Source organism: Lactuca saligna, chromosome 8 (assembly GCF_052625555.1).
Source record: "Lactuca saligna cultivar CGN05327 chromosome 8, ASM5262555v1, whole genome shotgun sequence".
In the NCBI taxonomy this organism is placed as follows: domain Eukaryota; kingdom Viridiplantae; phylum Streptophyta; class Magnoliopsida; order Asterales; family Asteraceae; genus Lactuca; species Lactuca saligna.
In genome coordinates, this window is record NC_136424.1 from 17,785,910 (window position 1) to 17,857,998 (window position 72,089).

Sequence of the window (72,089 nt, forward strand, 5' to 3'; positions counted from 1 at the left end):
TTTGGAACTAAAACATGGCTAGATTCGGAAGGTAACCTATCCAACAAGGTTTCTCTACTATGAACAAGCTAAAGAATGGGCTAAATATGCTTATAAAGGAGAATCAATCATCAAAACAGGAAGAAACCGATTATTACCTCAAAATACTCTGAAATGGGTGCAAAGACTTGGATATTCTTCTTCTTCTTTGAATCTAGCCTTCTCCTTCTCTTCAAAACTTCAAGATTACACAAAGAATGCTCAAATACTCAATGGAATGATTAGGGTTTGCTAAATGGTGCTTTGAGGGTGAAGGAGACGAGTTTGGGGCTCATAAGATGGTTTAAATATGGTGCAAACCCGGGGATTTAGGGTTTCTACCTGGCAGGCCGACTCGTCGAGTCCCGAATATGGACCTGCCGAGTCGCCGATCTATTAGCTGATCAAGATCATGACCCTACTCGATGAGTCGGGACATAGACTCGTTGAGTCCCTCTACAAACTTCTAAAATAAATACTATAAAAGCAACATACCAGAGACGGGTCGTTACAGTTAACTTCCTACAGGACACCTGATCTTGTCGTCCATTGAGTCGCCCAAAGTCTTCCTACAAGGCTCTAAATAGTTAGGTCACAACAAAGGAAAAACAAAAACAATAGCCTATAATTCTGGCCATTTGACTTTCGGGTTCCACCTACACAAGTCACATATAAATAGGTTCACAACACGTCGTGACACCATCCTTCCATATTTCCCCATCTCATAAATATGGTATTACCATAGTCTTCATTACCATCTCCCTCTAGCACAAGTGTAACCATTATCCTTACCGATCACAACACATTAAGAGAACACACTAGCCATCTTAGATTTACTAACTTCCATTCTCAATAGGCACCCGATACTTAGCCTCTAGAAGGTACAACTACCCTATGATCTAAAAAATAAATGATGAAAAAGTCTAACCGAATCCCTTCCTCTAACTCCACAGGTTATAGACCAACCAGAGATAGGCATCTACACGCGATTATTATAGGGTAACCATAGTCTTACATAAAAAAATGAATGTTATGAGGAAACCATAATCTTAGATCAACAAATGAATGTTATTGGGGCAACCATAGTCTTACATCAACGAAACACATAATTACCAAAACACAAGATCACTTTATCCAAAACATAACTCGGACCTAGGAAACATAGATACACTTCATTGGGTGTTTGGGAAGTGTTTCGAACCCCCAAGCCTTTATCAGAGAAGAATAGATAGGGAGACTCTTAACACTATCCTCAACCTGAGCCAATCTAACTATCCTTATGCACATACTGACACGACATCCCATAAGTTACCTCAAACTCTTACACAGAAAATGAAGTTTCTCTTCAAACACTTCATTACTCCTACACTTAAGATGATAAGTAACAGAACAGGCAATGAAGAAAGTGCACACACTCATCCTCTATAACATCCGGGTTTCCAGGTACCATATTTAAATTGTTTCTTTTGAGTTATGAGGAGGGACTCGATGAGTTGACGCCTAGACTTGTCGAGGTGGATTGCGATTTGCTGACTGGACTCGATGAGTCGATGGGTGGACTCGACGAGTCCGAGCTGTGGATAGAAACCCTAAATCTTTGGGCATGTGCCCTATTTAAAGGACCTTATGGCCCTCATTTGCATCCACCTTCACTCCTGAGAGCACCAGAGCACCTGAGAGCGTTGTCTCTGTGTGTGTGTGTGAGAGAGAGAGAGAGAGAGAAAAGGAGAGAGAGAGAGAGAGAGAGAGAATAAGCCGTTTTCATCATTTTAAGTGTGTTTTTGCAAGAAAAAAGGAAGGAGGGAAATCTAGGAGGCTTAAGGAGCTCAGATCTACCACCATTAAGAAGAGGTTGCTAGAGGTATAGATCTATGCTCAATCTCGTGTTTATGGTGATCTTCTTGAATCTTAGGTTTTCTTACTCCTTCTTTAGCTTAGATTCAAAGCATAAGAGGTCCCAAGGTGGAATGCTTCTTAGATATGGACCTTGAGAAGTCCAGAGAGTCCCAACCATCCTGCTTTATGTTGTTCCATTGTAGATATAAACCTAGGTTGCCATTTTAGAATCTATTTCACCAAAAGAAGCATTATAGACGTTGCATGAGTGTAAACATTGGACCTTTACGTGATTATTGAGTATGGTAAGGTCAGATCTATGGGTTAGAGAAGAAGATCTGACCTCAGAAGGTCATTTAGGTGTTGCCATGGAAGGAACTCACTGAGTCCATAAGGGAACTCGACGAGTCGAGTCGGGGTTGCCCCGCGATTCATGACCAGTGGTAACCCGTTAAGTGGAAGGTTCACTCAACGAGTCGAGTGAGGCTTTAGAAGGATCCAGAGGACACGATTGTACTTGCCGAGTCACCCATGTGCACTCGACGAGTCTGGTCAAAGTTTGACCGTTGACTAGAGTTGACTTCCGTTGACCTTGGGGTTTTGGTCAAGCTATATCAAGAGAGGTCATAGAGGGGTAGAATGGTCTTCTACCCATTATTAGAGATGAGAACATGAGAGGATTTTCATTAGAGATGTTATCCTATTGATAGGAGGAGGCTAGGTCGGGATATTCATGCACGAGAGTTTATCCGGCTTCATACGAGGTGAGTCTTCTCACTATACATTACCTAGGGTGGTATCTATGTGCAGACCGGAGGGTCTTATGTGTTATGTGTATGTTTGAGATTATGTGCCTTGTGATATATGTATGATATATGTTATATAGACCGGATTGGAGAGTCCAACGATATAGACAAGACCGAAGGGTTCGACGATTCAGACCGGACCAAAGGGTCTAACAAGCTATGATCGGACCAGAGGGTCCAACGAGCTACGGGACTGGAGGGTCCCGCTGAGACAACTAGACTGGAGGGTCATACTGTGTTATAGCCATGAGTGGCATATGTGTTGTATGTGGTATTTTGGGGAACTCACTAAGCATTTATGCTTACAGTGTTATGTATTATGTGTTTCAGGTACTAGTGATGATCACGGGAAGGCACCGGCATGATCCGTACACACTGGTAGAAAATTTATTTTATGATCTTGGATATGTTTTTATCATGATGACATTTGTTAAACTTGAGATTTGAGAATATTGAATGAGTTTTATGTTATTTGAAAAATGAAAAATTGTTTTGAAATTTCACGTCGTTACAAGTTGGTATCAGAGTCTTGGTTTGAGGGACTCGGATGCACCTTCGGGCATATCTGAACTCAAACTGAGGATTTGAGAAAGTTTACATAAAAAGAAACAATTTTTCTAAAAAGTAAAAGGCTTTGAGAAAAGCAGAAGGGAGCAGTGTGTACGATCAGCCAACGCCCGAACGGTGATTTCCTAAAATACCCTTACATGATGTGTTATTAGATATATTGTGATATGTTATGCATGCTAGAGTAGGCTAGGTATTCATATCTACGACTAGAGTGGCCTGATTTGTGATGCCTTAGCCTAGGAGATTACTACTACTATGAGATGCTTTGAGAGTGAGTAGGTAGCGGCGAGGAGCTTATGAGAGGTCTACCAGAGAGTAGCCTATGTATATCGAGATTAGAGTACTTGTGATTTGGGATCCTAGGAGGAGGACTTGGGGTGAATACGAATGTGGTATGGACGGTAGTATTGGGCCCATAATATGGAAGACACCGGGTCAGTGAGAAGTCCAAGTAAGAATCCTTAGGGTAGTAAGGAGCAAGTAGGGTTGAGTTATCGAGTGTGAGTATACTCAAGCGAGTCTCTGATATTTTTATGTTGTATTTCAGAGATATCATGGTTGTGACATGCTACAGACCAGAGACCAGCAGCGTGAGTGATGAGGAGCTTCGTCAGATGATCCACGATGAGGTGGCTGCGGCTATCCGCGTAGAGATACCGGAGATGTTTGGGTCTATCAAGACCACCCTGATTGAGACGTTCGACGAGAGATATGCAGCAGTTACTGAGGCTGCGACTACTGCAGCTACTGCGGTTGTGGCTGCTGCCAGACCTCAGGGGGTGACTCGTTGCTGTTTCGGGAGCTCAGCAACACGAAGCCATCGGAGTTTGATAGAACGCAGGACCCGATTACTGTAATGAGATGGATTTCTGATATCGAGGGATTCTTCTACACCTGTTCGTGTCCGGACCATCTAAGAGTTCGGTTTGCACTGAACCAGCTTTGCTTGAGAGCGAAGGACTGGTGGAAGTTTGTGACGGCGGATTTCATTACTGCGGATATTTCAGCGGTGACCTGGGAGAGGTTCACCACCAAGTTCAGGGATGAGTATGTTCCCTCGGTGGAGAGGGAACGGTTGGCACAGGAGTTCTTTTCCCTCAAGCAGGGGACGGAGTCCGTGACAGTGATCACACGGATGTTTCACGAGAGGGCGTTGTTTTGCCCTGAGCATGTGTCGTTTGAGCAGGCACGCATGAGCCAATACTTGAGAATACCGAGGAGGGACATTCGTGAGTTCGTGGCAAACTCGTCATACCAGGCATTTGTTGAGCTCCACGAAAATGCCCAGAAGAGGGAGATTGAGCTGGAGACTCAGGTCAGTGAGGAAGCCGAATCTCACAGAAGGGACAGACGACCGGCGCAGGCTCAGTCGGCCGCCAAGCGAGCAAAGCTCGCTGATTCGAGATCTGGAGGTCCGAAGGGCCGCACTTGTGGGAAGTGTGGCAAGAGTCATTGCAACCAAACCGGCCATCGGAAGGCAAGTGTGGGAAGAGGGGTATTATGCGAGGGAATGCCCCAAGGGATTCTTGGTTTGCTTTCATTGCAACCAAACCGGCCATCGGAAGGCCGAGCGCCCACAGCTGCTTCAGGGATCGGCATAGGGATCTACACCTACTGCCCGAGCTACTGAGATCCGACCAGCAAAGGCCAAGGCACCGAAGGCTCGCGGGAGAACCTTCCATTTGAAATCAGAGGAGGTCCGCGCAACGCCCGATGTCGTGGCTGGTATGTATTCTTTCATTTATTTATGTTGAGTTGAGATATTGTGCTTATTTTATGATATGCGTAGGTACTTTTCTTGTGAATTATGTGTTTGCTTTGGTGCTATTTAACTCGGGTGTGAGTAGATCATTTGTGTCGTTAGATTTTAGTCAGCACATCATTATTCGACGAGAGGCATTGAGTCGACATCTACGAGTTTCCATAGCTGACGAGCGAGCGGTGTATGCTACTGATGTGATTCGAGGATGTATACTTGAGTTCTTCGGCGTTGAGTTTTCGATATATCTGGCCCAGATTGTGATGGGGGACATTTGTGTTATAGTGGGCATGGATTGTTTGAGCCAATTTGGGGCGGTAATAGACTGCGAGCGGCAGATAGTGACGATACGAGACCCTAGTGGGGGAGTACTGACGGCATATGGCGATGGTACCTGATGTGGGTCAACATTTTGTTCGGCTGCTAGAGTGATGTGTGTTTAACCAACTAGTTTTATTCCTACTTCTAAATTATAAATTAATCACACAAAAGGCAGCGGACCTGTCAATTGGTGGTATAGATCTAGTAAGCAGGGTATCGAACTCAAGGAACGACAATTAAACTAATTACTAAAATTATCTAAAAACAAAATAGCAAATAATAAAAGAGGGGTTTTCTCTAGTTTTACAAGACTATAAACTTACTAGCAATTCAACTAAATAACTAACTAAAAACTAAGTAAGCAAAGACCAACTAAATTCAATATCTAAAGGGACTTCTGTTCAAGTTCGACTCAACTGATCCTATGGTTGATTTAATCGTACTAGTGCAATGGATTAACCTGTTATTGGCTACTGATTCAGGTGATTAGATTCACATTCGCTATGCTAATCCTTAGAAAATAAACTAATTCAAGTAGTGGCCAGTTGTCTAAATTAATTAATTCTCTATGTTATTTATTCGGGTTAAATAAGACTTGTAATGGTTAATCATATTGGTCAATTCAATTAGCCTCTTTTTGTTGGTTTATCAAACAAGCTTACACATTAACTTACCCATTCTCTAATTAATCCTAATTTCATAATCACTAATCCTAGGCACATAATAAACTGTTCACATAAATCACGTGAGGTAAATAATTAAGAGATGTTCATGCAGCCTAATTGTCTTCCTATTAACAGAAAATAGTTATGGTTAATGCATAAGGATATTTAACAAAAGCTTAATTCAACAAAATCACCAATTAAAAGTTAATCCTACCATTAATCAAACCATAGTCTCAAAATTGTCTTACCTAAACAGAAGCTAGCAAGTTTAGCTCATGATTAAAGTAGTAGAAAACTCAAAAACGAAATTTAATAACATAAACATGGTTCAAGTACTAGATCTAGTTAAGAGAAATCAAAGTATGCCTTAGTTATCCATCAAAACTTGAATTCGGTTGAATCTTCACTCTTCCAGATGTGTCTTTTCGCTCTGAATCGCATCTCCTCCTCCTAGGGTTCTCAGAAGTCTCGTCTATCGATCTGGAGGGTTTCCTTTATAGATTCGACTCGGCTCGTTGAGTCCAAGACTGAATCGTCGAGTCCCTCATTAAATTCCTGTGTACGACAAGTCAAGGACTCTTCTGCTTCGCAAATCTTCTTGGGAACACGTCGAGTAGACGTCCCTACTCACCGATTCCTTTGTGTTTTTTGGTCCTTTCTTCTTTTGTTCACTCCAAAGCTTCCCGATAGCTACGCCTGCTTCCTTTTGCTTCCAAGCACCTTCTTTGGACTGAAAATATAATTCAAACATAATTAAGTACCTTTTTTCCATATTATGCAATTAATTAGCTAATAAATGATATAAATCCATACTAAATATAGGGCTAAACATGCACATATCAAAATACCCCCCACTTGACTTTTGCTTGCCCCCAAGCAAAACTGAATTTTAAACATACTAGCATCACATAAGACAATCCCAATCGAACCCAACCATTATGCCAAGACCGCAACACATGCATTTGTGTCTAAAATTTTCCTAAGGACCCCCTAATTATAAATATTCACAACCCTCATAAACACTCGACCACTTCTTCCGAACAATGCTCATTTTATGCATCCTTCCGAATCTATCCGCGGAAAACCTCCTAACCTGAAGGTATTTTTGGTTGAGCATCCCAAACATACATCAACTAAAAATTACAATTCTTGATACCCTTATATAACTCTTTGCAATTCTTCATTCTTGATAATTTTGACTTTAATTTCCTTGAATTCACCATCTTTGATTCTTCGGTATGTTAAACTTTTGAGCTTTTGGGATTTTGATCTTTTGATCTTCACTTTAATCTTGATGGCCCCAAAAATTCTAACAACTTTTTATTGTAATTCTCTCTTCTTTTTTCACATGTAACTCACTTTTTTCACTCAAAACCTACATGCTTAAGCAGGGGCGCTCAACTTCAACATTTATTGGTTAAAGATAAAATTTTCCTGGATACATAACTGGTACACAATACTAAACATATGGCATCCCTTAAACTAAGCGAGGTTGTGTTTTTGTCCCATGATTTCACTAGAATAAGGGAGGCCACAAATGCATTATAATGTATATTGTCTCAACTAAACATTTGGGTCCTCAAACAATCATCAAACACAATACTAGCATGATTCCTAATTGCTTTACCAAAATTTTCTAAATTAATCCTAGAAATTTTAATGCAAAAATGCCAAAATTTTGAAATTTAACTAATGTAATAACCAACCCCTACCCCACACTCAAATTATGCAATGTCCCCATTGCATGTCATGCATGATAAAGAACAATAAAATAAAGAGGGAATTGGAAAAAAAATTCCCCTGGGATAGCAGTTGCGAGGTTGATCTTTTTCATTTAAAGCTCCATCTTTAATTAACTTTCGACATGAGAACAGCTCATCCATGCCTTGGGTGTCAAGTCTATTTAATTAACTTTATATCAGACTTGACTTGCCAAGTCCGTAGACTGACTCGATGAGTCGTACGAACTGCACGAGTCTATTGACGAGTCTGTCAAATTTCATCCATAAAAATCAAAATTTACTATAAGGGTTTGTCTAGGGATGTACATAGAGCATAGTAGTATAAGAAATTTCACCCATAACATCATAATTGGGTCAAAATCGAAACCCTACAAATTCTAAAACTTCAAAAACAGGTTTTCTTACCAATTAACACTTCCAATCTCCTAAAAATCAAAGTTTTTATAGAAATAAAGAAGAAATTGAGTACCTTTCTTGCTTGATAGAGAAATAGAGAGAAAGAGACGGTGAAAGACGGAGGCACATGTCGAGTCTCGACTGGATGAATGAGGAGTGGTTACCAATTAGGGTAAAAAGCCCTAATTTTACAAATATAATTTTTTCAGTAAAAACAAACCGACTCGTCGAGTCAGGGTCCAACTCGACGAATCTAGTCGTGATTTTGCGATTCCGACTTTTGAGTCAACTCGTCGAGTAAGTCACCCAACTCGACAAGTCACTCGTTAGTTTTGAAAATTTGATATATATTTTTATAAATTTGTTATAATATTTTTATTCCTGCTTAAAAATATATCCAACCTACCCCACACTCAGACCATGCTTTCCCTCAAGTAGTCATTTTGGACAATTAAGAAGATGAAAATAGATAAATCCTAAAAACGAAAATAAAACTAAAGAAAAAGGTAAAAGAAAGCAAACTCTAGCAACGGGTTGCCTCCCGTTAAGCGCTTCTTTTTTAGGAGTCGTTAGCTGGACTCCTTCCCGCTCTACGTTTCTTCATTGTCCACCATCGGGAATTCACGCTTAATCTTTTGTTGTTTAAACTTTCTCTTGTAAGCATGTATCTTCCTTTTATATGCCCGACGCAATTCATCTTTCCTTTTCCTTGTAGCATCTTCTTCCATAGCATAACTGATCTGTTTCCCAACCTTGTTCTTCTTCATCCTGTTCTTTGGACCCGTCTTTTGTACTCCTTCTTTGTCAATCTCGATTTCCCGTACAATTTCCACTTCATCATCACTTGATATTAAGGAGTCTTCCTTAATTTCTAAAGAATCTGGTGATTCAATTGCAAACACTTCATAATTAGTAGAAACTCGGGCTCGAGGTTTGGTCCTTTTGAGTGTATTTGACTCGATCTCTCTATTAGCCATGAGTGACTCAATGGATGAGTTATGCACATCATCATTCCAAGCCCTTGAATTCTCCTTTTCTCCCAAACCCTCTTGTCAAGTTGAATTGCTTCTTCTTTTATCATCGTGTCAAGGTAAGCCAATTGCGCGTGTTGGGAGTTAAAATTTTCAACAAATTCAACCTCTTCTATTGGACTTTCCAAAGGATCAGGAGAAGTGTGCACGCCATATCCAGAAAGGGAACTTGTAAGCAGCAAGACAAGATCTTCATGATTTTCAAGTTTCTCAATTGGACTCGTCAAGTCAGTCGATGCTAATCGGTGAGTTGGTGAGGTTTCCATAATTTTTGTTACTTCTTTCGAATCAGCTTCCTCTAACAACCTTTCTATCTCCTTTAAATCTTCTCCAGCATCGAAATTCCCTCCATAAGGTAACAGAAATATGTTTGGATTTTCTTCTTGTAAAAGCGCAAGCTCTCTTTCTAACATTTCATCATCCAAGTCCACTAAGGAAACTTCTCCGTTTTTCACCCTTCCTTCTTTTTCTCTTGTTCCGCTTTAAACACCACTGAATCGTTCCTTACCCTTAGTGTTAGTGTAGATTCGCACACATCGACTATTGCATAAGCGATATTCAAAACTGGTCTTCCAAGAATGATTGGAACCTTAGGGTCTTCTTCCATGTCAAGCACTACAAAGTCCACGGGGAACACAAATTTATCGACTTTGATGAGAAGATCTTCACATACTCCTTTTGGATGTATTATTGTTTTATCGGCTAGATGGATCTTCATACGAATCGGATTTAGCTCCAGCAAATTTAGCTTCTTGAGGAAGGAATATGGCATTAGATTAATACTTGCACCCGAATCGGTCAACACATGAGCAGAAATTATGTTCCCAAATTGACAAGGTATAGAGATGCTTCCCGGATCACCCCTCTTCTCTGGCAGTTCATTCAGCAATACTTAAGCAACTTCTTCCATATTTTGTCTAGTAATGAAGAGGTTTTTAAGCAAATTTGCATACTTAGGCGTTTGAAGTATCGTTTCAACAAATGGAATGTTCACTTGGAGGGTCCTCACTTGCTCCATAAATATTCTATACCATTGAATCTGCTCTTCTGATATGGCTCGGATTGGAAATGGCAAAGGTGGCCTGTAAGGTTTCAAAAGAGAATGATTTTTCTCATTAGACCTCGGACTCGTCGAGTCCATGATGCCGACTCGGCGCGAGTCGGGTTTGCTCGAGTTCCATTCAGTTGTCGAAGAAATTAAAAAGAGCAAATATTAAACAAAAAGATGAATTCAAAGAGCTCCATTGTGGTATCAAATTTGTAATTCTTTCTAGATCATAGGTATGCTTGTGTAGCTTAACCAAAAATACCTTGAGGGTAAGAAATATTTCTGAGAATGGATTTGGAGGGTTGCAAAAATGAGCGTCGTACAAATTAAGATGTGAATGTTCATATGGATTGTGAGTATTTAGGATTGGAAAGTAATTAAGTATTTTAGACACAAATATATGGATTACGGTCTTGATATAATGGTTGGATTCTAAATGGATTGTTTTAGGGAATGTTAGTGATGGAGGTTCAACTTAAAAGATTAGTTTTGCTTAAGGGCGAGCAAAAGAAAAGTGTGGGGTATTTTGATATTGTCATATTTGTAAATATATTTAAGCATTATTTGTGTATCGTCCTGAAAATTATAGGATAAAAATTTCATTTTAATATAATCAAAACAATCATTTATTCTTTATTCAAACATTTAGAATTTTTTCAAATAAAATAAATATCATAGTACATTCCCAAAATCACGAGTAGCAGAAAACATGGGTGTATGCGTTGCGATCAAGCCGAACCTTCCCTTTCGAACCAGAAATACCTAAAACCATAAACTACAAACTGTAAGCACAAAGCTTAGTGAGTTCCCAAAATACCACATACCATACATAAGATATGAGCCATACATATCAAACATGAGATAAGAGATGTTATGTCCCAACCATAGTCTTTTCATTATGCCACAAGTCGTATCATGGTCTTCATTGCCAGGCCAGGGGCCAAAACCCTGGGTCTTACAGACAAGTGTCAGGAGCCACCTCCTGGTCTTCCATGCAAACATCACAAAGACATCTAGCATACAATCTACAACTACTTATCTACTTAATTACTAAAGTCCATACTCTAGTCTTGCATACATGTTTTCATGAGCCACCTCCGGGTCTTTCATACAAATGATAAGGGTCACCCATGGTCTTCCTACAATACATAAAATAATAGGGTCGGCATTGGTGCCTTTGACCCATAGAATAGTGAGGAGACTCACCTTGCACTGCTGAATCACACTGATAATTCCTGACAGTTGGTCCGACAATCCTCTGAACTATCAATAACCAATAATACTCAATTAACAATTAGAATCGAATCTATATCCTCCATCCATACTTAAGGTAAAAGACCATTTTGCCCCTTATCTAGCTTGACCCGAAACTGAGGCCCAAACATACAATCCAAAAGACCTAATCATGTCCCAACATAACCCATAGTCAACCTGATCAAACTTCTTATCAAAGTTAAAGTCAAAAGCCCTTGTTGACCAAACACGTTGTGTTGCCCCTTGGACACGCCATGTTCATCCATCATCTAGATAATCAGGAAAACCCCAGCCAACACGTCGTGTTGGCTTACAAACATGACGTGTTTGCCCGAGATTCAACAACTTAATACAATAAGTTGTTTTCTCCGATTCCAAGAGCTCCAATGCTCAGATCTAGTCTGAAACATGGTCCAGAAGGATAAAGTTTCCAACTTTATCCATTGGGACTACCCGAAAAGTATCAAACCAAATCCATAAAGCTTAATGGTGCAAGTGCTTAACCAATAAGCACTTAATCCATAAAGACATATTCTCAAAACATAGATCTGACTTCCTTGAGCTGGAAAACCACGTAAAGTGGTCAACTTTACGTTCATGCATGTCTAAATGAAGCTCTTAATAATTTACTTAATGCATGCATGACACCAAAGCTCTCATAAAACTTGCACCTTTATGCTCAAGGATATCAAAACAAACTCACATTTGAAAGAACAAGCCCTTAAACAACCTATCTCATCCATAACCCAAAAAATAGACCATAATCATAACAAGATAACCATGAAAATATCTAAACATACACAAACCAAGATACAAACTTGATACCTCAGAAAGCTTTCCTACAAAATGATGATTCTGGATCCAAAGTCTTTTCCCCAAACAAAGCAACTTCAAGATCTCCTCTTTCTTGATTAGTAATTTGTTAATACTGAATACTTTTTAGCACTTTATTCTTTAGTAATTTCTTTTTTATGATAAATTTATTTTGATTGTTCTAAAAAAAATGTAAAAGTAATTTTGGCTTAGATATAATGTCTGGCTTATGAGATTATTTATATAAAAATGTTTGTTGATTATTTTCTTTTAGTAATTCTATTCCATTGGGGGATAATATTTTTTTCACCCGGAGCATAGAAAATCTATAGAAACTTCTTGTTATAAACATATGAAATAAATGGTATTTGTAATGGTAATAATGCATTCGCGTAATCGCATTTGGCTTGCTACAAATAGAAACTTCTTTTAATTTCCTAAACAACTAATATAGTTGATACTAAAAAAAAAATTAAAAAAAGTGAAAAACATTGATCAAGAAATGATATTTTCTTGAATAAAACTCATGCAACATGTTGTAAACACTTTGAATACCATATTTGTTTTAGCTAACAAATTTATTTTTACTCATTAGACCTAATTAGCATATCATAAAGGCCAACACACAAAACTTATGACAGGTCACAATTCACAAACCACAAATTTGTATTAAATATATCCACTAATTTAAATCAACAGAAATGGAGTTATTAAAGCTAGAGCTTGGAATGGCTTCATGCATTAAGCTTTGGGATCCATCCAGCAATCACATATTCTTCAGCAGCTTTGGTTTTCTCAAACGACTCCAAAGCAAACAAAGACTGCACCAAATAAATCATAAGTTTTTTATGCATATGATTTTAAATAAATAAATAAATAAGAATCATATTTATGTGAAATCTTTAGAGTATATCTGAATTCTGATAATAATTTCGATTGATATTAAGTTTTTGTAATGTTATATATCTGAATTTTGAAAAAAAAAATGTGACAATACATTTGTGTAGTTATGCACATGAATCAAACTTTCAGGGATAGTCCAGTTCTTGAAATGAGGAAGAGCCACCACAAGTTGGTAAAGCTTTGGTGCCAAACTCAAATCAACGGCTGTGATCTTTTCTCCATTCACGTAAGGCCCCTAATAATATGTTCAACCTACAACTTAGTTATCATTTTAGCAAAATAAAAATTGTAATAGAAAAACAAACAATCGTCTAATTTTTTATTTATTAATCTTACGTGATTCTTGAGGTGTTCTTCCAATGCCTTCAATTCATCAAGCAAAGCTTGCTCTGTTCCATCATTATCATCCTTGCTCTTTAAAAATGTCACAAAATTTGAGTAAATCTCTGATCCCCTAAAAGTTCACATAACTATAATTGATTGAATTATATAATAGATTGACCAATGGTCAATTTGACTTTTGTAGTTGTACTATTAATTAACCGACAAATTCGTCAAAGGTCAATTTGACTAGAGAAATTCAACTAGACAACTATAGTAAAAGACTTAAGGTACAAATAATAAATAATGAAGTATCTTTATAATAAAATACTGTAAGCGTCACAATATAAACAAGTACTTAACTTCAACAACATGGAGAACGGAAAGAATGAATAAAAAAGACTCCATTGCTTTATCTATTATTAATTTATGACCAAACAAAGATATTAATAAATAATAAATTGTACGAATTTAAATCAATCAAGTCAATTTTCATAATTTGGCCCAATCAATTTATCCATTTATTATCTTATCAATTTAGGTTTAGTGTGATAATGATAAAGAAAGGGATATCCATTTAACTGATTTGTCTGCATTCACCAAGGTGTATGTTTTGCATTTTTGACACATACACACATAAATACAGAGAGAGAGAGAGAGAGAGAGAGAGAGAGAGAGAGAGAGAGAGAGTACACAGAGGCGAGTTCAGGTGGAGAAGAAAGTGAAGGTTCAGGGAACTTCTCTTCAATCAGACCTACAATAACATCAGAATCAGAAATCCATTTGTCATCGAATTTTATTAACGGAACTTTCCCGTTTGGATTCACTTCAAGAAACCTACAGAAACACACCGAAAAAAAAATCATCAATTAAAACCCTACAAACAAAAAGGCCACATTTTTCTTGGGTAAATTCAAGATTCTTAAGAAAATCATCATCACCATTCGGGTTTGCTGTCCAGATTAATAAGAAGGATTGTGTAGCTGACCTTCTTCTCTTCCAGTGTCAAAAGAACCTTTTGACAAAATGGACCTAAATTCATACCAAAAAAAAACCCACAAAACTGAAGATCAAGAAATCTTGCTAAAATAAAATCTCAAGGAATCATGAAGGTGAGAGAGAGAGAGAATCAATTACAGTCTCCAAGAATATCAGGAGCACCGAAAGCAGCTTTGCAACAGATCTCAATCGCCATGAGAAGTGAAACTTATAAACGGCTGTTTGTTCTACTGAATTGGGTGAGTTATGTCGATATTTATGCAGGAGTTGGAGCGCATACTGTCGTTGATAGTCGACAGAACCCGATGAAGGGAAGGAATGTTTCATATGCTCCGTAGCGAAACGGAACAATTGAAAGATTCACGTTTAACAAACCAAAAGGCATAGTCGAAAAGTTAAAGAAAGAAAACGGATGCCCACCCTATCTAGTTTCTAGAATAATCAAATGACTCGTTAAACAGAGACTGTGTGTGTTCATCGATTAAGAACACCATCTAGCATTAGTTCGATTTTTGTTTTTGGAGCCCCATATTTTACCTTAATTTATCTCAAACTAAAATTGTATTGCGACAAAGTCCCTAAAACCGGTAAACATAACGATTTTGCCCTATTTTGTCAGTTTACCGATTTTATTACTTACCCGGAAACATTAAAGTTTCATTATTTTACCATAATTTTCATTAAAGTCCTATTATTTTACCATAATTTGATATTTATTCGTAAATTATGGTAAAATAATGGGACTTTATTAAAATCGGTTAAGTAATGAAACCGGGAAAATATGATCAAATCGTCATTTTTACCGGTAATTAGGACTTTTTCATAAACAAATTTTAGATTGGGACTTTTTTATAAACAAATTTTAGTTTGGGACTTTTTCATAAATTAGGGTAAAATATTGGGATTTTTTCGAAAAATTTTCTTTGTTCTTTCATTTAAAGAATGGAATGGGAAGGTAAAATTAGAAGATTATGTGATGTGTTGTATCAAAGGAATGGGGGCGGTGCAGATCAAGACGTTGTGATTCTACGGCCAGAAAACTTTCATAAAATGTTTTTAAGGATGTTCAAACTTCAAAAGAAAACTACTAACATATGATATATTTTCTAAAAGATAGTCCTGAGATAAACTTGGTAAAAGATATTGTACATATCATTATTCACATGCGTATACATGATATGTATATATAGTAGACACATTTGCACTTTAGACCCTATATTATTATTATCGTCTAATATTCCACCGCAAGCTAAGACCGAGGAGCGAGCCGTAGCTTGGACCGTAACTGTAGAAAACGGTGTGAAGACAATGGCTTTGTGAATATGTCAGCAATCTGGTCATTTGTGTTGATGAACTGAACTGAAAGGTTTCCTTGAGCTACTTTCTCACGAACAAAGTGGAAGTCGACTTCAACATGTTTGGTGCGTGCATGAAATACTAAATTGGCTGAAAGATAAGTAGCACCTAAGTTATCACACCATAATGTAGGAACTGTTTTGAGAGGGATACAAAGTTCTCCCAGAAGAGCTTGAAGCCAAGTAAGTTCATCCACTGTATCTGTTAGAGCCTTGTACTCGGATTCTGTTGATGACCGAGAAGCAGTGCATTGTTTGCAAGCAGACCACGAAACAAGGCTAGAACCAAGATATATCGCATAGCCCCCGGTGGATTAACAGTCATCTAGACAGCCAGCCCAGTCCGCATCAGAGTAGGTTGTGATGAATGGACCAGTAGTATTAGTGTAAGCATATAGCTTTAGATCAGAGTGACGTTGTAGTTTCAAACCATAAGACATTGTTCCTTGTAAATAGCACAGTATACACTTGACAGCAGACCAATGATTTTCTGTGGGTGAATGCATAAACTAACAGACTTTGTTGACCGCAAACGTGATGTCAGGCCTTGAGAGAGTGACATATTGGAGAGCACCAACACCTGTCGGTACCGAACAGGATTATCAAAAGCTTTACAGTCACCAATAGCTATATTAGCATTCGTAGTCATGGGTGAAGGTATTGGTTTGGAGGAAGATAGGCCAACTCTTTAAAGCAGATCAAGTGTGTACTTTCGTTGGGATAGAAGGATGGAATCCGTTTGATAGTGTATCTCAACACCTAGAAAATAGGACAAAACACCCAAATCTTGTATAGCAAATGATTTGCTTAGGTTGTGCACCACCTGATCAATGGCCTGGGAATTGTTACCTGTGAGCACAATATCATCAACATAAACCAACATGTACATTAGTATTCCTTGAGAGGAATAAACAAATAAGGATGGGTGGGTGCGAGAACCCTGAAAACCAAGAGCAAGAAGAGCAGTGGAGAGTCTATAAACCAGGCTCGTGAAGCTTGTTTGAGACCATATAGTGACTTGTGGATAAGGCAAACATGCTTTGGTCTAGTGGGGTCAACAAAACCCGGTGGTTGTTGTAAATACACAGTTTCTTTTAAATCCCCATGTAAAAAGGCGTTTTGCACATCAAGTTGTCGTAATGGCCATTTTTGTGAAACGGCTAAGGATAGAACAACACGAATGGTCATGGCTTTAACAACTGGGCTAAATGTCTCCTGATAATAAAAACCTGGTTGTTGCTTGAAGCCCTTGGCAACAAGTCGAGCTTTGTACTGCTTTATCACACCAGTTTGATCTTTCTTCAATTTGTACACCCATTTACAATCAACAATATTAATATTCGGTTACCGGGGTACCAATGACCAAGTACCGTTGCGCATTAAAGCAGAGTATTCTTCGGACATTACTGAGCGCCACTATGGCAATGAATTAGCAATGGTAAAGTTAGGAGGTTCGGTTCGAGAATAATCTGGAGAGGTGTGAAAAGAGGAATGTTGGTAAGGCTTTGTTGGTTTTAGGTTGGGACGAAGATTAGGGGGTCGTGAACGCGGAATAGGAGATTGGATGGGAGGATCTTGAGGTAAGGGAACCAATGTATTTTGTGAATCGGTCTTAAGGGTATGATCATCACCCATCGAATTTGGAATGATGGTGGTGGGTTCGGGTGATGTTTGGGTGGTGTTGTTAGTCGGTTGACGTGGGAAGGTGCCACGTTTGTAGGTATGAAGTAATGGAGGTCGATTAGTGGTAGGGGATGTAGAAGTGGTGAAGTGAGGAGTAGTGGGTAATTGAGGTGGATCAGGTGGTGTTATTAGATTAGGATAGGAGGAGATATACGGATCAGGGGATGGTGGTAGATCATTTGGTGGAGAATGGTGAGATATGGATGTGGAAAAGGAAAAAATGTTTCATTAAAGCGGACATGAAGGCAATGTAAATGGGGTCTGAGGAGAGATCAAGGCATCGATAGCCATGATGTGAGGGGCTGTAGCCCAAAAATGTAGTGTATCGAAAATCCATTTTATGTTTGTTGTAGGGACGGAGGTGGGGTAGCATTGACAACCAAAAACCCGTAGGAATGAGAAGTCGGGTTTATGATGAAAGATGTATTCAAAAGGTGAAATATTTTTGGTAGTTCGTGAGGGCATTCGATTTATAAGGTATACGGCTATTTCAAAAGCGAAATGCCAGAAACGTTGTGGCAACGTCAAACCAGTTTCGACGACCTGTCAATGTGGTCGTTCAACAAATCCGTTTTGTTCACTTGTGTGAGGACATGATAATTGATGAGTGATGCCGAGAGGAGAAAAAAATTGAGAGAGATTCTGAAACTCTCCACCCCAATCGGTTTGAACGGATTTTAGTTTAGTTTGAAATAACATTTAAAGGTAGGAAACACATCGGATTTCAGTTTCAAAGGAAATAACCACATAAAACTAGAGTAGTGATCAACACAAAGAACAAAATAATTATGACCATCACTAGAAACGGTAGGTGTTGGTCCCCATACATCACAAAATACAAGATCTAAAATATGAGAACTCTTGTAAGAAGACGGTGATAAATGTAATTTAGATGATTTTCCAACTAAGCACGAGTCACAAACAAAAGAACATTTATTTGAAAAAGGAAAAGTGTATCTAGATAACATAGATTGTAAAAGTTGAATATGTGGGTGTCCTAATCGTTGATGCAAAATATGGGACGAAGCACGAACAGCAGAAAATGCAAGTTTTGCAAGAGATTGGAGTTGAGGTAGACAAATGGAGTAAAGCTCGCCATTACTTGGACCCGTGAGGAGGGTATTGTGAGTATCTGAGTCCTTGATAGCAAAAAAAGAAAAGTGAAACTCAAAATAAACATGATTATCAAGGAAAAATTTTTGGACAGAAAGAAGGTTGTGTTTAATATCAGGCACATGAAGAATATGATTTAGAGCAAATGATTTAGTTGGTGAGCAAAGTTCGGAAGAGCCAATGTGAAGAATGGGTAAACCCTTACCATTGCCAAAGTGGAGATTATCTTCTCCATAGTAAGGCTCAGTTCTATCGAGGCTATGCAAATCATGTGTGACATGGTGACTGGATCCTGTGTCAGTTAGCCAGGAGGTGGATGCTTGTGAGCAGTGATCTGCATAGTTAGCCAATGGTGGTGGTCTTCGAAAAGTAGCAGGGTTACGATTTAGACATTAAGAAGGAACATGTCCTATTCCACACCTGTTACATGTACCATAAATAGTGTTTTGATTAAAAGCCCAAGAAAATTGACCACGATTACCTCCACCCTGGTTTGTATTGTTTAAATCTCCTTGGGTACGGTTGTAGTTTCCTCGTACATGTCGATTGAATTGCCCTCGACCATGATTGTTTCCATCCATGTTTGTGTAAAAGGCTTGAGGAGACGAAGTTTTTGTTGGCTGAAGTTTTAGACCAAGTTGTGATAAAAAAATGTTGTAGGTTTTGCAACTGATTTATGACGGCTGTTGAGGAGGGTGCAGTGGTGGTGTTATGGCTTGTAGTAGCAGTCGTGAAAGCTTAGACATATGAGATTTCAGGCACCGATTTACGTATCATGTAGTCGTGATCTGAGAGAAGACCATTCAGTTCGGAGAAGGCAGTGGGAATTTGGCGAGCAAGGATGGTTGATTTTAAACCATTGGATTCTTCCCTAAGACCAAAGATCACAAGCATAACTAGGTCTTTTTCTTTCATAGGTTCACCAATATTTTCTAAGGCACTGGTATATCCTTGAGCTCTATTTAGGTAGGCAGAGGAGGTCTCATCACCTTTCATCTCTAGTTTGAGAAGTTGGATTTTGAGGGTATACTCCCTGGAAGAAGTATGTAGTGCATAGGCTCATTCAAGGGACAACCAAAGTTCACGGGAGGTAGTCCCCTGCACATACTGGAAGGAAGATTCAGAAATTGTAGATAGTAAAAGCATGTGTACATAAGCATCGTTAGCTATCCAGATTACATAGCTAGGGTTTGCAACAGCAGAAGAAGTTTCTTTCTCAGAATTTGTAGTTGGTTGTGGACATAGAATGGTGCCATCAACATAACCAAACAAATTATTTGTGGTCAAGAAAGGTTGAATCACGGTTTTCTAGTAACCATAGTTGGTTGGTGATAATGTAAAACCAAATTTGTTCACGAAGTTCATGTGGAAACTGTTCCGAATGTACTGTTCATGCGCCCACTGTTCATGTCATCTTCTGTCTCCTGATCAGCAAGGTCTTAAAAAAAAGTCTTTGTTTGACTCCTAAGTTGCGATATAATTAGGGTTGTATTTGGGAGCTCTGATACCAAGATAAACTTGGTAAAAGATATTGTATATATCGTTATTCAGATGTGTATACATGATATGTATACATAGTAGACACATTTACACTTTAGACCCTATATTATTATTATCGTCTAATATCCTATGATGTGAATGGTAGATGTAGGGGTGTAACTAAGTAGAGCCAATTTGTGAGATACTCGAGACTAAATCGAAAAATACTCAAGTATATGATGTGACATCCTCATTTTCACGGCCAGAAAAGACCGATTTTGTTTATGCTTTATAAAAATCATAGTACTTCTTTTAATAAAAATGTTGCGGAATTTGTTCCAAGAAAAACATGATAAATACGTTATTAAAACATTTTCGAAGAAACGTATTTTATTCATTTCAAAACGTTAGGGATGTCATCGTTAATACAGAAACATAAGCATAAACAGAACTTACATTTATTTACACTAGTGATCTACATCTCTTTAAATCTCTCAGTGTAAAGTGACTTCGTATCAACACCTGTGATATAAATAAACTGAGTGGGTCAGGTTGGGAAACCTGGTGAGTACATAGGGTTTTCAACCCACAATAATATAATTATTATGTTTAAACAATCAAGCAATTAAACCCAATTACCCATCCTCATTATCTTCTTTACTCTTAAGGATCTACCCTAAAAATCAGCTATTTCTCGTTCATTCATTCCTAAGGATTATCCTAAGGAATCGGCACAAAGTCCATCATAGTCACGGTTTACACAACGGGCACTAAGTCTGCATAGTCGCCAGGGTTTAGGCATCAAGTCTGCATGATCACCAGGGTTTAGGCATCAAGTCTGCATGATCACCAGGGTTTAGATTACACCGGATGAACACATCGTTCACAACACCTACAGGTTGCGAGCCTGCTAGTGTTCCACTGGACTGTCTAGAATAGTCCGTGGTTGTCATCCATACTCTGCTGAATGACGGGGCCATCATTTGGGAAAAAGGCTTCTCACATCATCCACCTCTCATCCTCACCTCACGGTCTATTTCACCTCTCAACTCATCATCCAACTCATACTCCATCTATTACATCTACCCATGTTTTACCCAACACATTTTGTAGATATAAAATACATATACAGTTTAAATCATTGAAAACATGTATAAAACGTTCATCCAGCATAGATAGAAAGTATTCAGATAATATGTACACATAGCACGTAATTTATATAAAATACTTCATATCTATGTGTAAGCTGAAAGTAACTATGCACTCACCTGAAAGGTGATGACTTAGCACTCGGACAGCGCTTCGATACTCTCAAAACAATTTCCTTCGATAAAACCTAGTATCAACACCACTAGGGTTTAGTCTAACGATAACCGCGACTAATTAATAGTCAAGCTATGATTATTATTATTATATAAACGTTAAATAACACTCAATATAACTCATAATAATAGCCCAAATAATTATTTTAAGGTCCTAATAATATTACTATAATTAATTAGAAGCTGTATTAAAAATAACGTAGGCGTAGCTCACTTACAGCGGATTTTTCGCAAAATCGGGCTTCGCTGGAGCAGCGTTCCCAAGGCGAAAGGCTCTTTTCTTGGAGCCGTCGGGCGCTCCGGGGCCTCCGCCTTGTGCTAGGGAGTTACCCTAGGCTTTGGGGGGGTTAGGGAGGCTTAGAGAGAGAGTTTAGAGAGAGAAAGAAGAGGGTTGAGATGTGAGGAAGTTGGAATGCCTGGCACCTCTATTTATAGGCTGAATTCCTGATGGACTCACCGAGTAGGGGGACCTACTCGCCGAGTTGGTGCATGTGGTGGCTTTCTGGTGGTGCCACGTGTCCAATTCTGGTGGTGCCACGTCATCCCCTATCGCGTATCAGCCTTCAAACTTAGAAAAATCATAACTCTCGCATACGAGCTCCATTTTCTACGTTCTTTATTCCCACGCGTAGGTAAAATCAAGATCTACAACTTTCGTTTAGACTCTGTCGGCTAATTCTCGACCGATCTCAAATTTAACAGTAGGAGGCGTTTAGACTGTTAAATGACCGCGAATAATTCATAACTCCTTCATACGGACTCCGTTTTCGTCTGTCTTTTTACCGTTGAGTTCCTATTAATGAGATATTCAACTCTCATTTAGGTCGCGTAAGCCAAAAACCGCTCGAACTAAAATTCGAGTTTCGGGTCGTGCACTGCTAAGGCGAATCTTAGAAAAATCATAACTTCCTCATACAAAGTCAGATTTGGGCGTTCTTTTTATCGACGCTCTTAGTTTAACATATTCTATGACTTTCGTTTAGATTGCTAAGGATAAATCTCGCTCTATCGTAAATTCACTATTTACGCTTCCCGGTGTCGTGCCGGTTTTGCCGTAAAACTTCGACGGGCCATAACTTCTTCGTTATAACTCGGATTTCAGCGTTCTTTATATGTACGGAAACCTTGTGACATATTTCACAACTTGGTTAAGATTATTTATTCTAAATATTCTTTGGTCAAAAAGTCGTTTTCGACCCCTATTACCTCTAAATTGACTAGCTCGGATCTACGGAAGTTACATATGATCGAGTCGAACTCGAGTATTGAAATATACGGCTCGTGAGCTTAAGAGCTAGTTATATTTATACTTTTACCCTTTATTTTATTCATATTTTATATAATCAGACCAAGTCGAGTCGAACTCACGAGCTTAGTCGTATTTCTATTTCGGTTTAATGTAATTTTATCTTTTTAATAATTAATCGAGTCGAGTCAAGCCGATCCGAGCTCGAAAGTGACCATTACTTTATCATGATCGAGCCCGATTTGAAATTGAGGCTCGAGTCGAGATCGTGTTGAATTTCAAGCCCGAGTTTTTTAGTCGAGTCAAGTTTCAAGCTTTATTACACCCTAGGTAGTTGTATCCCCAATCTTTAGAGCGACATGATGATAACTCAAAGTTATGGCATCATCGTTCGCATGGGGGGTTTAGAGGGGGGGCAAAGTGGGCAGCTGCACAGGGTCCAATTTTTTCCATTATATATTTTTATTTAGAAATGCAAAATTATAATAAAGATAAGGGCATTTTTTTTCTTGTTCATCCTGGACCTTTAAGAATATTTCATTTTTCAGAACCGGCCTTGATCGTTCGGGTCATATGAGCAAGAAGGGAATGTCAATTTTGAGTAAATAATGATAACTTGGTGGAGATGTAACTAGTAATATAAAGTTTTGTGAAACTTGTATCAAGGGAAAGCAGCATATGTGAAATTAGTTATAGTTAACAAACAACCACTAAATCAATTCCCAAGTATGGTCACTCAGGTTTATGGTGACCCTCATCGGTGAAATCATACAGTAGATACTCGTATTTTGTGATGCTCATTAATTACTTCTCGAAAAAAAATGATTTGGCTGTATTTTTTAAAATGAAAGACAAGGTGTTTGGGTGGTTAAAGGAGTGAAGAATGTGTAAGAAAACAGGCACGAAAACAAGTCAAAACATTAAAAACGGATGATTGGTTAGAATTATGTAATGCACCATTTAACGAGTTCTAAAAAAGGAAAACATATGTATTTGCTTATTAATAAAGCAATTTTTACACTAAAGTATTAAATATTGCTTGCTATTTGGTAATAGATCTCCAATCAATTGTCATTGACTTAAAGACTCTTCAAAAGGTTTGTTCCTGTAAACCTTTTGATTATTTTGATCTATGTATATTTATTGTCATGTTAATGATGGTAAACTGAAGCCGAGAACTAGGAAATGAATATGTTTAGGATAAGCGGTTAGAGTTAAAGTTATATCGATTGTGGTGTATAGAATAAGGAAAACTTTAAAAAAAATACTATTAATAGAGATGTTACCTTTTATGGATCTATTATATATTATCAAAGATGAGAGAATACGAGTCTTAGAAAGAAAAAAATAATTGCGGTAATATGTAGAAGGTACACTAAAACAGACTCCTAACAGAGTTGTGATATATAATGAACAACATATCGATGATGAACACAGACTACTAATAGAATTGTTATATATAACGAACAACATATCAACGATGAACATTCTAGATGAATGAAGAAATGCAATCACTAGAGAAAAATGAAACATTGGATCTAATACTATTATCAGTGATGTAAAACTAACACGATGTCGATGAGCCTTTAAAAGAAAAAAAAAAGGTTCTCATAGTTGAATTAACAACATTGGTGGCAAATAGGTTTCACAAAAGAAAATGATCAACTATCATGGAGTTTTTTATCCTGATGTGAAGCACAAAATGATTCGAGTAGTATTGCCCATGGCGAGTGCATTTAGTATAAAGCTTGAGCAATTGGATGTAGAAACATCATTCTTACATGGTAATCTAGAAGAGGATATTTATGTCTCGTCCCCAAGGGTTTCTTGACTACAAGGAAAGATCATGTATATTTGTTTGAGAAATCTATTAATGGTTTGAAACAATGCCCAAGTCAATGGTATAAAAGGTTTGATTTATTTATGATATCTCATTGCTATGTTTGAAGCGACTTGGATAATTGTGTCTAATCAAAGAAACTTTTTATATGACCAAGAGTTAAGTATTCGAGTGTTGTTGGAAGTCTCATGCATGCTATGGTTTGTACTAGACTTGATCTGCATCACACTGTTAGTATTAAGTAGGTTTATGAGTATTTTGGAAAAGGGTCATTATAGAGCATCAAGCATATCATGTGATACTTGGAAGGAACGATAAATATTTGTTTGATTCATGGTTTTGGTACATATAGTGATGGTTTGGTTGTCTATGCAGACTCGGATCATGGTGATGACTTTGTGAAGAGACGATCACAAGCGTTTTATATCTTTACCTTATCTGGATGTCTAATTAGTTGGAAGGCAGCATTACAACCCACAATTTCCTTAGTCACAAGTAAGACACGGTACATGTCAATGACCGAAGGGATGAAGGAACGAATATGGTTACACGATCCCATTCAGAATCTTATGTTGAAGGTGGAGAGGCCCACTTTGTATAGTGAAAGTGTGTTGAGTCTGACAAAGACTCCAATATATCAAGTATATCATGATAATACAAAGCATATTGACAGCTAAACTTCATTCGTGATGTTCTTGAAGAAGCTCGATTCTCTACTTGGAGGAAACTAATGAAGAGAACCCGAAAGATATGTTGACTAAGGTGTTACCTACAGATAAGTTCAAGCTATTCTTAATTTTGGTAAATGTTCAAAAGGTTCATGGCAGTGTAACAAGAAGGAAATGGTTCTTAAGAAGTCTTGGTGATTGATGACAATTGGAGTTAAGGTAGAATTGTTAGACATGTTTCTTTGAATTGTACGTAAATTCAAATGGTTTTATGGCACAACTCAAAGTCTACTACATGTTCTTGTATTCAAAAAATCATGTATATGATACACAGCACACTATGTACTAGGGTTATGGCTGCAAGATTCATGATGTAACATACGTAAGACCAGTATTACATTGTGAAAAAGATATCTCCAATTTCTACCCAAAGATCAAACCACATTAATTCTTTGCATCGTATTTCTCTTCTCATTAATTTTTTGTGTCATTTATTTCTCTCTTTTTTTCTCTTAACGCCTTGCATGATAATATCTTTAAGGAAAAGACACTTCGAATTTCATTGAGATGTAACTATGGTTATTATAAAACCTATCATAACTTGGTTCAATCTTCTCATCATTTAACCCGAGTACCGGACCCAACTTCCCTTGTTTAATCAACTACAAGGCACAAAGACACAAATTGGGGGTTGAATACCCTGCAACTTTTGTTTATTGTTTCTTGTTGTAAACATAGAAAATAAATTTCTGATATACTTACTAATGCACACATGTAATCGCATTTGCCTTACTACTAAATTTCTTTTAGTTTCCTACACAATTAATATATTTAATACTAAACACAAAAAACCATTGATGAAGGTAACGATCCAATATTTTCTCGAATAAAACAACTCATGCAGCATTTTGTAAACACTTTGATATACTTTGAAATCCTCAAATCCATATTTATTTTAGCTAAAAAGTTTAATTTTACTCATTAGACTCAATACCATCACAAACCATAGGTTTTTATAAATTATATCCAGTTACATAATTGCAGAATTGAAGTTACTAAAGCTAGAGTTTCGAATGGCTTCATGCATTAACCTTTGGTGCCCATCCGGCAATCATATATTCTTTAGCAGCTTTGGTTTTCTCAAACGACTCCCGAGCAAACAAAGACTGCACCAAAATAAATCATAATTTTTTATGCACAGAATTTTTAAAATAAAATAAATACATATAAAAACCTTTTGTGTATATCTGAATTTTGTAAAAAAGTAACATACCTTTGTGTAGTTATGCACATGAGTCAAACTTTCAGGAACAGTCCACTTCTTGAAATGAGCAAGAGTCACCTCAAGGTGGTAAAGCTTTGGTGCCAAACTCAAATCAACGGCTGTGATCTTTTCTCCATTCACATAAGGTCCCTATTTAATATGTTCAACAGCTTACAACTTACTCATCATTCTAACAAAATAAAGATCGTAATAGAAAAACAAACAATCATCTTCTTTTTTATATAAATCTTACATGATTCTTGAGGTGTTCATCCAATGACTTCAATTCATCAAGCAAAGCTTGCTCTGTTCCATCATTTGCATCCTTGCTCTTTAAGAATGTCACAAACTTTGGGAATATCTTCGATCCCCTAAAATTCCAAATAACCAGTCTATAAATGATGCAATTATATAAAAGATTGGGCAATAGTCGGTTTGAGTTTTGTAGTTGTTTATGAGAATTATGATTATGGATTAAATGACATTATCAACAATGGTCGATTTGAATAGAATAATACAATAGGACGACTAAAGTCAAGGTACAAACTAATCTCAATGATGAAGTACCCTTATAATAAAATACTGCAAGTGTCACCTAAATAACAAGTACTTGACTTCAACTTCATGGAGAATTGAAAGGAATTAAAAAGACTCCATTGCTTTATATAGTATTATACTTATTTGACTGATTTGTCTGTATTCAGACATCGATATACGGTTTTTTGTTGATCAAATAAATTAAGGAAGAAATAGTCTAACTTTTCCCACTACACAGTTTGCTAGAAGTATCTACACAATTATCGACAGATTATAAAAGTACCGATAAAAAAAAACTAGTTGTTTAGCATTTCAATTAGCGATTGTTGTGGATTTTTGGACTATTATGTACAAAAACAGAGATAGAGGGAATTACACAGATGCGAGTTCAGGGGGAGGAGAAAGTGAAGGTTCAGGGAACTTCTCTTCAATCAGACCCACAATAACATCGGAATCAGAAATCCACTTGTCATCGAATTTTATCAACGGAACTTTCCCATCTGGGTTCACTTCAAGAAACCTAAAGAACCACAAAAAGATCATCTTTTAAAACCCCAAAAACTAATTAAAAAACCACATTTTTCGTGGGTAATTTCAAGATTCTCTAGAATCATCATCACCATGCGGGTTTGCTCTCCAGATTAATAAGATGAGTTGTGTAGGTGAGTTTCTTCTCTTCCAGAGTCAAGAGAACCCTTTGGCAAAATGGACCTAAATTCAAACAAAAACCCCAAAAAGATCGAAGGTGAAATTTCAAGAAATGTGTATAAAGGGAATCATGTTCAACATAATAAACTTTGGGAAAGAGAGAATGAATTACAGTCTCCAAGAACATCAGGGGCACCGGTAGCAGCTTTGCAACAGATCTCAATCGCCATTAGAACTGAAACTTTTTGATTCGTTCAGAGAAACGATACTTTCTTCTAGTGAATTCTATGAATCAAGACGAAATTGTGTCCGTATTAATACAGGACTTGGAACTCATACGTGTCACAACCTACAACCCGATGAGGGGTGTTTCACATGCTCCGTAGCGTAACGGAAGAAAGATTCATTTTATTTACATACCAAAAGGCGAAACCGAAAAAAAAAAAAAAACGGATTCCCTATTTTTAGAATAGAACAGCGAGCAAACGAATCGTTTTTGACCAATTGTGTTAGTGGTCGGTCAATTAAATCGAATAACTCGACTGAAATTCAAATGTACACACTTTGGGATTAGGTTCGATTTTGAGGTGTGGTAACAAGTATCATTGATTAAAAAAGACAAACATACTTCAAATTATTATTTTATTCACCCAAACCTTTAGCGTGGTAGAAAAATGACACGTTAATGGATTAGTGCAATAATCCTAAATTTGTCAAGGTTAGGTCAGTGGGTATCGTTTCTGAAAAAAGGGTACTAGAGAGAATCGGGATGGAGCATTGGAAGGAGAAAGAGAGGGAAGGTTTCGAAAAAGGTCTCACTTACAAGGAAGGAAACAAAAAACAAAAGTGAGAGTAGTCACGGAAGAGGGGGAATGCAAGAGGCAATAAAGACGGGTCTAAAAAATAAAACTAGGGTATGACGATTGGCTTCAAGGGAGAGGCTAGCTATAAGCAAAGTGGATTCTATAATCCGTCTAATTTTTCAATTTATCTAAAATTTTATAAAAAATAATAATAATAATAATAAAGACCTACCTTAAATAATATTTAGGACATACGTTATTTATAACATTTTTAGATTTGTATATAAAATATTTTTATAGAAAAATTAATGAATTCTTAATTCATTATTGGTAGGGTGATTTATATGTTTTTTAATGCTTATAAAACTTAGCACCTAGGACTAACTTAGCCGAGGAAAAAAAAAACTATATGCATATATTTTAACAAATAAGAATTAATAAATTGATTTTCATTGTAGTAAACATAAACCAAAAAATATATAATATTTATTCAAAAATAACCATATGAAACTAACTAGTACACAAATTATCAATATTTACCGAAGAATCATGATATTATTATAAGTGAACTAAAAGAAGGGATGACATTAATTACAGAACCATGATATTATTAGAAGATAACTAAAAGAAGGGATGACATTAATCAATCTTTCGTGTTCTGGTGACCAATTATTTATCTTTCTTTCATTTCCAATCATGCATACAAAAAGAAAACCTTGATGTTAAAAAAATATATAAGTTTATAGTCATTCAATATAGTGAGAGATGGAGCCACTTTACTGATCTGTTGATCAACGACCATCAAGAGGTGGATTCGTTGAGGTAACCTACAATTGTGAAGATGCAACTGTCGACCGATTCTGCTCTGGTTCTGTTGGATCTTTTAGCGTAGGCACATAGCCGAAACATGTAAAGTCGTCAACAACTCAGCTATGGGCCAATAGGCGGAGATGAGATTCATGAGAGTGAAATTGAGGGGCTCAAGGACGGGTGGTATCCTTTTATAAAGGGGGTATCGTTCTTTTGGTATGTATTAAACTTGTATTTGTATGACTTTGAGAGGTTTCAAGATATTTCAAAGTTTTTAAAAATTTTCAATCTCTATACAAATATGTTTTCCCTCCCCAAAAGCAAGGTACATATAAGGATATTTACATTGGTGTGGATCAAGGTATGCAATAGTTGGTTCAAGGGTATGTATTTTTAATATTTGACATATAACAAAAAAAAGTATGTATGTAGGATAAAAATTAAGGGTATGCAATTGCATACCCTTATAATGCACAAGCTCCGCACGTGGGAGGCATGATGGTCACGAACATTAGTCCGAGTGTACACTAGCCTGGGTGTTTGCTACTGAGTGAGGGAAGAGCGGGGGCTAGGGATCGACACCGCCTGTCCTTAGATTTTTTACTAGATAATGATCGTAGCAGCAAGTTTTTCAATACTATTTTTAACAATATTGTGGACATTCATGTATACGTACATGCAAAAGAATGAGAGTGAGTAAATCTATACCCACCTTATTTCATCATTTTGAAGGATCAAAAGGTTAAAGTTTTGTTATTATTGATATCAATCTTAATAAGCCTCTTTCAACCACATAACAAACAAAGTACAAGTTAAACTTATTGTCATGTGTAACAAACATATAAATTTTGTTATCATAAATGGGAAACAACTTTGTTCATCAACAATCATAACTATAACAATATACATTTTAGTAAACCTATAATCATTGTGATTTTTTAGTATTGTAATGCAAGGTACAACTTTGATTGCTTCCATCAATTATCGATTTATTTATTTGATGGAACTTATGAGATGATCTAGGTTCACTGGCGTAACATATGGTGAGGAGGGTAAGATTTTGGTAACATATAAAGTAATTTTTTTCACCTCTTTGATTTTATACCTCGGAGCATCAATATAACCAATTTCATAGGATTAAAGTCACTTCATTCTTCAATAAAATTGTAATAGAAAATGCAATTTTATTCATTATTGTTTTCCATTTTGATTAGTTACTTCTAAACTTTATAACTACTTCCTCATCTTGGTATCTTTGACTTTCTCAATAACAGTATATTTGAGCGAAGAAATTGTGTAACGCCTGTTCCAGGTATCATTTAATTCACTAAGTTTTAGGGTTTTATGCTAGGACTCGACGAGTTAGGGAGCTCCAACTTGTCGGGTAGAGTTCATTTATGAGGATGCGGGATTTAGATCCTACTCGACAAGTCGGAAGGCCCCGACTCGACGACTAGGCGTTATGAAGGAAAACCCTAATTTTTAGGGGTTGGTACCTTATTTAAAGAACTTATGGCTCATTTGTAGCCTCTTTCATCGTTCTTACATCCCAGTGGAACCCTAGTTCGGTCCTTATACCTCCTTGAGTGTGTGAGAGAGTTGTGGTGAGTGTCTTTGGTGTGGTTGTGAAGGATTTTGAAGCTTGAAGAAGGTGGAATAGAGAAAGGAACAGTAAACCCGAAATCTACTCTGTATTGGAAACCATTTGGAGGTAAAAAGTTGCTACCTTGATCTCTACTTGATTAGATCTCATCTTAGGGAAAAATATGATCACTTTTGGTGTAAAAATGGTGTCATACTTGGATTTGGACTTGTCTTGAGGGTATGGTCCCAAATCTGGACACCTCTAGGTCTTTCATAACATAAAGTTGCTTCCTTTACCTAGTCTAACCCCTTTTCCATGTCCTAAGTGTTGTATGAACCCTAGTTTTAGTGTTTTAGCCTTGGGAGGCCTTGCATGCACGTAAAGTTTGCAACTTTACGTGGTAACTATACTATAAGGGGTTGAGTCTGTAATTTGGAGCCTTGGATCCCGCTAGAACGGACTGAACACAAAAAGGGTTGAAGGGACTCGACGAGTTGCTTAGCCAGCTCGGTGAATCGGGTCGGGTTTACCCATCTTTGAGATTCTGAGTGGTTTTGGTGAAGGATTAGGGTTTTCGGTCTACATGAGTTTTCGGTCTTCTGAACATTAAGGAACTTGACGAGTTACTCAACTAACTCGGCGAGTTGACAAATTACTCAGGTAACTCGGTGAGTTGTTGGATGCACTCGACGAGTTGGGGTCAACATGGACTGTTGACCTTGATTGTTGACTTGGATTTTGACTAGGGTTAACTAGGGTTGACTTTGAGGGTATTTATGGTATTTCTGGATTTTGACAAGTTAATTACATGATGGTTATAGGCAGTTGAGTTGGAGCTACGCATGGGGACTTATCTGATTCTATTTTATCAGTCCAGCATTCTTGAGAGGTAAGTCTCCTCACCTTACCAATGGATCGAAGGCACCAAGGTCGGCCCATTACTTGTTATGTGTGTGATAGTTGATTATGTGATATGTGGTATGCTAGTTGCATTTATGATACTTGCATGGAAGACCTTGGGGGGGGGGGGGTTTCCCGGGGCACTTAGGTGTAAGACCTCGAAGGGTTTCCACGGCATCCTAGGTAAAGACCTCGGAGGGTTCCCGAGGCACTTAGGTATAAGACTTTGGAGGGTTTCCACGACATCCTAGGTAAAGACCTTGGGGGTTCCCGAGGCATTAGGGTATAAGACCCTGGAGGGTTTCTAGGGCATCCTTAGTCAAGACCTCGAGGGGGTTCCAGAGGCATTAGGGTATAAGACCCTGGAAATGAAAGGACAATCCATGATGAGTCACATAGATTCACTCTTATTTTTTAACTGAAAATATAAATATTTCAACAAATATAAAAAATTCTTAAACCAACATGTAGGAGTGTTTGGGATTACTTTTTTAAAACTAAAAGTCTTTTTTTATAAAAGGACTTTTTGTAAAAAAAATGTTTTTTAAAATATGTTGGCTTGACTTTTAAAGTTTTTAAATGGTAAAAAGCCAAAAATCACAAAAAGATGTGATTTCATGACTTTTGGAAAATCATTTTTTTGTTCTCGTCAAAAAATTGTTTTAAAAAGAGCTTTTATACTCACCAAATAACTTTTGGATATTTTTGATTTTTTGAAAAAGTTAGAAGTCTAAAAATCATTTTAGAAATAATATCAAATACCCTTCCACATGTGTCTACAAGGAGACTTGAACCTTTGATCTTAAAGAGAAAAAGCACCTACATAGTGTAACACCATGAAAATTTATAACCAATTTAAACTTTTCAGAAACAACTCATATTCATTAAGCTATTACAAAAAGGTTTTCAATTCATTTATTATTAGAGTATCCCAGAAACATTAACATAAAACCGAAGAGCGGTACGATCACGCCTTCGCCTTACCACGGTCTCCTGAAGTATCTGAAATAATACACTGAAACCGTAAGCTCGAAAGCTTAGTGAGTTACCCCCAAAATACCAACCACAATACCATACACATATCATATCATATCATAAATCGAACAGCCATGCATATCGAGTCTACAGTGTAACTGGTCCGCCTGCACCAGGCCTTCAGTCCACCCGGTCCATTCTTTCTCCGAGTCTACAGTATGATTGGTTCGCCCGCACCGGGCCTTTAGTCTGTCTGGTCCACTCTCCGAGCCTCAGCACGTATGGTCCGCCCTCTTGGGGCCTTCAGCCTATCCGGACCACTCGTCGGGCCTTCGGTCTAACTGATCCGCCCTGGGTATGTTGGCCTACAGCACAAAGCAGGACCCACCTCAACCCAACCTCAGTCCAACAACCATGTCCACATAAACATATAATCATATAGCAATTCACAATTAATCAACCGATTTAGCATATCACATAACATAGCAACATCCTAACCAGGATACCGACCTAACCAGTCACTAACATAGCATCATCCTATATACCAGGATACCGACCTTAACCAAGTCTCTAACATATACCATCCTAATTACCAGGTCTCTAACATATCCCATCTGATAAAGGGCCGGCCTTGGTGCCTTAGACCTGTCGATACAGTGAGGATAACTCACCTGCAACTGCCAACTTGAAGAAATAAGACCACGTTGCTCCGACCACCAGCACGAACTCAACCAATGATCATTACCAAATAACCAAAACCAATAAACACCATTAATTACCAAAATACCCTTGAAAGTCAAACTGGTCAACCATTGGTCCAAGTCAAAGTCCTCAATCAAAGTCAACCTTCCTGGTTGACCCTACTCGCCGAGTCAACCCGTTGACTCATCGAGTTCCTATGCTCAAAAACTCCCATGCCATGACTCAACTCACCAAGTCGCCCCAAGACTCGTCGAGTCCAACAAACTTAGAGTCTCTTCCTGCTCAACTCACCAAGTCATCCCCTCCCGACTCACCGATTCACAGCTCAACCAAAGTGGTTAGGACTTCACGACCAGACTCGCCGAGTCTAAGAACAGACTCGTTGAGTCCAATGCAATATTCAACGGACTCGCCGAGTTGTTCTTCTAACTCGTCGAGTTCCTGCCCATCTTCATACAACTCGCCGAGTTACTATGCGACTCAAAACTGATATCAAGCCCGACTCGCCGAGTCCATACGTAATATCTTTATTCAGACGATCACAGGTCATTCCATTGCTTCCAATACATAGATCTGGACTCCTAGGGCCAGATTCACACGTAAAGTTTCCAACTTTACGTGCATGCAAGGCTCAACAAGATCTAATCAAGCTAAAATGAAGGTTTAAGGCAAGGACACTCTCAATCAAGCCCCAAAGCTATCACTTTCTGATCACATGTCTCCAAACCAACCTAGATCTGAAGTTGCAACCTCGAATCTAGTCTCTATACCCGAAATAGATCTCAACCATGCTAAATAACCCCAAATCACACACCATGGATGAAATAATAAGGGAATAGCTTAAGGTAAGGTCATTTTACCATAGAGATGAGTCTAAACTAATGTAGACTTCAGACCCACAAGCTCTCTTGATGCTATCCTCAAATTCCTCCAACTTCTCTTCACAAATTTCTTCTTCCAAGCTTCAATCTTCTCAACAATGGAGTCTCTCACGATTTAGGGTTTCACTGGAACACTCAGGGAAGATAGAGGCTGAAATGAAGGCATATCATTCTTTAAATAGGGTGCAAACCCCAGGAATTAGGGTTTCTCATTCCAACACGGACTCGTCGAGTCCAGCCTCCGACTCGGCAAGTCCGGTCACTTAACATGTGCTCGACACACGCTTTAGACTCGACGAGTTGCAGCTCCCACTCGCCGAGTCCGGTCACTTAACATGTGCTCGACACACGCTTTAGACTCGACGAGTTGCAGCTCCCACTCGCCGAGTTCCTCTTTTCCAAACTTACACTTTACCCCATGAACTCTTAATCCTTACTTTGGGATGTTACACATAGATTCACCCTTTAATATATTTGTTATTGATTGCTAAATTAATCTAATTCTATTATAACTAGAAAATTAATTTACAATACATAATTATATAGATATTGTACTATTATTCTATAATAATTTATATTATGTTAAAAGGGTTATTCCACAAGATGTCTTATTCTTTTTTTTTTCCAACCTAATTTATTTTTTTCAAAATAAACTTAATTTTTAAATATTTCTTGTTATTTCATTAATGAAGTTAGCACTGACCACCAGTATCTAAATTTGGTTTATTTCATAAATGTATACTTTTGTCTTTTTTGTTTTTCTTTAGACCTAGAGCTGTAAAAAGTCATACGTAAGACTTTGATCATATGGACCATGTTTTCGTATGAGGATACTTTTACAATATTTTTGGGTTCAAGGGAGGAATAGGACAAATTTTACATTTGTCTACTTTTCAAGAGCGGGGGCGGTGGGCTCCGTCCTAAATACCCCACGTGAACCCCAAAAATAATTATTTTATATCTAACTATTTTTATTTAAAAAATAGAATATTAAACTTAGAGTAATCATTGCAAAATATATAGTTTATATTTAAATAATTAATGTAACATGTAAAACTAAACGAAATAAATTAGTAAAAGATAAGATATAAATTAGTAAAAGATAAGATAAAAGAAGATTAAACTGAAGATTAGGGTGAAGAGACCACACACATTTGAAGGTGATCAACCTATGTAAAATATTGTGTTAACAAGTTGTCTTGATGATAATGCTAATGGACTGGTAATGGGAAGTTTTTTTCAAACTTTATGTTAAAGTACATTTTGTTTATAGTAAAATGAAACCTATGCTGTTGTTTTCATTTGTATAGTGGAATTAAAAGTGATGGACCCAGTTGGCGCCGACCATGGAAAGTATTATATTGTTTGGTTAATATTCTATCATTCACGTAGCCTAATACCTCCTGACAATTATTCACGAATATCGCGTCATCTCATCCACATTTTAGTTATTACAACAAAAGAAAATTATTTACCTTTTACCATGCAAACATGTTTAAAAGTTCAACAAAATACAACAACATTAAACCTTTTGTAAAGTACATATATCTAATATCAAATACGTTGCATAATTCTATTTTTCAGGAATATACAATTGTAAGCAATGTAATATTGCTATAGCATGGTGTGCATGTTGATGATCCGATTAAATAACGTCAACCTGTCTTTTACCGAATGAAACCGATACTTTTTGTATGAAAAAAGAAAAAAATATCGATCCAAATAAGACAAATCAATAGTCATGTTGTAAAGTGTAAACATCAGATTATCCTTTATACAATAGTACAGAAGGGTCTTACGAGCCAAGTGAAATTATACAGGGGTTTTTTTGAAATATATTTCATATACGTGTAAAAATGTGATTTCATTCTTACAAGAAAACTCCAAAATCCGAAGCATGCTAAGGATTTCCTCTAGAAAATTATGCCAGTGATGTAATCAAATAAATTCAAACCCACAATTAATGATAAACCCTAATTTCTCTCTCATATCAATTCAATTTAGCCACCGTTTTATTCATTTCATTCTTCTTTATCGTAATTCCATTTCTTTCATAATAATACCACCTTCTTAACCTCGATTCATCGAAATCTTTCGTGTTTTCAGGATCCTGAAATCAGTAATCATTCGGGGGATTTTCATCAATCCTCTCGGGATTCGTTTGGTTTCATAATCAAGGTTAATTACGAATCAGAATCTTTGATGATCACAAACTCATTGTTCTGTTAGTTCGATAAGTCGAATCAATCCCATAAGGTATGATTTCATTGATTCAACATCATTTCCAGTTCTCGAACCACATATGAACAGTGAATTCGATTAATTATCGATTATGATTTTCATAAACTGATGTGTTTCAATCTTTCATTTGGTTTGGTGAAGTGCGTATTGAATGATTGTGTTTTTTTTTTTTTTTTCTAAACATGAATGTGGGTTTACTTACTTCCTGCATATAATAATCTTCTTTAATTATGATGCTCTCATGATGACGTTTTCTCTGAATTTTTCCTTTTTAGCAGCAGCTAATCACTTTACCTTGTTATCGATACAACGTCTGCATAGAGATACGAAGCTGTTGAAGATGATAAGAACTGAAAGGAACAACAATCCAAGTGTCATTGCAAAGTTAATGGGTCTTCATGAGGTGCCATTGAAGCAACAGCCAGTTTCTAGACCAAAAAGAGTGTTGTCTGAGAACTATCTCCAGAAATCTGCTTCTGTAGGTTCACGAAGAAGAAGATGGAGTAAAGTTAAGCAAAAGAATATGGAGATATTAAAGAAACCGAAGTCAACATTAAATGATTCAAGTAAGGATGTTTCTTTAAGGTATCTTGAGAAAAGAAGTACTACTTTTGGGTGGGAATTCAAGAAGCAGCTTTTAGAAAGATCAAAAAAGCCCAAAGTTTGTCAAGAAATTTGGTCTGGTATACGGGTTTGTGATCATAGTGAGGTGCCTTCAATGGCGGGTCTTGAGTCAACGCAGAGATTAGGATTAGGAACACAAGATTGGAAAATAATATCAGCCACCAAATTGGTATATAAACGATTTAACATCTCTTCTCTTCCCAATAAAAAGTTCAAGAAAGTGTCTAAACATGATTTGGGATTCACCTCTGGGAGACAACACAACAATGTGTTGACAAATTCTGAGGATGTTGAGTTTTCTTCTGGTGATGAAGGGATCAAACAAATAGATGAGAAAGTAGAATGCAACGATTCTGCAAAAGAAGGATGTTTACCCTGTTCTTTGGATGTTTCTTTTGAACAGGTAATACTTGCTGCTTTTCATTATGGTTTTCTTTTCTGAAGCTAAACATATGTCGTCGCAAATTTTGCAGGATTCACCATTGACGTCTTTAAATTGCGTCGATATCGATGATGAACATGGAAGCAACACGACTGAAGCTCATCATCCGAGTCCAAATTCAGTCCTGGAACCAGAAAATTTATCAATCGATGAATACGGTGATAAATTTAGCACCGATCTCCATGGTTTGTGGATGAAACTTCAGATTCTGAAATCAGAATCGGAAGAAAACCAATCTAAACCTGAAATCGTCACATCAAGTGACGAGGATGCTGCCGAAACCGAAAGATGCTTCGGACCAAAAGAAAGTCGAGAATTTTCGTACCTTGTCAACGTGCTCAATGAAATTGAAAGTTTCGAAAGATGGCATTCCGTCGAACACGTTGTGAGCCCCTTGATTTTTGAAACATTAGAGAAGAAATACGGGAAGCAGGAGACGTGGAATAAGGCGGATAGGCGGTTGTTGTTTGATCGTATAAAATTAGGGTTATCAGAAATTCTCAGACAACATGTGGAATTTATAGTATACTCGAAGCTTTTGAAGAGAAAAATGAGTAGCATTTTGAGGAGGGACGCCATTGAAGAAGAACTGTGGAAAATGGTAGTTAGTGAAGGAAAGGAAGTCAATGTTAACGCTGACTTATCTGAGAAGGCTGTGGGGAAGGAACCATGGTTAGAAGAGTTGGGGGAGGAAGTGGATTCCATTGTTGTAGAGATTGAAGCTTTTTTGTTCAATGAGCTTGCATTAGAGCTGGTTGCTTTTTGAAATATTATTTTCATTCTTTTAAAGAAAATATAGTGTATGATTATAGAGATTGATTTGCATATAGTTTAAGAGTGTATATCAACAAATATCATTGTCATTTTTGTAGATTTGCGAGGGCATAAAGGTGTATGTTTGGTTTGCTTGGAAGACCTTTCTGTAATAGTTGAGTATCTACCAAAACAATTCCTCCAACGTTGTATTGTTTGAAGGGTTAATTGATTTGTATAAATTATCTTAGTTTTTGTATAAATTATCTTAGTTTTCTCAATCCGGGTAACAAATTATCCCTACTTAAGTTTCTAAACTAACAATTGTATATTTAATACAACTATACGTTTATATTTTTTTTGGGTATTGAAGAAAATCTAGTTACCTTAACACCGTTTTTGAGTTTTTTAGGAAGTGAAGGGAGGGATTAGGAGGGATTAAAAGCGGAAAACTTGTTTTTGAGTTTTTTCTAAAGAGGTAAATAGAAGGAAATGAAAGGATTTGAAGGGGGAGATTTTAGCTATTTTTCACACAAATTTATCAGCCCAATTTTGGGTAGATTTAAAGGGAAAACAACAAAATTTATTTGTCTATTCGGGACTTCATACCATCAAACTATTTTTCTATCATTTTCATTATCACAACATATTTATTTTCGTTCTCCTAGAACCTCTTCTTCACTTCATCGAACTAATGTTCATCGTCTTCTCTCATTCCTCTTCTCTGATGAAGCTAATGAACCCTAACTAGGGGTAAAAACATCATTTGACAATGCAATTTTTCTCCCCTTAAACCCGACAATACATCTATCTTTTCTTCTTTCTTTCTTCATATTCTCGCTATCTTTTCCCTTTCAATCTTCTCAATCTCCTTTAACCCTAACTAGGGGTAAAAACATCATTTGACAATAAAATTTCTCTCTCCCCTTAAACCCCACAATATATCCATCTTTTCTTCTTTCTCTTTCCTTATCCTTACTATCTTTCCCCTTCTTTCTCTTTCCTTATCCTTACTATCTTTCCCCTTCCAGCCTTCCCATTCTCCTTTCCCCTTACACTCGAGAACAAGGTTTGTTGCTTTCCCCTTACACTCGAGAACAAGGTTTGTTGATTTGATATGTGATGTGTATGTACACTATAATCTTTATGTTAAAGAAAAGACTTTCTCAAATTGAGTGTTCACATTTAATTAATCTAGCTTCATAGTAGCTTTACTTTTATTTTAATTATATTTTAGAAAGAAAAAAATATATCAATAAAACCGTTTATCCTTAATCCTTTCATTTTTTTTGAAGGATTGAATGATTAAATAAAAACCAACTAGCAAAAAGGTTATAGAACAGTTACAAAAGAAGATAAAACAGTGGGTTTTGTAACAACAAAATACAGTCTACTCTAATGTTTTTGTAAAAGAAATCTACTCTAATGTTTTTGTTCCTATTAAAAAGAAGTGATCACATTTTTTTCGGTAGTACTATTTCTAGGAAATTAGAAGATTAGAAAACCACCGAAAACCTCCGGATCATCCAAATGGTAATCAAAACTATCACTTCCAAGGCTTTTCTCTTCAAAACTTTCATAATGATAGTATAATATTCTTGTCTACTTTTAATGAATTTACCTAACATAAATCATTAATAATTATCAAGATTTAGAAATTCTTTTGTAGAGTTGATACTTGATGTTGATGTTCGTTCTTTTTCATCTCGCAATTTAATTATATATTTCGTTAGCTTTATTTCAGTTGGAGGTAAACTAGATAAAAACTATGCTCAATATGATAAATTTTGAAAATCGACAAATACACGTTTTGATTACAAATCACTCCAGAATACAACATATAAATAGTAAAGCGCTACAAGCACAACCAAGAATCATCTAACACAAACTTAACAAAGGCCACAGACATCTATACTGTAGTAAGGTAGACATTAACGTGGACAATGGTTTCGACACCATCGGTAGTATGTTCGTCCACCTGTGGCAAACTCTCAATGGTCGCATACCCTTTAGCCTCCTCATACTTCCCTGTCCCACCAATCACCGCAATATGTGATATCTCAGAAGCTGTCCGATGAACCCCAAAAAAGCTAATCGTGTCATCAACCTCATGATCACTACCATGAAACAATGTCGTGAGTGCAAAGGTATGACTACTTCCATCCAATGAGCTTGCAAGATAAAAACCTTGACCTTGACCGATGACACCTGTCCCGAGCTCATGGCCTTCGGTTAACTCATTGTCAATAACAGTGATCGACCCGAACATGAGTTGTTCAAGTGTTATGCCAGCTGGCAGTTGACCGGCTGTAACGAATGGTTGGTTGTTTCCACCATTGACAACATTGTTGTTCCCGGTGTTTTGGAGAACGGTGTTGGAATTTGGATTGTTGGGGTTGTTGCCGTTAAAACCGGCTAAGAACGGGAGGTTGTTGTTGTTGACTATACCGTTGATGTTGTTCAACGGGACTCCACCGGTGATGGGGAACACTTGGCTGTTAGGTGTTGAGAATGGAACAGCGTTAGCGTTTGAACTGGCTATGATTCCGGTGACCACCCTGCTTGTAGCATGAGACCCTCCCATGACATCATGCATAAAGAAACTCAAAGTCGGGTGTTCTGCACCTACGGTGGCACCACCAGCGACAACAGCACCGCCACCTGACCCTCCTGTTGTTGTAACGTCTACACCAACAGGAGTGGCCACTGGCGCCGCCACTGTAGGCGCTACTTTAGTTGGTAGTGAGACAGTGGGTCCCACTACTGGCGCAGGTGCCAGAGTGGTAGGAATCTGACCACTTGGTAATGTAGGTGTTGGGTCTTCGTTAGGGGTGTCATCCTCGTCTATTGGGCCACTAGTCGTTTCGGGCTGATTAGTAGGAAGTGGGATCGTTGGGGCGATAGATGTTGTGTCATCGTCAGTTGTATCTATGAGAATTCGGGCCCCACTGGAACATTCTAGAGAAATGGCTAGCAAGAAGATGCAAATTGTAGTTTTGAGAATGGTAGAAGCGGATAACTTGAGAATCGCCATTTGGGTGGTGTTGTTTTTTTGTTGGAAAGGGAAGATGTGTGTAGTTGATGAAGAGGAGTGTGTGCATATGGGGGGGCATATATAGTGTCGTGTGATGGAGTTGATGAGATGGATGGAGTTGTTTGGTTCACAAATGGTGGGTGTTTTGTTTTGGGTCAACTACTACTTTAATAACCATATGTTGCCTACTTAAAAGTTTGTATACGTTAATAAATAACAGCAAAAAGGAAAAAGGCATGCTAATTATTAAGATATATAATACAGTAGTATTTTCAGATTTTCTAATAACATATTAAAACAAAAAAAAAATTAATCAAATAGCATATTTAAATTTTATTGTTCATTATTTGTAAAATCTTGTAATTACAACATATACAACATCTTGCAATCTAAATAAACTATTATTTATGGTTTAGTTAACTTTAGGTGTCTGTTTTTTTTTTTAATGGACTTAACGAATGAATGTGAAAGTTAATATACTCGATCAGATATATATACCTATTTCTTTTTTACTTAATGAATATAACACATCTGAATCAATGAAGTGGAGATGTGATGAGTTTATGTATTCAGACGTGTTTATTCCATTTTACCCTCCTTGTCTCTCATCCTATCACCCACGTTCTATCATTTGTTTTTCCCATCAGCATTTTATCTTCCAACCCAATCAACATTGAAGCTTCATATTCTCCTATTTTATACATCGTTCTTCTCATAATCTTATCATAGTTTGCTTTATTGAAATTTTACAATTTGCTGCTTCATTTCATTCATTAATTTCACAACAATTTTTTATTTGGACATCATACAATTTGCATTTTGACTATTGATTTTATGGTTTTGAAATCATGTGCTTCACTGTAAATTTGCTTCAATGAGGTTTATAATTAATTTTATGGTTCCGTTATTACCGTTTTATGATTTCAATGTAATTTGGTTTTACGGTTGTATTGTTTCATTTGCTTCAATGAGGTTCACAAATAATTTTCATGGTTTGCAATAGGTGGATTATTTTCATGGCAATAGGTGGATTGTATTTGATTTGGTTGTGCTATATACATGATTTGTGTTGTGTAACAATTATTTGGATTTATTTTTTATTAGTTGAACTTATTTAAAAATTAAATAGTAAATTTAAGTTATTTGTTATGTTATTTTAATTTTTTTAATTATTTAATTTGATATTATACACTTATATTTTATAACATTTATTAAATAAATGATAATTTATATTTTAAATAGAATGGTAAAATAGTAATTTATCTAGATTCGCATTCAGTTAAAAAAAAAATTACATCAGCAACACTTTATAAGTTTAGATATTATTATATATTCGATACATTTATATATTTAGGACTTAACTAAGAAAAAAAATGATACCTTGGCATATAATGTAGTTTCAAAAAATTAATGTGGTTAAACACGTTATTAATATGATTTTTCTTTTGTAAATATATAATCAAAAAGTATAAAAAACATGATGACCTTTTTATATATTGTTATGGAAAAAGATTAGGCTTATGGTTTTACATACGGCTAATGCAATCAGGGAAAAAAGTTAGCATGATAACACGTTTATATATTGTTATGGGAAAAAGCAAAAAATAATGAAAAAATATAAATCGGACACCCAATATGAAAGTTAATCGCTAAACACTAACTATATTTTGATTGTAAAGACATTGTTGGAGTATAAAATAATACTAAACACATAAATATGTCACATTTACATATTTTGTTTTAATATTTAAATCATATATAAGATACATGGCGCATATATTTATATTTTTGAACTATCATTTTGTTCGGTTTCAATCATAATTATTAACAAAAACAATTAGATTGAAATAATATTAAGGACCATCTTGACTCATATAATTTTTTTAGTAATAGTTTAAATATTATTTTCAAATTGAGAATTTGATGATTAGAAAAATTGGTAATAGGATTCAAGACGAATTTTTGGAATGAATAGTAGATTGAGCCAAGGTTATTAGCTATTCAATTCTCAAGACTTTATATGTTGAAGATTCTAAAAAATAGGCTTGGTTTTACAGTGGAGAAGGCATGTGCGGGTAGTGAGTGGGCGAATTTCACTGAGTTGAGCTTCTTGTAGGTTTGCTTCTTACGAAGATGAAAGATTATCCATGGTTGAAGTTTGGGCAATTGGTAGTTTCTTAGATTCTTCATTCAGTTGTTTTTTGGATAGTAGCTCCATCACGACTAATTTTTCAACAATTTGAACAAAATGGTTCACATTAGAGTTAACATTTTAGCTCAACTTGTTACTTTCGAATCAGTTGGCAACCACAAATAATTTCCATCGATGATGTATGGATTTAGAATCGATTTTATGCACTTTTGCGAGTTAACAATTTAACCAGCATTACATATATTATGTAAATGTTTGTCGGTTAAAAAGTTGTGGCCGAAGATAAGCCATTGTTGGGGGATTACAAATTCGTAGTCTATAACTTTGGTGACTTTGATTGGATGGTCTAACTCGATCGACTTTCAGGACCACGAAAACAATGGCATTCAAGAGATATGCGACATAAATAAATATCTACAAATTGCAATGAAAAATTATTAAGTATTATCTGTCTGTTATTGTATCTTTAGCAACGCAAGAGGCAACACTCAAGTGAACATCTAAATTATTAAAAATAAACTTCCAAGCATTTGGATTAACACAAATGAATGAATTCATTTTACAATTGATAGTCACTATCAGTCAATAAATTTCTCATAGCTTAACATTATTGTCTAAGAATACAATATTCTAGGTGTACATAGAATATTATTTGTTTAAATGTATGAAAAATTAGTATGTATAGATGTATTTACCGATATCTCAACCTAGGTAAACATCTAACAAAAGAAAATCATTTGTCTCTCCATCTTCTTTTTTAACTTTCGAGTTTAGTTTAACAACCTTTAATGTTGCGTATCCGTTGGCACCATCATATTTCCCTGTGCCTCCAATGATTGCAACATGAGATTCCTGATTTATATCTGCTTGATACACTCCAAAAAATCTCAATTCGTGTGCAAAATCATTGTTAAGAAAGCTTGTTGTCATCGCCATCATTTGGTTATTTCCGTTTTCTGAGCTAGAGACATACATCCCTTTCGCTTTCCCAAAAGGCTTCAAGCCATACATATTTGTGCTTTCTAACAAGTCAACATCAATTATGTTAACCATACCAAATTCCAATTCATTTTCGAGGATAGGAAAGCTTATCCCACTTCCAAATCCATACAAGCCAGATGTTTGCCTTGGGGTGGAACTGGAATCAGGAATAGGGATTCCTCCTACCGGTGGAAAAAGGCCTAACGGTTTCGAAAAGGGAATGGTTTGACCGTTGACTTTAGTTGGTGGTGTTGTGGTTGAAGGGTGTTGTAACTTCAAGTTTAGCACATTTGGCATGTAGAAACTCATTGTCTTATGATGGTGGTGGTGGTTCTTTGGTGAGGGTTGTGGTGGTGATGGAAGACCGCTAAGGGTTCGTGCCGAAAGTGATTGGTGGATGGTGATGAAGAGTAACAAGAAGAAAGAAGCTAGAGATGTTAAGTTGGAGGGGGGTTTGGGTAGTCCCATGGAGAGACTAAGAGGCTTTTGTGCACTATTTTTTGATGGATAAATAGGCGAGAGGATGTCATAGTGGTTTTGGTTGCAAAGTGGAGTGGTTATTGATGTAAGCTTATGGGGAATAAGTCAAGTCATGTAACTTTTAGTGCTTTTCTTTTGGAGTTGCTGGTGCTCGAAAGGTAACAAATCCATGTTCTTTTTGTATGATTAGAGTCAATAATCATATTGATTTTATTATTTTAGTTTGATTATTAATCAATTTAACAAACTAAAATAAATAATAAAAATGGTTAACCCAGACTCTAACTATAAATATTAATAATTTATATCTTAAAAAAATCATGCATCTTTTGATAAAAACGAGTGAAAGTAGTTAATTTGGACTAAAATGTAATGTATTTTCCGTTATTTTTCTTGTCGAGACATCTACCCAAAACATGATTTATGTATCTATTGGTGTTTTTCTTTTTCCCTGTAAACGTCTAAACAAATTAAAACTTTCATAAATTAATGACGGCAAAAATCAATACGATTTTTGTGTTCATTAAAACTAGGGCTGAATATTAGTGAGTTTAGGTCCGTTTAGGTGGGTTTAAGGATAAATCTGAACTTAAACCGAAAAGTTTGCTTTTTGGCTTTTGAAACATATTGGGTTCGAATTTTGAATGAATTCGTTTTCAGTTTCTTGGGTTGGTTTTTCAGTTTTAACCTGTAGGTCGGATGGGTTTTGCTTTTTTGGTTTCCACATATAGGCTTTTTGGTTTCAAATTAGTAAGTTATTACACAATAACTATAAATAATATATTAAATTTACTAAGTCATGCTTAAGCACTAACTTACGAATCTAGTTCTAACTAAGTAGTGTATTAATAATATATTAAATGTCTTAAATAAATTATATAATGAGTCTATGAGTCTGTTTCGGTTTTTTGGGTAGATTATGGTTCAGTTTTACATATTGGCTTAATTTCAGTTTTGTGGGTCGGTTACAAAAATCCAAGCCAAAATTTTCAGTTTTAAAATACAAACGCAAAACCAATAGGTTCGGTTTAGTTTTGGTTTTGTCGGTTTGTTGTTTTGATTTTACTCATCCCTAATTAAAACATTTTTCTTTTTAAAACCATCTAATTACAATGTCCTAAAGATTTTTTGTTTTGTAAGACGCATATAAGATGTATTTTTATTAGGGTTTACGTTAAGTCCACTTAAAATAGTAATTAAAACACACACAATTTTGCATTTTTTTTATAGAATCAATATGTTTAACCATAATTGGGTAGCTTGGTTCTTGGTTACATCTTCGGGTTGTTATTTATTTTGTTAATGTTCCGTTTTTATTAATAGTGCCTTGTCAGTTAAAAGAAAAAAAATATTGGGGTTTTTACATCTGCATTAAAATTATGAAGAAAAAAATAATAGATGAAAAATAAAATATAGTGACTTTTTAGATAATTGGTCTATAATAAATTAGGTTTGACATTTGTGTTTTTTTTTCTTTTTTTTTTTCATATATTTGTGTTTTACGAGAGGCTTTATTGTGTATATTTTATGGGAAAATTGCATAAAAGACATTAAGTTTACATAATTTTTTTATTTTTAAATTGTGTTTTTTTCTCAATTAAATCATTAACTTCCATTTCTTTTTTCGTAAATTTAACCGATCAAACGATTTGGTTCTGTAAACATTGGAAAAGAAGTCATGTGTGTAGAACTCATAATAATGATTAGCTACACATTTAATGGGATAATTCTATATGAATTAAAGAAATAATGAAGAATGACAAGGGCAACCAACAAGCATAACACTACATTTAGTTGCCTTAATTACAAAAGGTAAGTATATATGGACTTTCCCATATTAAGGTACATGACTTCATTAAAAGATTATGTCTTTGAAATTGTTGTAGAAATTCCTTATTAGATTCAAAGCATACTAAATGTTTTACTACAACTCTTTTTAGAGTATTTGTTTTGTTGCAATTTGTTATCAAAGATAAAACATGATGTTGTTTGTTTAAAAAAAAAAAAAAAAAACAAAACAAACACTTCTGACCACTTATTGACATTTGATATTTCATAGCTGTTTTTTTTTTTCAGAACACTTCTGACTTAAAAAATGTTGTGCGTGTACTGCGTGGCGCAACACTTGACCATCTGCTTCAAACCTCTTCATGCCTTACTTTAACTTATTGCAGCAGTCTGTAGAGGTTAAAAAATAAACATATTTTTTATTACATGTTGCAGCCGTTTGGTCTCTCTCTTCTGTTACAAAGGGTTGCAGAAGTGGTTTGCAGACTTCAAATATTTTCGTTTCAAAAAAACAAATGGCATCATAGTTTTTTTGCAAGCATGTGCATATTATGGTGTTTGTGTGTAATGTAATTCCATAAAATATAATTGGCGATCATGCATACATATAATATAATGCGATTTTATAATAGTAAACTAATGTCTGGACAATAAATATATATTAAGAACGTGGCAAGGGAAAAATCTATTGAGACAATACCAAACTCGTTTATGAAATTGAGCTCTAGGTATCTGTGACTTTCCGGAATTTAGGTCAAAAATCATGAATGATCAATTCATAGTAAATCTCTTTGTAATTTGCCTAATTGAGTTTTAGTGCATTTAATATAAAAAAAAAATGAGTACATTTCAACTATTATAAGAAACCAGATGATATCTTTTCCAAATGTGTAAACAGTGGCGAAGCTAGGATCAAAGTAAAGGGGTATCCCGAACCAATGGGTTCGGTCCCTTGGTTTTTCGGTTTTCCAAACTCGGTTTCGGGTTTAAACCCAAACCCGTTAAAAGGTTTAGAATTATAACCAATGGGTTCGGTCCCTCGGTTTTCCAAACTACTTTATAGTGGCTATGTTTCATGTTATAGCCGATGTGGGAGAATTTTAGAATTATAAGAAATAAGAGAAAAGTTGAAGGGATAAGGATAGAAACTAATAAACAAAAAAATACACCTATTGTTAAGGCCAAGATTTGAACTTCCAACCTCTAGAAAAACACCATACTATGGTAACCAACTAAAACTTTTGTTATTTTTTTCGCAAAACACATTTATATTAAGAAAAACAACGTAAATGAAATTTTTCGAAAAAAATTATACTACTGATATATTTTTGAGGAGCATCCCGAGATACCCCGGGATCCAATGTAGATCCGCCAATGTGTGTAAACTGACAAACGAATCAAACAACTCAAACTACAACCCTAATTAATGCGTTTGAAAAACTGATATTCGTATTAAGTAGTTATGAGCGAAGAAAACACTAAAATATCATAGTACACGTTCCCCCGTTTCCAAAAATATGAAGAACGTCCAAAATGGAGTTCGTTTGCAAAAGATACGACAGTTATAAAAAACAATCAGTAAAACACTTATTTTCTTTAAACTGTTAAAACTGAATCAATCCGTTGAGGCACTTGCAAACCTTTGATGTAGATTTTGAGAGCGTTTTTGGACTCAGGCTACAGTCTAAAATGCATGTCATAAAACTTTGTAGTATTCCTAATGATTTGAACTATATATGTATATGTACAAAGTTTATATAAGAAACATACATAGTTTATAAAAGTTAGAGTCTTATACTATTCATGCATACCAATTATGATCGGATTTTATAAACTCTATACAAGTCATTAGGCCTATAACGTATCTACTTATAAGTTAGGGCTGAGAGTTATTCATATACCTTGGTGAAGGGCTTTTTAGTGGTACTATATATATATATATATATATATATATATATATATATATATATAGAGAGAGAGAGAGAGAGAGAGAGATAGATAGATATACGAGATTGACATCACCATCTGCGTTTGCTAGCTACAAGCTCGACCAATCAATTGAAGCGGGTGATAATGTCTACTATCATTACTACAACGTATAATGAAGCGACGTAGGGGGTACATACAGTCATATAGCTTGGTTATAGGACTCATTATAAACATTAACTAGAATCTCTTTCTTTCTTTTTTACTACAAACCATGGGCTTAGTTGTTTACAAAGCTATTTTAAGTATGGATTTACTTATGCAAAGATACATTTTGGTTTTCAAAAGCTTATACAAAGACTCTTTATAAAAACTGTTCTAAGCATGGTTACACTTACAAAGAAAATATTTTTTAGACTTTTTAAAAGTATCATACAGTAGTTAACAGGAAAATTGTATGTAGTGTCCGGTTCATGGTACGTATTTTAAATAAGACTTATGCATTTTTATACTGGGACTTGACGAGTTGGAGGCCCCAAACTCGTCGAGTAGGGGCGGATCTTGTTCGCGGGTGGAAGAGTCTACTCGACGAGTCGGAAGCTCCGACTCGATGAGTAGAGTTGTCTGAATGAAACCCTAAATTTTAAGGTTTTCACCCTATTTAAACACCTTATATGGCCTCCACTCCAACCTCTATCACCTCCAAACCCTGTTCACGAAACCCTAATCAACATTTGAGTGTTCTTAAGCTATTTTGTGCCACTTTGTGATTTGAAGCTTGGAGATTCAAGAATATGACAGTGGATCCAGAGCTTGGGTTGCATTTCCAGCTTGTTTGAGGTATAAAGCTTAAACCTTGGCTTTCCATGATATAGATCTTCTTTAGGGCTTGTATATTGTCATTCTTGAGCCATTTCGAAGTCACCTTCAGGATTTGAGTGCACATTAGAATGATGACTTCGGATCTGGGAACATTTGAGCTCACGAAGCTTAAAGTTGACACCTTTATTGAGCTATGGTCCTATCCCATGCATTAGAACTCCTTTATGGCTTAGTTTTGGTGTTATAGCTTCATAACGCCCATGCATGCACGTAAATTCTATAGATTTACGTGTTATATCGACCCTATGAATTCAGATCTATGCTTTGGATGCAATAAGCCTGACTGAAATAGATTGGATAAACTTGGACTTTGGGGGACTCGACGAGTCGTTCATAAGACTTGGCGAGTCGGGTCGTGGTTCCCCAGCCCTTTCTGTTTCTGAGCAATCTGGCCGAGTTTAGAAGACGAATCAGCAAGATGGACGTGATTAAGATCAAAGAACTCGGCGAGTTCGAGAATGAACTCGGCAAGTTGAAAGCAAATGTCCCGACTGATATGAAGAAGAACTCAACGAGTTCAAGGAAGAACTCGGCGACTCAAGGGCTAAACGTCCCAACTGATATAAAGTAGGACTCGACGAGTTCAAGGATAAACTCGGCGAGTCATAAGCAAAAAGGTCCTGGATCTGTATGAAGGAGAACTCTACGAATTTAAGGAGAACTCTGTGAGTTAGGAGTAAAAGTCCCGACTATGTATAAGGGAACTCAACGAGTTCTTAAAAGACTCAACGAGTAGGATCGAAGTTGCAGAATTTTGTGGATTATGGAACTCGAAGATTTGGTGGATCAACTGAGCGAGTTGAGTCAACCAGATGTTGGCTTTAACCAAAAGTTGACTTTGACCAGGGTGTTGACCCTGACTTTGACTTTGACCTGAGTTGACCCTTGAAAGGGTTATGAGTATGAAAGGGTAATTAAGGAAGATTGTTATGTGTAGGAGTTTGAGAGGAGTTGATCCCAGTGTTAAGGATAGTTCTATTGGGTTTTGAGCATTCTAACACTCCTAAGTGTACATGCAACCCTAAATACCTTGGATCTATGTTTTCTCTATTATACATGCAAATAAGAATATCCAAGGTATTATCCTAATCTATCATACAAAACATGAATATAACAAGATAGAATACATATCTCTTTGATGTAGAAAGTCTTCATGAAGCTTGAGTGCCTAGCCCCAATAGTGTGGAAGCCTCAAATGGAATCACAATCATCAAAAACACTTAGAATAACTTGAGAGAGTTCTACACTTCATGAAATCGGCTAGCCCTTTGTTACACTCTCTAGTGGCCGATTTTTTGTCAAGAATAATATCATTATATAGTGTTACAATTAGGGTAAATCCTTAATTGTCATGGCTTTCCATTTCCTTGGATCCATGGGTTCAAATACACCATGGAGCACCCATGGACCATCCTATAGGTTTTAGCCCAACTTGATTATCCATGGAGCATTAGCCCACTATATAAGTATGGATGATTTACACAATCAACCCATATATTTAATTAGTCTTCTTTTGATCACTTAATTAATCCTAGATTAATTCTTGATCAATACTAATTAAATAATCTTATTATTCTTATTATTAATATACTAGAACTTATAATATATTAATAACCATAAGTGTCTTATTTCTCTCATTATAGTCTATCCAAGTGCATGATGGTATGCAACCCAAATGGACCATGTCGGGTCGGGTCAAGTCTTACCAATTATAGTTATGGACTTAGACATTAATCCAACAGTCTCCCACTTGGATAAGTCTAAAACTATTATTGCGTATGACTTCAGGAACCAACCGGCAATCGTAGCTCTCAAAAGCTTCTGTCGAACTCTGACCTTGTAGATGAACTCTGATCTTGTCAATGACTTGTCCATTAGATAAGGGATCATATAATCCTCTGTTCTCATGATATCAGCCGGACAAATACATGGAACAACGTCGTACTTATTGTCCAGCAGTTTGTTTCCCGATTTTCGATTTGTTTGACAAAGAACTTAATCGAACACATCAATTCAGTTCTGACCGGCCGGTACATAGGTCACAACAAAATCATCGAGGGGCCCAGATATCGCTTCTATTTCTAGAAGGAACAGATAAACTTCGACTCATATGCTTGTTCTACTACTTGTTGAATTGTACACAAAGGCACGTTTTATAACATCAAGTTACTGATGCGTTTACGTGCAATCAATGCACAACCAACTCATAGGTAACAACTCATATCTCTAGGTTTGAAGATTTATATGATATTACCGTCTCACGATCACTCGAGATAAATTCCATGAAGTGATACAAGTGAGCGTGGGTTTACTCCAATACTCATAACTTATGAGCACTCATGAATGTTGTAGCACCATTGCCATGACTAAACTCATTTAGCCATCTACAAACCCGATTCATGACAGTCTTGATTCATACCTACTTCCAACATATGAACGACTGTGGAGTGTTTAAAGAACTTAGTCATTCGAAAAGAATAACCTAGCTATTTTGGAAGTCAAAACATGCAAAGTGAAACACAATAATAATCGAATCTAATATGGTCTCAGAACCCTTTTGAATATAAATAAAACCACCTTTTATTTATCACCATATTGATCACACATTATTCAATGTTTCAAATAATCAACTTAAGACTTGAATAAAAACAACAGTCGTCCCATGCTCCTAGCATGTACACTTTGTTTTTCTAAACAATAGTTATGCCATACCCCAAGTATGCACACTATGTTTGTCTATGATCCTTACATTGTGATGTAGATCAATTGAACATGATTCCAATGATACTCATTTCACAATCCCAAATCCTTATTGTAAATGCAATAATTCCAAATTCATGTCATTTACTGAAATCTGTTAGATTCTAAACTTATATGCATTGATCCTCTTGTAATGATTATGCACGAAGTCAGAAAGACTTGACAACAACCATTACAGAGCATTCCAAAGGAGATCAGCTCCTTGGGAACATCCTTCTTGCATTAAGTTTCCTAATCTTACATAGATTGAATAACTTCCACCTATGGAGACATTTCCATAGTCCCATTTGACTATCACTTCCGAACAAGAGTTACCTCTTTTCAGAAAATGTCAATATGGTCCTACCAAAATTATCACTATACTTCCAATTGTCCTTGAGAAACCAATCTTTGGTAAACCTTAGATTGTCCTCGACAATTGTTTAATCACTTTAGTCATATCCAGTTCTAGACTTTTCCCTTCTATATGCCTTAAGCATTTGGAAAATTTAGAAAGGATGAATATTATAGCACGTGAAATCGATCCTATATCCGAAGCATATGGGACACGATTCATGATGTTTGACATAAAGACATGATACTAGACCAGTCTTTTGCTACAATATTTTTCATTTGCCATGTTTTCAAAATTTAACTATGAAGAGGGATGCCGTAATCATAATCGAATTTTGAAAACGCAATATATATAGAATTTCCTTAAGTCGAACCATTCAGACATAAAATTCATATATATATTCTTGACTAAAGATGATTAAAATCTCAATCTAAGCTTTAGAATTGAAATGAAGTATAATTTCCTCTCCCTTAATTATAGCAAAACAACTTTTCAACCCCTGCAACTTCACGGATTGAAACTTTGTTTTCTATAATTAACATTGCTAGCTTGCAATACTAAACATAATAATCATGCTTCCACTAACATGATGATTATCAGCATAACACTTATGCTCCCACTAGCTCTGACATATTTTCAGAAATCTGCTGGACTTCTGAAATTTAGATTCATAGATCCTTTCTTAGATAGCTCACACGTGTGTCTAAACAATTTTCAGAACTATGAAAAGGGATGCCGTAATCATAGTCTCAATTGCTTAGGCATTTGCCATTTCTCACAAGTCCATGTTAGCGTGCCGGTTAACCACACGCGCTCCACTAACGACTTTTGAAAATGCAAATAACACAATTGCTATCTATGTAAAATCTACTTAGTGAAAGCGTTTCCTCACCATCATTTTCATGAATCGGAGAGAAACCTTATGACACTTAGATTTTATAGTGTATGAGTTCCTATCCATGCGAATTTTTCAAAACCATAATCACAAGATAAGGTTAGTGACAAATTCAGCCCTACATGGATTAAACTTATTCAATCTTAGTTTCTTGTCACCTTGGTAACACAAGGCCCACCAATGCTTCCAAGTTGAACTCTGATAACTCACATGCAAATTCAACTTATTTGAAGTAGGTACATAAATAAGAATTATGTCAACACGATAGGTTGCAAACCTTAAGTCGTGTGCTAGTGATAAATTACAGGTTTCACTCTTGATTAAATCTTAAAACTCTTTCAGGATCTTTAAGGCTCCCACTGTCCTTTTGACATATAAGTTTCCCCAGTCAAGAACCATTCCTTAACAAAACAAATATTCAAGGGATAGTGCGGATTCTTATCAAGACTAACACTTCACACAATTGGTCTTAGTTGGTCTTTGTCTCATCCAAGACATCACAACTTACCAATCTCAAATGTACAAGAGTAGAAACATTTCACACTACATTTGATAAGTGTTTTAAACCTTACTTTATGTCACTCAATGTTACAATCTTGGAGTATGACTCTAAGAATTGTTTTGGAACGAAGTATGACTCATCTCCTTGATCTTAACCAATCCAACAATTCATGACCTCTCTTCTTAGCCATAACAATGCACTAAGACATCCTTAGAGTATGAATTTGTGATATGGTTTCTATATCATTAATATGATCATAAAACTGATACTAAAGTACTCTCCTATCTTTTACGATTTGAGAAACTTTTATCCTTCTGCCTAATTTGATTCTTCTCATTTGTTTTGTCATACATTGTAACCTTTCCAATGTTACAGAATTATACTTAACCTTATAAGTATAATCATATTTACTAATCTTTAGTAAATCATGACAAATCAATCTTTGTGGTGGACCTTGACCAGCGCACACCCAGTGTACCTAATTCCTTAGTCCTTCAATTGACTCACATATACATGTGATCAAAGAATTAGTCTTAATTTTTCAAAGATGAAAATTCTCATTCATCATACAATACAACTTGTATGATTCCAAGTTTCTGTCCAACTGAAACTTGGGTGATGAAAAACTTTCTTCATTTGGTAAATTCAGACACTACCACAAATGAAAAATCAAATCCACTTTCCAATATTGCTATTACTGGAAACATATAAGCAACAATTTTCCACAGATGTCATTGTAAGGATATTTTTTTAAATAAATAAAATTAAAACCTTTTTTCTTTTATTTTAAAACTTTGCGGAAAAACTTATCCTTACAATCCACATGAAAAACTTGTTGTTATCTATTCACAAGCAATATATTATAACTCCTAAGAAGTAGCTCAAGAATCCGATCTTCAAACTACACGATAGAAATCCATCTACGCGATCAGATTCAGCATATTCTTTCTTTAAGTTTCTTTACCTTTTCTTTGATTCTTAAAACATCACCATGTGACCCAGTCACATCATGTATCAAGAATCTCATAATAGAAACTTAATAGAGTTAGACAGTGGACTTTACCTGAAGTAGAGTCAATCTTATCGACTTTAACATCCTTAGGTAAATTATGGCAGCTTTGCAACCAATGCCCCTTTCTTTGGCAATAAAAACATATGGACCCTTTGATAATGGCACATGAGACTATCTCAGACTTAGCCTTTCTCTTTACCATTTGGTCAACCGAGTTGACTATGGCCGATCCCTTTCCATTGGGAAGAGAAACGCTTTTCTAGATATCCAATGCTACCATTGCCAATGTCCATTTAAGGTTTGGGAAGTTGATCTTCTAACAAAATTTGCTTTACTAGTGTTCCAAATCATTGCTGATTCCACAGCACAAAGCAAATAGATAAGATCATTAAGGCTCGTGTCATAGTCTGTCTCATAGTAGTCCCAAAGTGACCCGCTATGTTACTAAAAAAGTGATTGAACATCCAACTTTCACGAGACTTTGACACCCAACTCTCCCGTCTTGTCAATATGTGACTACATCTCCAAGATGTGACCACACCAAGACCTTAACTTGCCAATAGGGCTCGAGTGACTTTAAACTTTTCAAGAACTTGTGGGTGAGGGAGAATAATTGGAGGAGATAGAGGAAGTGAAGCATGATGTTGAGGAACATCATCTTCAAGAGATTTGGGAAGATCATAAATGTCTAAACCAGACACGTTTTGGGAGATATTCAAGATAGTTGATTTAAAGTCCTTAATATGACACCCAATATGAAATATTAAGGCTAGGACCCAACAAACTATTTTATAACTTAGAAGAGGGATGCCGTAATCCAAGCTATAAAATATTTGAAGGTAGGTGAATGACGATTCACCAATTTCCACCAAGATAAACGAAATAATTTATTAGGTTTTAATTGGATTTGAAATTCCTAGATCTTTTGAGATTCATTGAACTTTTCAATGGCATGTTTCAATCTCGAGTTTGCCCTCTCAAATTTTGTGACTGGGATGCCGAGGATCACAAAACAAGGTGTGAATAACCATACCAATTCACTTGGTACCCTTAATATTATCACCTAATCAATGTGCCGGTTAACCACACACGCTCCATTGATCTATGACAAACATTAAGTCACCCTTCGTGGTCCTTACTAGTCCAAGTTAGTGTGCCGGTTAACCACACACGCTCCACCAACGACTTGGTAAGGTACAAAGTGTGAATTCCATGGGCTAGCACCAAATTCACATTTTTCCTAAAGTAACTAAGATTGGGAATTATTAAGATTTTAGTTACTTTAGTATTTATCATTAATACTTTTAATGAAGGGAGAATTTAAAGTCATTGTCCTACCCGTTCGGCTAACGACCCTCCACCAGTCAAGCAAGCGGTGGGTGAGAGTAGACACCCATTAAGTCGCCATTTTATAGGCAACAACCTTATACCCACCTTATAGACCGGTTTCGTGAATGAGGCCTACTAACGGTAAAACGACTTGTTCTTATACATATATATAATAATTAACCATTAATGTTATAAATAGTATAAGTGTTGAATTTTAACTCTTTTAAAATTCTAAGGGCTAACTTGGAATTAAAGTATTCATAAGAGAAAACTTTTCAAATTCCAAAACTTGAGGGCAAGTTTTGAAACTATTCAAAACTAATTAATTCCATAACTTATGTGTTTAAAGTAGCTTTAATCCAAAAACTCTTCAAGTTCCATAACTTATGGAAGACTTTAAACAAATAAAAGAATTAACTTTTCTTTATTTTTTATAACTTATGGAATTAATTAAGGTTACACTTTATTTATTTATTTATTTATTAATGAAGTGATTCTTAAATTTCCATAACTTGAGGACAAGTTATGGAGTCATAAAAAAAAATCTTCAATGACACAAGACTCTTCATTTTGTAACCATTACCAACTTTTATGAGTTTTATGAGTCTTTAATGTGACTCTTCATGTAACTTGAGGACAAGTTACACAAACACATTTTATACTCAACTCTTAGATTAAAATGGATTGAAAACAACTATTTCAATTAACTTTTCTATTAATCTAAGCAACTCATAAGAACAAGATAATTCAAATCAAACTTTTTCATGTAATTAGTCTAAACCTTCAACTAATACAAAACATGAATCTATTGACAATTATCTTTGAAAATGGATTAGCATGAACATTACCACATTAAAAAACAAGTTTATAAGTTCAAAAACAACTTAGGGTAATGTTCCTAGTCCATTTCTAGCCAAAAACCTCGAAAATATGTTGTCTGGGGTCCAACTCGTCGAGTGCATGAACAAAACTCGGCGAGTTGGATGCATTTTGCCTTGGACTCGTCGAGTCCCTTCATGGACTCGGCGAGTCTGCTGGGCTGACAGCATCAAAACTCGATTTTTCAGCTCCATTTGCAAGTATAACAAGAAAACAAGCCTAGGCTCTGATACCACTGTTGGGTTTTGAGCATTCTAACACTCCTAAGTGTACATGCAACCCTAAATACCTTGGATCTATGTTTTCTCTATTATACATGCAAATAAGAATATCCAAGGTATTATCCTAATCTATCATACAAAACATGAATATAACAAGATAGAATACATACCTCTTTGATGTAGAAAGTCTTCATGAAGCTTGAGTGCCTAGCCCCAATAGTGTGGAAGCCTCAAATGGAATCACAATCATCAAAAACACTTAGAATAACTTGAGAGAGTTCTACACTTCATGAAATCAGCTAGCCCTTTGTTACACTCTCTAGTGGCCGATTTTTTGTCAAGAATAATATCATTATATAGTGTTACAATTAGGGTAAATCCTTAATTGTCACGGCTTTCCATTTCCTTGGATCCATGGGTTCAAATACACCATGGAGCACCCATGGACCATCCTATAGGTTTTAGCCCAACTTGATTATCCATGGAGCATTAGCCCACTATATAAGTATGGATGATTTACACAATCAACCCATATATTTAATTAGTCTTCTTTTGATCACTTAATTAATCCTAGATTAATTCTTGATCAATACTAATTAAATAATCTTATTATTCTTATTATTAATATACTAGAACTTATAATATATTAATAACCATAAGTGTCTTATTTCTCTCATTATAGTCTATCCAAGTGCATGATGGTATGCAACCCAAATGGACCATGTCGGGTCGGGTCAAGTCTTACCAATTATAGTTATGGACTTAGACATTAATCCAACAAGTTCAGCTACTACACGACAATGAGGTGAGTTACCTTCCAATAGAAGTGGGTCTAAGGCACCAAGGTCGGCCCACTAGTAAGAGTTATAGTAGAGATGATTGTCTTTGTGATAATTATTAGGTATATTGCTATATGTTATGATTATGTGCTAGTATGCTATGATGATATGTGATATGTTACAGGAGGTGTAGGATATACCCCAGTACTGGCCGATAGGACTTATATGTTTATGCACTAGGATGCTATGTGGTAGATTAGGGGTGAAATAGTCTCTGGTACCGGTCAAAAGGACCGAAAGGGTAAGCCAGTACCATGATATGCTAGGCAAGGTGCCGGTCGACAAGACCGACCGACCGAAGGGGTAGCTAGCAACCTGATATGCTAGGCAAGGTATCGGTCGACAGGACCGAAGGGGTAGGCCAACACCCTGATATGCTAGGCAAGGCACCGGTCGACAGGACCGAATAGGTAGGCCAACACCATGATATGCTAGGCAATGTATCGGTCGACAATACCGAAGGGGTAGCTAGTACCCAGATATGTTAGACAATATGTGCTATGTATGGTATGTGGTATGATGGGAGAACTCACTAAGCTTTGTGCTTACAGTTTTTAGTTTTGTTTTCAGGTACCTCTTCATTGAAGGGGAAGAAGTTGCAACAGTAGCAGTGAATCACACGCACACGCATTATGAGATTCTTGGGATTGTACTCTGACATTATTACTATTTTATGATATGGTTTTGAGACATGTGACTATTGTTTTATGAAATGAAGTGACTTGATGATGTTTTCTTATAATTATTTTTGTAAATCGTTATATCAAAATGAAATTTTTGGTCTTGAAATTTGGGATGTTACACTATAACTCTCACCAACCTTGTGTTGGCCCTCAAAACTACATGTATTCACAGGTAATTAATAATTCAAGCATTTAGACGACGTATAAACATGGATTCCAGGCAATCTAGTTTACTAGTTTTCTTTTGTTATGTCTACCTACCTTTTGTTCCTACATATCATCCTACCCAATTAAATGATGACATGTGTGACATTTAATGCTCATTTAATGATATTTTAGGATACTAATATGACACAGGACATCATTTTAATGGGTAAGAGGATTAGTAGGAACAAAAGGTAATTGGATATACTTATTGAAGGTTCGAGTTAATACTAACTTTTTTGGGAGTTATCACAACTACCATGTCTGTTCCAAAATGTAAGTCATACAAAAGAGATATGACATAGAGAGGTTGGAATATAAAATTCTCACATTTCTTATATTTCCTATATTTCGGATTTTGTTATTCGACGTGTCAAAAACACGAAGAACTTGTTGTAGAAATAATTTTAAAAATAATTTTGTTTATTCACGACATCTCTTATTCTCCATCTCCAACCCCATTTCATTGAAAAGTAACTTTTAAAGGAATGATATAACTTAAAAATGTAGAAATGCTATTGATTTAAGCTCATTTATAATTTGTAACTGAAAAATATATTTACTATATATACTAAAAACTATTTGCCTTATGAATAATAGACTTTGGTGTTTTAGACTTTGATATAATAGTAGATTTGATTTCTATATAGAAAATAAATTATAAAAGTTGTCCTTCCAATCTACAAAAAAGTGTCCACGCTTTTTTTTTACTAGAAATGATCAATGTGTTTAAATAGAATATTTTTTGGGTTTGACATTTTCGCCACATGACTTTCATATGTTGATAGATTTGGTCCCTTTGGAGAAAATAAATTACAAAATGGTCCTTATAATTTATAAAACATGTTCTTGTGTATAATAAAAACCAATTGTGTTATCAGTTATGAATAGTAGAATTTGATATTTTAGAGTTTGACCATAATACTTTAGCATGTTGGCATGTTTGGTCCGTATATAAAAAATAAATTACAAAAGTTATCCATGTAATTTATAGAAAACGACCTCATGCAATTTTTTTCTTTACATAAATAGTCCATTTGCTTAAATAATATATTATTTGGGTTTGACATGTGTGCCACAAGACTTTTGTATGCTGGTATGTTTGATTCATTTGTAGAAAATAAATTATAAAAACATTCCTATAAATTATAGAAAAGGTCCTTGTGCCAATTCTTTTTTACAACTAATAGGTTTGGTTCATTTGTAAAAAATAAATTACAAAACGGTCCCTATAATTTATAGAAAAGTTCCCTGTGCCGAAATTTTTTTACAGCAAATAATGTGTTTAAAAAATAGAAAAATTGTCATTGTCTTAATAGAAAATTACATATTACGCCCCCGTAAAACGAATTTATGAGTTTGATAAAGACAGATGAAAATTACTAATGCATCCAAACAATAAGGGGTGATTTATAGTTTTAAATATGAAAGAATACTATTTATTTAAATCAAAATGAATAGGAATTTTAATTGTCAATTTTTATCGTTCATATTTTAAAATTATTATTTTTTGTTATTTTATAATTAGCTATTTGTAATGTAAATAATATTAATAAATTGTAAATATAAAATATAATATTTATATATTAAATTCATATAGAACTAGGGAATATGTCCGTGCAAGTCAGATGTTTTTTTTGCCTCTTTTTACCTATAACAACAATGGACTTACACTTGTATATACATAACTGCAACATCTTTACAACACTTTTCTCATAATAGCAATGTACCTATATTTCTTTACATAAAAAATGAGTTTTGCTATATAGCCATGATACTGGTTTCATATCATCATATGACCTTTCATTATTGAATCTACTGAGCCCCTTATAGAAGGTGTTGTCACTTTGCAACTCATGGAAAATATCTGCAACAAATCTTCAGAATGATGCAAACATTATAAAAATTTTCATTTGGAAAAGCAATAGCTACCAATATCGTAAAATTATAGATAGTGAATCCTAAGCAAATTGGATAACTAAGTTTCCATAACTAAAATCTTACATACGTGAAATCCTAGAGCTAAGAACTTATTTCATAAATGAATTTCTTCCCGTGTAAGGTTTAATACTGAAATTCCATAAAAGAAATCTCCAATTTCTCTTGAAATCCTTTTATCCTTTGTTGTAGAGAAGGCTACAAAGTGGATAGGGAAAATGGAAATAATCTTAATTAAAGAAAAAAAAAGTCTTATTACTTGTGATTGTAATTTCCTGTGAATCTTGTCAAGTTTTGAGAGAAAATTAAAAAACCTTAAGTTGTGGGATAATTTTGGAAGGAAATGTGTAACGCCCTGTTCTAAATTATTCGTTTATGGAACTTCAAAGGCCAAGGCCAGGGGCATTTTAGTCCTTTATTAAATTTGGAGTTATTATTCGAGAATTTTTCGGTCGGTTTGTGTTGTTAGAAACGTAGGGTTTCTCATCACCTTTCCGTGGATATAAAGTTCATCAGAAACGGATCTAGAATGAAGGAGTTGTGACACTTTGAAGATTTGGCATGAATGGCCCTTATAGCGAAAAGTTTGCATGGAAGGCCATGCATGAGTGTTTAGTGCATGCGTGTTTAGCTGAGTATGCCTAGCGTAAGGTTGGTGTACTCCCAGCGTAAATAGGCAAAAGTTTGCGGGTCCTTGAGGTGTACGCCCGACGTACGGGAGTTACACCCAGCGTACGCTAACAACTTAAAAACCCTAATTCTTGGACAAACACTATATAAAGGACATTATAGCTCCAAACCTAGCCCCCATATCAGCCTCCCCAACCTCAAAAGGAACCCTAGAACGTCCCTCCCTTCATATTGTGAGATATTGATCTTGGAAGGCTTATCTTGGTGGTCTTAGCTTGGAAAAGAGAAAAGGAAGATTAGCAAGGAAGAACCTTGGAGGATAGGGCTTATAGATCTGAGACAACACCATCCTCTGGAACACCTGGAAGCCGGAGAGCAGTCGGGACAGCAGTCGGGGATCTTTCACTCGAGTTTTCAGCAGTCAGCATTTCGAGGTGAGTTTCCATCTAGTAGGAACGGGTCTAAGGCCACAATGTCGGCCCGTTAGCTAGCAGTAGTTTTCGGACTTCGGTCCAATGCAGTAGTTAGTATGTTTGATGCCTTCGTGGCTCAGACAGGATTTATGTGTTATGTGTTCCGGGCTTCGGCCCGATGCAGTATGCAGTATATGTGTGTTCATGCTAGTTGATATGTTTATGTTATGCTATGTTCAGTTAGTTTCCGGACTTCGGTCCGATGCAGGGACAAGGTCCCAGTTAGTTTCCGAACTTCGGTCTGATGCAGGGGGCAAGGCCCTAGTTAGTCCGGACTTCGATCCGATATAGGGGAAAAGGTCCCAATCAGTTCCCGGACTTCGGTCCGTTGCAGGGGGCAAGGCCCCAGTTAGCTCGGACCTCGATCTGATGCAGTGGGCAAGGCCCAGTATGTGCTTTATATGTTATTGTATGGTATGTGGTAGTTTGGGGGATCTCACGAAGCTTCGTGCTTACGGTTTCAATTTCTGGTTTCAGGTACTCAGTTTTCAAAAGAGGAGCTCGGAGAGGTTGCAGTGAACACACCATAGTCAGTTAGCCTGGGAATGTTTACTCTGATAAAAAGATTATGTTTTGGATTAATACTCAAAAATTATGTTATAACTTATGATGTGGTTTTATTAAATATGGTTTTATTAATGTTTTTAAAATAAATTTTTAGTTGTGATTTTTAGGCCGTTACAAGTTGGTATCAGAGCCTTGGTTTGAGGGATTCGGACATACTTGAGAGTGTGTCTGGACTCAAACTGAGGAAACGGTCAAAGGTTTTCAAAATAAAAACATTTTCGAAAGGAATTTTTGGTAAAAAGGAGTTTGAGAAAAGAAAAGAGTTTTAGAAAAAGCGAAAAGAATATTTAGAAAGAAAATAACTTGAAAAGAGAAAAATGGTGTGGTGCATGCAATCAGCCGAGCTCAAGTAAGTACTCCCATGATAATCCATAAATGATTTCTTCTCATAGGAGAGAGAAATTGGCCAATGTCAAAAAGTTTGACCATAAGAGAAAGGCCAGTTCTTGGATTTTCTCATGCACCGATACGAAAGAAGCTATCTGTTTCTACTACCATTTAAAGGAACATTAGAAGCAAAGTTGCCCTGTCTACCCGAGAGATCTAAGAGATGGTAAAGTCTAATTGTATGACTCTACTTCAGCTACATTCAATACCTAACTATGTTAAGTTCCTATTTAAAGATTATTACTACATGGTGTGATAAGATTGCATTTTGATTTTTTGCAAAATCAAAGTGAAAGAAGGAAAGCTTAAAGGAAAAGGCAACTAACTCTGATTATGAAGAAGTGAATTCCGATCGCATGGTTTGATGATCAGATTTTTGAGTTGCTGGTAGGAGTTATGATAGATTGCTTAGGAATATTTAAAAAACATAGTTTTCATATGTATTTGGGTTGTAAGGACAAGTTTTCTGCATTTTATAAATAAAGTAAATTTTGATCTTTATCTTATTTTAAGTTTCCTTGCAATGATATTTGTGAAATTGTTGTTTACATGTTTCTATTAATAGTAATTTTGAAAATGGTTTGATTCTTGGTTATATCGAATGTGGTAGTGTCATTATTTTCTAAGTAAGGAAAGATTATCATCTCCCAAGGTTCAATTGGATAGAAACTTGGAATCATATGATTTGAATTATGTGATGTATAAAAATCTTGGTACTTGGGAAATTGGGACTAATTCCTTGTTTACATCTGTATGTAAGTCAAGTGAAAGATGAAAAAGATCTAGTACACCTTGATGAGAATTTTTTCAGATCCACCACAAAGGACAATAAAGTATATTTGTTCAGTAAGCATGGTTACAAGATTAATTATAATTCTGATACCTTGAAAAGATTCAAAGTATGGCAGAACGAATAAGAAGAATCAAATTGGGCAGAAAGATAAAAGTTTATCCAATCTGAAAGGAAACGAGAGTACTTTAATATCATGTTTTATGATCATCCTATTGATTATGGAACCATGTCACAATTGATCCTCTAAGGACACCTTAGTACGCTTGTATGGCTAAGAAGAGGAATCGGGAATTGTTGAAATGGTCAAATTAAGAAGATGAGTCATACTTCGTTTCAAAATTGTCACTAAGAGTCATACTCTTAGTTACTTTAAGTTGTACCTTGAGTAACGTATTGTAAATAGGTTTATAACACCTCATGAAATGTGGAGTATAAATGTTATCTTACTCTTGCACATTTGAAATTGGTAGTTGTGATGTTTTGGATAAAACAAAGACCAACTAAGCCCAACTGTATGAAGTTTTGTCTTGAGAAGATCTCACACTAACTCTTGAATATATGGTTGTTAAGAAATGTTCCTTGACAGAGAATCTTATGTGCCAAGAGGTAAGTGGGAGTCTAAAGTGGTCTTGAAGAGTTTCAAGAACTAATCAAGAATGAACCTTTTAGTTATCACTAGCACACGACCTAAGTGTAGCACCTGGTTCCTGGTATGTATTCTTGATTATTAACTCTCCTTATGTATTGCATTTTAACCTTGGACTCGGCGAGTTGAAGGACTAACTCGCCGAGTAGAAGCAGGTCTAGTCACGTGTAACATCCGAAAAATACAACCAATTTAAAATTTTCAAAACAACCCGATTTTCATTAAAATGTTCACAAAAAGGTTTTCAATACAAATCATTAGAGTATTCCCAGAATCACATTGCTACAAAATCATGAGGAGTGGTACGATCGCGCCTTCGCCTTGCCACGGTCTCCTGAAGAACCTGAAAAACATTAAACCACAACTGTAAGCTTGAAAGCTTAGTGAGATACCCCCAAAATACCAACCACGTATACGCCCTTCCAGGCTGCGACCTTCCGGTCCAAAACATATAAAACATACATAACATAACAGAACATAGAACAGCCATGCATATCGGGTCTACTGTGTGACTGGTCCGCCGTATCGGGCCTTCAGTCCATCGGATCCATCCTCCAGGTCTAGTCATGTCCTTCGAGTCTACAGTGGGGTTGGTCCGCCCGCATCGGGCCTTCAACCCACCTGGTCCACTCTCTGAGTCTACAGTGTGACTGGTCTGCCCGCATCGGGCCTTCAGTCGGCCTGGTCCACTCTCCGAGCCTCGGCACGTCTGGTTTGCCCTCGTGGGGCCTACAGCCTATCCGGACCGCTCGTTGGGCCTTCGGAACAACCGATCCGCCCTGGGTATCTTGGCCTACAACACAAAGCAGGACCCGCCTCAACCCATCTCCAGTCCAAACAACCATGTGCACAAAACATACAATCATATAACAGTCATAGTCAACAAACCGAGCAAGCAGATCACATAGCATATCATTACCCTAACCGGGTTACCGACATAACCGGTCACTAACATAGCAACACTCTGTATATTGGGAAACTGACCTTAACAAGGTCTCCTAGCATGTACCATCCAAGCTACCAGGATGCGGACACATCAAACAATATCATAATAACCATATCCGAATCTCAATCCAATAAAGGGCCGACCTTGGTGCCATAGACCCTATTGATATAGTGAGGATAACTCACCTCGAAACTGTCGGCTGAAAGGATAAGATCCCGCTGCTCCGAACTCTGACACGAACTCCTCCACTGAACATCAAAACATACAACTCAATAAATACCCTTAATAACCAAAATACCCCTGGAAGACAACTGGTCAACCTTGGACAAGTCAAAGTCAACCCCTGACTGACCCTACTCGCTGAGTCAACCCGATGACTCGCCGAGTCCGTATGCTCAGAACTTCCTTCAATCAGCGATCCAACTCGCCGAGTCACCCCAAGACTCGTCGAGTCCAACAACTCTGAGTCCACTCGCACCCAACTCAACGAGTCATCCCTTGACTCACCGATTCCTCGACTCAACCAGAAATATTGGGACTTCCTCGACAAGACTCGCCGAGTCTAAATGGACTCGTCGAGTCCAAGGCTATCTTCAACCTACTCGCCGAGTTGTTCTTCCAACTCGTCGAGTTCCAGGCCATCTTCAAGCAACTCGTCGAGTCCACCCATGTGACTCGTCGAGTATCACCGGTCTGAATCCATACAGAAGCATCTCAGGCCATGCAATTGATCCAAAACATAGATCCAACCTCCTACAATCCATCCATCACGTAAAGTGGCAAACTTTACGTGAATCTAAAGAGATCTAAGCCTTATTCACCTTAGAACCAAGGTTTGGGACATGGTGGCTTCACTAAGCACTCAAACACAGGAACTTTAATGCACTCTAGGCCTTCAATATTCCAGATCTGAGGTAGCAACCTCAGATCTAACCTCCAAACTCCAAAACATTCCAAGATATACTCCCCACAAACCCCAAAATGATGAAACTAGGAAGATACAGCCCAATAACGAAAGTATTACCTCCAAAAGATGCCTCAATAGCAACCAAACTCGAATCCAAGCAAAGCCCTTTGATCCCAGCCACTTCTCCTTCAAGATCTCTTCAAACAACACCTCTCCAAGCTCTAATTTGCTCAATAATGGGACTCTCCACGAATTTAGGGTTTCTGGAACTCAAGGGGGAATAAGGGAGGCTGTGGAGGGGTATAATGCTCTTTATATAGGGCTCAACCCCGAAAATTAGGGTTTTCTCCATACAGCACCTACTCGCCGAGTCCATCTTTGGACTCACCGAGTAGGCCACTTGACACGCGACCATAGCCGCGACCTGACTCGCCGAGTCTATCCATGGACTCGCCGAGTCACCCTCTAAAACTTACACTTTTAGCCTTCAACTCTACTCTTGCGATTCCGGGATGTTACAATTCTCCCCCACTTAAATTAGGCTTCGTCCTCGAAGCCTACGGCATCTCATCTTCAAATTACTTCCCACGACGCGCCACCTGACCTTGACCGAACCAAGTCCCTCAAGGTACAACCATAGAAACCAGAAGCTCAATTTCTCCTTCCATACGGTGTCCCCAGCACCTACTCAAACCGGGCACCAGTTGTACCCTCCGATAACCACACTGAACAACCGAGAATTACCCATGATGCCTTACTGCTCCAAATCTCATCCTTCACTTGACTCATATGGCTATAAAGCCACGAACCATCGGATCCCCGATCCGAATTCCACTCTATCCATCACATATCGACCGAAATATCCATTCTTCCATTCCAGAGCAACTCACCCGAGTTCTCCTCTTGCAATCACACACACATGCTGATCTGGCTCTAGCACCCTCAGGTTTGGATAACCTGATACACTGATGATATCCTCAAACATCCTTCCAGGATGAACCGCTGATACCTACCCAAAACCCTGATCAAAATCTCACTGAGAGTCCAAGACTCTTTCTCTGTATCCCTTCCAAACCCCTCTCCCTGGCTCTACGTCGCGGTATTCGCTCCGCGCCCTAAGCAACATATCAAGTCGAATGAGTTTTTATACTACCGCCGCAACACTCTACTCAAAGACCATCGACGGACCACTCCAATCGTAACTCTACACTGCCGCTTTCACTTCCGTGAATTTGCACTTCCTTTTCGGAATTTCATTCCTCCCTCTTTCCTTACCAAGGAAACCACTCGTCCGCCCAGTCACCATGACAGGCACTATGGTGCTCATCCCACGCTACATTACCTCTTTAAAGCATACCTGACATCCATGCATCACCACTACTCTGACTCTCATCACAGGGACTCTCAAGCCCATGCACTACCTTCACTGCTCAAGATCGCTACCCGGGGCCAGACCTCCCAATGTAATCATACTGCAACATACGCAACCCATACCCTCGAACCGATCCAACAATACTCGCAGAGTCTTCAGCATGACTGGACCGCCTCCCCAGGCCTTCAGCCAATCTGGACCACTCTCAGAACCTTCAGCCAATCTGACTGGACCGTCCTCCGAGCCTTCGGTCTGACTGGTACGCCTACCGGCCTTCAGTCTATCAGGACCGCTCAACTAACATTCATCATTCCGAACTATCCCTTCGGGAAATCCTCCCGTGCATACCGTTCTAGCCCTCTAGGGGTTCCGAACTCTATCTCGATCATACACACCTGATCCCGGTCTGCTCCCATGCCTTCCACAATCAACTGCTCTAGGTCTGTATTCCACCCCGCACGCCTGTTACTCACCCATACGAGCCCGCTCTCGACTGATAGAAATATCGCTGAATTCCCCAAGCAGCTAAACAACCATTCAGACCCAACGATCATCCGGAGAATTTCCAATTCTCCCCCACTTAAGATACTAACAATAAATCACCGGTCGTCATCACCGATCTCCCAAAGTAACCTTGCAGAAAATCAACACTTACACGTAAAATGTTTCTCACCAGCACCAACAACTTTCATAAAAATCATGTTTCCACGCTGCACAACCCGCTCGAAAAGAACCCAATCTTCAACTATCCATTCCTCAGACTGCAGAATCTACCCGACCTTCAAACCAACGCCGCATCTGCCACCAATCCTCACAAAGATAATCAACGATAGCTCGAAGTACAAATCCATAACCATATCGATCCTTCAGGGAACAAAGGATACCAAAACGAAATCTCGATCCCAACTCGCCAAACCCTCAAGGAACAACGGATACCACACGAAAACCCGAAACACAATTCCATAACCAACCAACGAAACCAACAGATAACAATACTCCACAACAATCATAAATAATCAAAAACAGCAGAAAGAACATACCCGCAACAGCAAGCTGAAAAACACGACCCTAAGCCCTTGGGGGCTCCGCTCCACCCTGACCTCCACCTGTGATCCTCAACGTAGCCGGTGCTAGAGCCTGCACCGGTACTGCAGCAAGCCGTGGACAGTTGACCTTCAAAATTCCAACCTGGTGACAATGATAACATATCCTCAAATCCCGAACCGACACTGACTGCCGACAATCCCTTGCATAGTGTCCCTCCTTTCCGCACTTGTGGCATGCTCCATCGGACCGACAAACCCCGGCGTGACCCCTTCCACACTTTCCACAGATGTGGCTACCCTGATCTCCCATCCTGGAATCAACGGTCTTAGACCGTTTTGTCGCCGGCTGTGACTGAACCGGAGCTTGCCTCAGCTCACGCATCTGTAACTCAATCTCTAACTCACGCCGCCTGGCGGCCTCCTGCAACTCTAGCAAAGTCTCGCACCTCTGTGCAGACACAAACTGTCTGATGTCTCTCTTTAGCATACTCAGATATCGGGACATCTGAGCCTGCTCCGAAGCGAACTCAGGGCAAAACATCGCCCTCTCAGTAAACATCCTGGTGATTTCCGTCACCGATTCCGAATCATGTTTCAGCTCCAAGAACTCCTGAGCCAACCTCTCCCTCTCGACCTGCGGAACATAACGAGTGCTGAACATCTCTCTGAACCGATCCCATGAAATCGCAGCCCTCTGCGCATCCGAGTACGACCCCGTGGTCAATCTCCACCAATCCTTTGCCCCAAGCCTTAACAGGTTCAGAGCACACCTCACCCTCAGATCAGCAGGGCATGAACACGTGAAGAAACATCCCTCAACACCTGATAACCATCTCATAGCAACGATCGGATCCTGAACTCCATCAAAAGTGGGAGGCTTCGTATTATCGAAGTCCCGATACTGGAAACCTCTACTGGCTCCTCCCCCTGCCGCTGCAACTACTGCGGTAGCTGCCACGGCAGCCGTCTCCGTGAGAGCCGCATAGCGCTCATCAAAATACTCCACCATGGCGGTCTTGATCGACCCAAACAACTCCGGCAGCTCAGGCCGAAACAATGCAGCAACCTCATCATGCAGGATCTCACGAATCCTCGCATCCAAATCGTGCGTACTCACCTGACTGACAACCTCGGGCTGAACAGACCCACCCAGAACTCCCTCTCCTGCTCCTGATCCTGACCCGGATCCACTCCCAGCGTGCCCTGAAATCTCCATACTTAAAATAAAACACCAAATCTCAGACATATTCCACTATCCCGGGAACCAGCTCTCATCCCAACCCTAGAGGTCATGGTTTCCCTGATACGCGTATGAGTTCGTGCTTTCAGTAGTACGGGCCCATACTACCTTCAACGCCTACCCATATTTGTATGAAGTACTCCCACAACACCCTAGCGACATACATAACAACGCTCCATCCTCACAACTAGAGGAACACTAGAAATCTCTCACAAGGAACCCTAGGCTAGCAGGCATCATAAATCAGGCAACTCATCAAGAAATCCTGAAGATCCCTAGCCTAACTCTAGCATGCTGTTCTATCAAAGCTCAAGAAAACAATTGTCATGTATGGTATTTTGGGGTTACTTACTGGCTCCGGCTGATCGTACCTCCGCGTCCTCCTTTACTTATTCTGAAAACCATTTTTAAATTCTCTTTTTGAAAACCCTCCTCGATTTGAGACTGGAGTCACACAAGTGTTCCTACAATTCACTCAAACCAAGGCTCTTATACCAACTTGTAACATCCGAAAAATACAACCAATTTAAATTTTTCAAAACAACCCGATTTTCATTAAAATGTTCACAAAAAGGTTTTCAATACAAATCATTAGAGTATTCCCAGAATCACATTGCTATAAAATCATGAGGAGCGGTACGATCGCGCCTTCGCCTTGCCACGGTCTCCTGAAGAACCTGAAAAACATTAAACCACAACTGTAAGCCCGAAAGCTTAGTGAGATACCCCCAAAATACCAACCACGTATACGCCCTTCCAGGCTGCGACCTTCCGGTCCAAAACATATAAAACATACATAACATAACAGAACATAGAACAGCCATGCATATCGGGTCTACTGTGTGACTGGTCCGCCGTATCGGGCCTTCAGTCCATCGGATCCATCCTCCAGGTCTAGTCATGTCCTTCGAGTCTACAGTGGGGTTGGTCCGCCCGCATTGGGTCTTCAACCCACCTGGTCCACTCTCTGAGTCTACAGTGTGACTGGTCTGCCCGCATCGGGCCTTCAGTCGGCCTGGTCCACTCTCCGAGCCTCGGCACGTCTGGTCCGCCCTCGTGGGGCCTACAGCCTTTCCGGACCGCTCGCTGGGCCTTCGGAACAACCGATCCACCCTGGGTATCTTGGCCTACAGCATAAAGCAGGACCCGCCTCAACCCATCTCCAGTCCAAACAACCATGTGCACAAAACATACAATCATATAACATTCATAGTCAACAAACCGAGCAAGCAGATCACATAGCATATCATTACCCTAACCGGGTTACCGACCTAACCGGTCACTAGCGTAGCATCACTCTGTATATCGGGAAACTGACCTTAACAAGGTCTCCTAGCATGTACCGTCCAAGCTACCAGGATGCAGACACATCAAACAATATCATAATAACCATATCCGAATCTCAATGCAATAAAGGGCCGGCCTTGGTGCCTTAGACCCTGTTGATATAGTGAGGATAACTCACCTCGAAACTGTCGGCTGAAAGGATAAGATCCCGCTGCTCCAAACTCTGACACGAACTCCTCCACTGAACATCAAAACATACAACTCAATAAATACCCTTAATAACCAAAATACCCCTGGAAGACAACTGGTCAACCTTGGACAAGTAAAAGTCAACCCCTGACTGACCCTACTCGCCGAGTCAACCCGATGACTCGCCGAGTCCATATGCTCAGAACTTCCTTCAATCAGCGACCCAACTCGCCGAGTCACCCCAAGACTCGTCGAGTCCAACAACTCTGAGTCCACTCGCACCCAACTCACCGAGTCATCCCTTGACTCACCGATTCCTCGACTCAACCAGAAATATTGGGACTTCCTCGACAAGACTCGCCGAGTCCAAATGGACTTGTCGAGTCCAAGGCTATCTTCAACCTACTCGCCGAG

At 37.3% G+C, this 72,089-nt stretch overlaps 5 protein-coding genes and 1 long non-coding RNA gene across 7 annotated transcripts; 1 reads left to right on the top strand and 5 right to left on the bottom strand.

The window, feature by feature from the left end:
- Window positions 1-12,907: 12,907 nt before the first annotated feature.
- LOC145011240 (glutathione S-transferase DHAR2-like) lies at window positions 12,908-14,867 on the bottom strand. The gene is made up of 6 exons (XM_078969907.1): window positions 14,621-14,867; window positions 14,425-14,515; window positions 14,177-14,320; window positions 13,499-13,616; window positions 13,257-13,397; window positions 12,908-13,080 (listed from the first exon to the last, which is right to left on the bottom strand). Exons 1-6 carry the CDS (start codon window positions 14,676-14,678, stop codon window positions 12,994-12,996), a joined length of 639 nt encoding a protein of 212 aa, XP_078826033.1. The 5' UTR covers window positions 14,679-14,867; the 3' UTR covers window positions 12,908-12,993.
- An 11,270-nt stretch (window positions 14,868-26,137) lies between these two features.
- Window positions 26,138-28,008, bottom strand: LOC145010218 (glutathione S-transferase DHAR2-like). The gene is made up of 6 exons (XM_078968784.1): window positions 27,810-28,008; window positions 27,610-27,700; window positions 27,366-27,509; window positions 26,706-26,823; window positions 26,462-26,602; window positions 26,138-26,354 (listed from the first exon to the last, which is right to left on the bottom strand). Exons 1-6 carry the CDS (start codon window positions 27,865-27,867, stop codon window positions 26,268-26,270), a joined length of 639 nt encoding a protein of 212 aa, XP_078824910.1. The 5' UTR covers window positions 27,868-28,008; the 3' UTR covers window positions 26,138-26,267.
- Window positions 28,009-36,282: 8,274 nt separating this feature from the next.
- Window positions 36,283-38,027, bottom strand: LOC145012508 (uncharacterized). Of its 2 annotated transcripts, XR_013664546.1 has the most exons (4): window positions 37,926-38,027; window positions 37,533-37,724; window positions 36,737-37,010; window positions 36,283-36,403 (listed from the first exon to the last, which is right to left on the bottom strand). It is a non-coding gene; the product is annotated as an uncharacterized LOC145012508 (long non-coding RNA). The 2 variants fall into 2 exon arrangements; XR_013664545.1 differs by having other exon boundaries at window positions 36,737-37,724.
- LOC145012507 (uncharacterized) lies at window positions 36,875-38,558 on the top strand. The gene is made up of 2 exons (XM_078971307.1): window positions 36,875-37,561; window positions 37,632-38,558. Exons 1-2 carry the CDS (start codon window positions 36,875-36,877, stop codon window positions 38,364-38,366), a joined length of 1,422 nt encoding a protein of 473 aa, XP_078827433.1. The 3' UTR covers window positions 38,367-38,558.
- A 1,580-nt stretch (window positions 38,559-40,138) lies between these two features.
- On the bottom strand, window positions 40,139-41,437 carry LOC145007938 (dirigent protein 24-like). Its single transcript, XM_078966552.1, has one exon. It carries the CDS (start codon window positions 41,385-41,387, stop codon window positions 40,263-40,265), a length of 1,125 nt encoding a protein of 374 aa, XP_078822678.1. The 5' UTR covers window positions 41,388-41,437; the 3' UTR covers window positions 40,139-40,262.
- Window positions 41,438-44,241: 2,804 nt separating this feature from the next.
- LOC145009441 (dirigent protein 16-like) lies at window positions 44,242-44,829 on the bottom strand. Its single transcript, XM_078968136.1, has one exon. The coding sequence runs from the start codon at window positions 44,827-44,829 to the stop codon at window positions 44,242-44,244; it is 588 nt and encodes a 195-aa protein (XP_078824262.1).
- Between the last annotated feature and the right edge of the window lie 27,260 nt (window positions 44,830-72,089).

Excerpts from the sequence above, each read along its gene's own strand:
- LOC145011240 (XM_078969907.1), bottom strand. The coding sequence starts at position 14,678 with ATGGCGATTGAGATCTGTTGCAAAGCTGCTTTCGGTGCTCCTGATATT. Across the intron at positions 14,516-14,620 it reads TCCTGATATTCTTGGAGACT|GTCCATTTTGTCAAAAGGTT; the intron begins GTAATTGATTCT and ends GTATGAATTTAG. Across the intron at positions 13,081-13,256 it reads ATGTGCATAACTACACAAAT|TCTTTGTTTGCTTTGGAGTC; the intron begins GTATTGTCACAT and ends TATTTGGTGCAG.
- LOC145010218 (XM_078968784.1), bottom strand. The coding sequence starts at position 27,867 with ATGGCGATTGAGATCTGTTGCAAAGCTGCTACCGGTGCCCCTGATGTT. Across the intron at positions 27,510-27,609 it reads CTGGAGAGCAAACCCGCATG|GTTTCTTGAAGTGAACCCAG; the intron begins GTGATGATGATT and ends GTGGTTCTTTAG. Across the intron at positions 26,355-26,461 it reads ATGTGCATAACTACACAAAG|TCTTTGTTTGCTCGGGAGTC; the intron begins GTATGTTACTTT and ends ATTTTGGTGCAG.
- LOC145012507 (XM_078971307.1), top strand. The coding sequence starts at position 36,875 with ATGATAAGAACTGAAAGGAACAACAATCCAAGTGTCATTGCAAAGTTA. Across the intron at positions 37,562-37,631 it reads TGGATGTTTCTTTTGAACAG|GATTCACCATTGACGTCTTT; the intron begins GTAATACTTGCT and ends CAAATTTTGCAG.
- LOC145007938 (XM_078966552.1), bottom strand. The coding sequence starts at position 41,387 with ATGGCGATTCTCAAGTTATCCGCTTCTACCATTCTCAAAACTACAATT.
- LOC145009441 (XM_078968136.1), bottom strand. The coding sequence starts at position 44,829 with ATGAGTTTCTACATGCCAAATGTGCTAAACTTGAAGTTACAACACCCT.